Genomic DNA, 72,089 nt, shown 5'->3' with positions numbered 1-72,089 from the left:
GCGACTTTTAAATAATGTCAGGATTTCAGATCGCAGCCAGGTTGGAAAGTGATCGTTTCTCTTCGGTCACGACCTTTAAGTTTACTCCCTCATTATAGGATGCTTTAATTGAATATAACACGATGCTTTAATGGAATATAACACATAAATGGGGACTGAGCAGTTGAAGCGAGTTATGTGCAACCTTTACATGGGCAGGAAATTAAAGGAATGAAGAAATACATTTAAGGTTCAACAAAGGAATTTAAGCAACTTTCAAGATGATGCAGCAGGCCTAGCTGAGGTCACTGCCCTGAGAAAAGCTTATTAGAAGAGGGCTTGGAGAAAAGATGTTCATTGAATCCTATCAGATCTTTTTATTATGAGATATGTAGGACACAAGACAAAAAGAAATTATGACACTATAATAATGCTCCAAAACGTGCCATTTCATCAAATGAAGGGAATGAACGGGAACTAGCCTATGGGGTAAAATATATCAAACACGGTATACTTCTTGTCTTAAAACGCATATGATACTCAATAGCTACAATACAATAGAACTAGGCAGGCAGGAAAAATTGGTCTGATTTGCAAACAAATGTAGGCCACCTTTTTAGCTACCTGATTTACTAATGGAGCCACTTTTATTTTGGTGCCCAGGCTTATTTTTTTGCCGCAGTCGGACCCTGCAGGTGTCACAAAGCACTGGCCTCTTCCAGTCCTCCTTTACACTGCCTCGGGTTGTTTGAAATGAGGAACCGCCTATGCAAAACTGAAGAGTCTGTGTGCCCCGGCTATTACTCTTTGCAATTTTCCCACTTGGCAAGGTACCCTCCTGGTCTGAGAGCTACTGTTGTGGAAGGAGACTGGACTCCGCACTGCGAGGTAGCTGTTTGCTGGGGATCACTTTATAATTTCCAGGAATTGACATGAGCAGCGCGAATTGCAGCTAAGCAGCTTTCTTGAATAAGCTAAAACAAGTGCACTCAGAACATACTGGAAACCCATTACTCTTAACCGGACTCTAATAAAATTTTACAAACGCTTTACATTTTTGTAATAGATGTAAATTTTGTGTCATTTATTTAGCTCCTGGGACCAGATGTACCAAGGCATTCTGTTGTAGGAAACCCTGTATTTCACAAAAGCACAGGGAAGGGAGGCTCATTGAATATAATGGGTGTGTCATTTTAACACCTTCTCTGAGCAGGCGTTAAAAATGACTGAAAAAATGGCACAGTGAAATGTAAATTTCACTGCACCAGTTTTTCGGGCCTCCGTGCGCCAGAACGCCCCCTTGCATACATTATGCTTGGCACAGGCATAATGTGACGCAATGGTTTATAAAGTGGCGCAATGCAAGCATTGCACCACTTTGTAACTATGGCGATGCAGAAAAGCCAACTTAGAACCGCCGTAGCGTCAAAAAATGAAGCTATGATGGCGCTAAGGTGGTGCAAGGGGCTTGCAAATATGCCCCTATGTGTTTATGAAAATGAATTTGTTGTTGTCATTATTACCTCAGTTAACACAATCAGTGTGCCATTTACTCTCTGGAAACCTATCAAAAGTGCCCTGTTTGGGATGTGTGCCAGATCTTTTTGACAATTCTCCGCAGGGAGACTTCACGTTGATCCTCTTACTGATTTTGTACTTGGACATTTACAAATGTTTCTTGCCTTCATACATTCACTACAATGGTACAATGTTCCCATAAGTTGAACCAATCAGAATTAGACAAAAAGAAATTGCAAATAAATACATTTAGAAAATCTCTCATAATTCCACAACATGGAGCTTATCACAAACACCACATGAACAAGAACAAATATTTTTATATCATGGGCGATTCTGTTAGGAAAGCTAGGTATAACCTTGAATAGAAGCAGTTGTCCTCAGGCAACATTTCAATGTATTGATGAAGTTCATTGCTTTGCCTAAGAAAAGTATATTCAAACATTATTCTAGCTAGTTTTTCCACATGGTGCAGGCCACTGGCAGTCAATGTGACAACCAAGAGGGAGCATGAGGTCTAAAAAGTCTATGTTAGGTAGAGTTTGATTTTCATGACCTCTGGTTAGGGATTGAGGAACTTTTCAAAGTAACTATTTCCTGAGAAAAGCATGAATCATAGATCTGTTAATTACTCGTGAACATCATAAAGAGAGCCAATGCCTACCACAGAATGAAAAACAAGTGAAAAAACAACATTGGGGGTGACTGGCAACAGCTCTAATGGATGACTTATAACTCGGTTCCTAGAGCACAATCACAGAAAAAGAATAAAGAAGCAACAGAGCTTTTAACTGGACCCAGATGTACTTAATTAACATGAAATGTGTTTGGCTTTGAATGAATTTTACAAAATGTAGCAAATGCAAATTACTTGGAAAAATTGGAGACTTGGAATATGGCACCTCTTTCACTAAAGAGTTTCCAGGAATTTCAAGTTCCAGCAAAAACAAACCTTGGAAAACTCAATTTGACTGGCATTTGCAAGCCTGTGTTTTTTTTATTTTTGCAAACATATGCAATAGACTTTGAATTGCAAAATTAATGAAAAGTAAAACTGATGCCATCTAGAGTGGCATTGATACATTTGCAAAATATGAATACAAATGGCAAATAACAATAATACATTTATAAAAAATGTAAATGATTGCCAAAATGAAGCAAAGAAGTAGACCACTTACTAGGAAGAGGAGGACAGATATACCAGCAAAATGTTATTTGAAGCATTCCTCACATAATCTAAGTGACCAAGAGAATGCTCAGATATTGGTCTCTCACTGTGAAACAGAACTCAAGCCATACCTCACTGATGAGAAATAATTATGCCAAAATGGTCTGGGCTTGCTTGTATTCCCTTCTAGAAGGGGCCTTATCTGGCACGTAGAGAAGGACTGTTCCTAGCAGGAGCAGGGCCGGAAATGATGCACATAAGGCAGGTCTTTGACTAGAGTGGCACAGTATACACAATGACGCCTTTGAATTTTACCCAGTGCAAGTGCCAGTGATTTAAACTATTTAACAACCATTCTTCACATCTTCTTTGGAAGTGTTTGATGTAATGTGCGAAGTGGCCAAGGGTATGCTCTAACGTGGCTCCCTTGCTTGCTGTGCCGCATGATTCAAACTATACTTCGCAGGAGTGACCTAACTATGCTGAAAACAGTCTGTGATCCCTTCTAGAGAGGGACCCACAGGGCAGTTCAGGGATGAAGTGTTGCCAAAAGAAGCAGGGTCAATACTGATTTGCATGAGGTTGGCTTATGTCTAGTGTGGTCCAGTGGGTGAAAAACAGTGTAGCACTCTTTTAAATTATTTGTAAGTATTCCTTCGATCACCCTTTGTGTGTTTGATGTAACACCCTAAATGGCCAAGGGTTTGTCCAGATGTGGATTCCTTGTTCAAAAACCTGTCTTTCACATTCAAGCAATAGTGTATTGAACTAAGTTCACTTGTGTTACTGGTGGGTATGAAAACAAATCTTGTAGAGCTGAGCCAGAGACCCAGTGTGTGCAACAATTTCTGTCTAAAATGGCATAGATGGTGAAGAACCTATTTGTAAATATGACCCCGGTGTTAGGACAAGCTTTAAAAATATCGCAAGACAGAAATATGGGAAATTACATATTATAACGCACAAATATTGTGATGCACAAACATTGTTGACAAGAATATTGTTTTTTGAGGTAAATAATATTGTGTTAAATAATATCAATGTTCTTATTATTATTAATAATGAAATAGTGGTTAAAAATAATGTTTTTAATTATTTGAATGTCTTTTACTTGATACATTATTTGTATGTGGTACTATTATTTATGTAAGTGTTATTACTTTTTTCAAATATAGCTTCTAATTGTAAGTGATTTGGATTTTTTTAATTATTTTTTAAAAATGATTTATAAAGTTGTAGTTTGGCTTATAGGGGGATAGGGTGGAAATGTAATTAGGTTATAATTAATTATGAATTATGTAAAACATTTTAGTTAATTATATGATTGATATTTTTATACAAGTTAGATAATGCTGATTCATTTTTGTGATATGTTACTTGCGGTTTGGTGGGTTTCTAGGGGTATAGGGTGGGATGCTAATTAAGTAATAATTAATTAACAACTAATTATTATTATTTAATTATGTAATTGCTTTTTATTTATGTAATTGATGAATGTTTATTTCACTTATATTTTATTTGTGGGCTACTGGGTCTGTAGGGGTCTAGTTTGGGAAGTTAAGTAATAATTAACAATGTATTATTAATTGTTAATTATTTAACTGATTTTCGATGATGTAAAGTATGGAATACTGATTTATTTTACTTATATTTTAATTGTGGGATTGTGGGATGCTAGGTTTGTGGGGGTATAGAATGAATATATATATATATATATATATATATACTCATGCCCCCGTCATGCACAGTTTTCGCCTCAAAAGGTTTAGTGCAAATATTACATTGATATTAGTTATAGTTACCTTAGGCTGCAAGTGTAGTTATTTGAAATCATTCTAACTATAACTTCTGAATTTGTCCAGTTTTGTGAGAGCAAATTCAGAACCTAACTATAATGTCCCTGTAACCTTTGTTTTTTTAAGTACATTTCTAAGATTTTTTAACTTCTATTTCCTAAGTGTAACATCCCTGTAACCTTTTTTCAGTGGATTTCTATGTTTTTTTTTTAATGTAAAGCAATTTTCATTACTATACGTTAATCCAACAAGCGCCTTTGGCCATGCGCTGCTGGGGTTGGCTATAGGGCCTGCAGCCAATCCCCTATAACCACCCAACCCAGCGTTGCACACAGCAAAAGGCCATAAGTGGCGGGGGTTGGCCTCAGGGCCTGGCCTGCGGGCAGTCCCTGTGGCCAAACCACCTAACCACCCAACCCAGCACTGTGCACGGTCTTTGGCCGTGTGTGGTGGAAGTTGGCCACAGAGCCTGTCTCTCTGGGTGTGAGAATAGGTGTGAGAGGGTGTCTCTGGGTGTGAGTGGCTGTGAGAGTGTCTGTCTGGAGGTAAGAGTCGGTGGCAGAGGGTCCGTGTAGGTGTGAAAGTGGGTATAAAAGTGAGCACTTTCTACTGGTTAGTTAGTAAATGATACCTCATTGAGGGAATGGCCAGTGTGAAGGAGGGGGCCAACTACAATTCAATGGGGAGAGTGCGCTGCACCTCTCCCTGGGCTGATCTTGTACCTGAGGACCCCATCCCCACGGCCCAGGTTTCATTAAATGGAGGAGGGAGGCTGCACAGCCCCCATCCCTGACAGATTTCAGCCCCAGAGACACCATCCCCCGGGGCCCAGCCTTATAAAATAATATTTTGAGAGGATCTATGTGAGAGTGGGTGTAAGATTGAGAACTCTCTTCTGGTTAGTTAGCAATCGCTATCTCATTGGGTGAATGGCCAGTGTGGTAGGGGGCAGCAAGACCCCCCTCCCCTAGCTAATTTCAGCCCAGAGACCCCATCCCTCGGGCTCACTACAATGCAATGGGGGGGGGACTACCACCCTGCCTGGGCCGATCTTGACATCACGGAGCCGTCCCTTGTGGCCCAGGCTACATTAAATGGAGGAAGGGGGCTGCGTGGCCCCCCTAGCTGATTTCAGCCCCAGGGACCCCATCCCCCAGGGCCCGACCTTATAAAATACTTTTTTTTGCGGGGGAAGGGCACAGCTCCCCCTCCCCGGCAAATTTTGGCCAATGAGATCCCATCCCCTTGGGCCCGATCTTAACATTTTATTATTTTCTTTTGGGGGAAGGAGCAAGTCTCTCTTCCCTGGGCAAACTCGGACCCGGAGTACCTATCCGGCAGGTGCCCATCCTTAACATTTAACTTTTTTTGGGAGGAAGGGGGTCTGCGGCCCCTTCTCCCTGGCCGATTTCCACCCCGGGTGCCCTATCCACTGGGGCCCAGCTTTAATTTTTATTTTTTTTTTAGAAAGGGGGCTGCACGGCTCCCCTCCCCTGGCCGATTTCAGCCCCTGGTACCCTGTCTCCAAGGCCCAGCTTTAACATTTTGTTATCTTTTTTGGGGGAGGGGGCTGTGTGGCCCATTTCCATGGTCAGATCTTGGCCCTGGAAGCCCTATCCCGTGGGGCCTGGCCCTACATTTTTATTTGTTTTTTGGAAAGGTGGGCTGCATGGACCTCCTTCCTGGGCCGAAGCCGTCCTTGGTGACCCCATCCCCTGGAATCCGGCCATGTCACCTGGGTGCCTCCAGGGCACCCAGTCAGCACTGCTATTTTCCACAGTGGGAGCCTGAGAGCCCCCGCAGTCACTGCCAGCAACCTGCCTCCTGTGGGAGCTGGCATTGATGTCTCAGACAGGGAGCGGCTAAACATGCATCTCTTTGTCTGTGAAAGCAATCGTTAGAGCAATTGTTTCCTCTGTTTTCCTGCTTGCATGTATGTAGGCAGGTAAACAGAGCAAACCTCCACTCCCAGCAAGTGAGAGATGTTTGACAGCTCCCACTTGCTGGAACCCGAGTGTTTGCTCTGACTTGGCGGGAGCTGGCAGTTCCCAGGGCCATGATTGGCTCCTCGGGGGGGGGCACGCAGCCCCCTTCAATGTTAAACAGCCTCAGGGATGTGGTAACCCCTGGGGCCGGGGTTCCGTGACGGGCCCCTTTCATTATTTAAATTCAGCCCCAGGGTGGTGGCAGTCCTGGGTGTCCGGGGGGACCTCATAGTTCCTTCTTAATTTAAATGAATAGCCTCAAGGAGGTGGTGGTTCCTGGGACTGAAGGGGGATGCGTTGCCACCAGCAATAAATATTTAGCCCTGGGGAAGTGGCAGTCTCGGGGGATGCAGGGAGGCCATGTGCACTCCTGCATTCATTAATTCTTTAGCCCTTGGGAGGTGGTGGTCCGTGGGGCTGCAGGAGGTCTGCGCAGGCCCCCCGCATTCATTAGTTGTTTATCCCCAGGGAGATGGCAGTTCCTGAGGCTGCGGTGGGGCCCCAAACCCCCTGCATTCATTGCTTCTATAGCCCCAGGAGGTGGCGGTCCCCAGGGATGCCTGCAACATTCTATCTATAAGCCCCGGGTGGTGGTGGTCCCAGGGGCATAAAAATTCCCTAGGAGGAGTGCCCTTTTCTTTTCTTTTTTACCTTTTTTTATGGAACTCGGCTGAAGTCGGTGTCTCTCCCATTGTTCTAAAATTGCATGGCCCCGGGGAGGTGGTAGTCCCCCAAGCCCAGGATAGTTCATTGGGCCCCCATTAGGTATTATTTTGCACCAGGGAGGTGGTGGTCTGTGGGACTTCCACGGTACCCCCACAATTACTGTTTCGTTGCCCTGGGGTAGTGGTGGTCCCTGGGGCTCCAAGAACCTCAGGAAGGGGACCCCGTGCACCCATCTCCTTTTTTTTAAACAATGCCCCCGGGACCTGGCCTACTCTGTTTTTTTTTTAAAAACAAGCATAGACATCAGCTCTTGTTGTTTTTTGTTTTTTTTTCGCAGGAGTGCCAGATCTGCTGAGATTTTTGGTGAAATAAAAAAAAAAGCTTTTTTGTCCTGGCGGGGACTCTCTAGGACACCAGCACTAGAGCTAAGGGGTTAGGGTATTTTCACTGTGCCCCCTTTTCTTGTTTTTTAACATTTTTTGAAGGACTCGGCTGAAGCCGAGTCCCAAGATGACTGCCAACACCTCCTGGTTGAAGTGTTGGCAGGCAATCAAGATTTTAGCAGAAGAACTATCAGATCCTTGGAGGATCCCCATCCCTAGATATGCAATTTTGGTTTTCTTTTAATATCTCAAAACTACTGAATGGATTTACACCAAATAACAAAAATGGCACTTTCTGAATCAAGTGCTATCTTTCTGAACACATTTGGTGTAATTCCGTCCAGCTGTTCGGGCTGTACTCATGTTAAATAGGGGGTCATTCAGACCTTGGCGGACGGCGGAGGCCGTCCGCCAAGGTACCGCCGACAAATGACCGCACCGCGGTCAAAAGACCGCGGCGGCCATTCAAACATTTCCGCTGGGCCGGCGGGCGCTCTCCAAAAGAGCGCCCGCCGGCCCAGCGGAAATGCCCCTGCAATGTGGACGCCGGCTCAGAATTGAGCCGGCGTAGTTGCAGGGGTGCGACGGGTGCAGTTGCACCCGTCGCGTATTTCAGTGTCTGCAAAGCAGACACTGAAATACTTTGTGGGGCCCTCTTACGGGGGCCCCGCGGCACCCCCTACGCCATCCTGTTCATGGCGGGTTTCCCGCCATGAACAGGATGGCGGTAGGGGGTGTCTGAATCCCCATGGCGGCGGAGCGCGCTCCGCCGCCATGGAGGATTCAATGGGGCAGCGGTAAACCGGCGGGAGACCGCCGGTTTACCCTTTCTGACCGCGGCTGAACCGCCGCGGTCAGAATGCCCTTGGGAGCACCGCCAGCCTGTTGGCGGTGCTCCCGTGGTCGGTGACCCTGGCGGTCACCGGCCGCCAGGGTCAGAATGACCCCCATAATCCTGTGGGAATTAACATGGGGAAAACATGTTTTGGAACTCCCCCTTTTTGCTGACCCCTACTTGACGGATCACACCAAAACTTCCCAGACATCAGCTGAAGTGAGCGCCAATTTTTTGGGAACATTTTGTGACGATTCATCAGTGGGAGCAAAAATATAGGCAAGTCCAAAAACACTTTTCCTATAGACACCAGGGGGTCATTAAGACCACGGCAGTAAAAAACACCTATTGCCGCGGTACAGCTGCCAGCCGTCCACCGTATTATGACCACAGCCAGATTTCTGACAGAAGAATGGCGGAAATCTGGCTGTGGCCATGCCAGCGGATGGCAGTAAGGTGGCGCTGCTGCCAGCAGCAGCACCACGCCAGTAGACTGCTGCCAGCCGTATTATGAGAATAATACGGCCTGGCGGTGTTCTGCTGGCGGACGCTGCAGCTGGCAGCAGCGCCCGTCCCGTCTCCTTCCGGATGACCCCCTGACTACAGGTAAGTCAGGTGCTCCGCCAGGGGAGGGGGCTGGAGGGTGTTGTGTGTGGGGGGTATGTGTGCATGTCTGTGCGTGCATGTATGCAGGTGTGTGTTGCGTATTGTGTGTGTGTGTGCATGTATGGATGTGTTAGTGCGTGTATGTTGAGTTTTGTGACTGCATGTGTGAGTGTATGTATGTAAGTGTGTGTGGATGTGTGTGTGAATGGATGTATGCATGTGTGGATGAATGTTGGAATGGGTGTGTGTGTGTGCGTATGTGAATGGAGGGGTGTGTATGGGGGGTCTGGGGAGGAAGAAGGGGTGGGAGAAACCTGGGGAGGGGGTGGGGAAGACCCCTATCAGTGACAGGGAATGGATTCCAGGTAACTGATAGTGCCTACCGCCATGGTTTTCGTGGCGGTAAGGATGCACGAAAACCATGGCGGTAGGCGGGGTCATAATCTCACAGGCGGGCACGTGAAGGCCGCCGGGCTGGAGAGTGAAGTCTCCAGCCCAGCAGTCATTACCGCTTTGGCGGTCCGTCTGGTACATTGGCGGTTCAGATTTAGCCAAACCGCCAATGTCATAATATGGAGAAAAGTACTGCCAGCCTGTTGGCAGTACTTTTCTCGATATTAACGCGGACCGCCAGGGACATAATGACCTAGGTCTTAACTATAACTACCTAGTGGCGACTGCCATTAAGTAATATATATATATATATATATTACTTACTGATGGCCACCACTGAATGTATGATAGAACAACACGTGCGGGAACCACGCATGCCTTAACAACTCGATCAGAACAATGACCGCGTTGTTTTCACACATGCCTTTACCACACATGCCTTTACAAAAATATTTAACTGTAAAAGCATGCCTAGTAAAGGCATGTGTGGGAACGGCATGCGTGGTTCTATCATGCCATAACGCCCAACAGTACCCCACCCCTAATACCTAAAATATCCCAATCCCCCACCCGTCCTAAAAACAAAACTACCGTCACACCCCCACCCCTGCCCTTAAAAACAAAACTGCCCGACCCTCCCACCTGCCCTAAGGCCAAAATGTACAGACGCCTAATACTTAAACTACCCCTACCCCACACCTGCCCTAAAAACAAAACTACCCCAACATTCCCCACCTACCCTGAGCACTAAAACCTTCCCTGACCCCCCCAACTGCCCTATAAACAAAGGATCCCCCACCAGCCCTTAAAACAAAACTACCCTGACCCCCCCACCCCACCCCTAAAAACAAAACTCCTCTGACCCCTGCCCCTAAAAACAAAACTACCCTGACCCCCCTCCCACCCTTAAAAACAAAACTACCCAACCCTGCCCCTAAAAACAAAACTACCCAACACTCCCCACCCACCCTGAGCCCTAAAACCTTCCCTGACCCCATCCATCCTAAAAACAACTGACCCCCACACCTGCCCTAAAGACAAAACTACCTGCCCCCCACCCTGACCCCTAAAAAACAAAACTACCCCAACCTCCCTACCCGCCCCTAAAAGCAAAACTACCCCAACCCCCACCCATGCCCCTAAAAACAAAACTACTTCGACAGCTGCACCCTGCCCCTAAATACTGAACTACCCCAACACCCCCCCTGAGCCCTAAAACCTTCCCCGACCCTCCCCAACAGCCCTAAAAAACAACTGATCCCTCCACATGCCCTAAAAACAAAACTACCCATCCCCCCCACCCTGCCCCTAAAAACAAAAATACCCTGACCCCCCACCCACCCAAAAAACAAAACTACCCCAACCCCCCCACCACCTCCTATAAAAACAAAACTGCCCGACCCCCCACCTGCCTTAAGGCCCCAAAATACCCCACCCCTAACAAACTACCCTGACCCCCCACCCGCCCTAAAAATAAAACTACCCCAACCCCGCCCTTAAAAACAAAATTATCCCGACCCCCCACATGCCCTAAAAACAAAACTAGTCCAACGACCCCTACCTGCCCTAAAAACAAAACTACTCCAACCCCTCCACTTCCTTTGACAGCTCCCGCCATGCCAGAGCAAACACTCCGGTCCCAGCAAGTGAGAGCTGTGAAACAAGAGGTTCCTTCTCTTTCCCTGCATGCACTTTTACAAGTGGTGTCACAGACAGGGAGCTGCATCTTTAGCAGCTCCCTGTCTGTGACAGCAATGCTGGCTCCAGCAGGAGGCATGGTACTGGCTGGGACCACAGGGGCCTTCATGGTCCACGGCGGTCCCACTGCACACTGGGTGCACAGGGGTGCCCTGGAGAGATGGCCTGGCTTTGAGTGATGGTGTCCCTGGGGCCAAATTGGCCCAGGGAGAGGGACACATAGCCCTCCTCCTCCATTTATTGATAGTCAGGCCCTGGGAGATGGGGTCTCTGGGGCAGAGATTGGCCTGGGGAGTGGGGCTGCGCATCCCCCTTCCAAAATAAATACATATATTAAGGCCAGGTCCTGGGATATGGGGTCTCAGGGGCCAAAATTGTCCAGGGGAGGGGGCCACACAGCCTTGCTCCTCAACAAAAAAAATGTGTAAGGTCGGGCCCTGAGAATGGGATCCCCGGGGCTGAAATCAGCCGGGACGTGGGGTTCTTGGCTCCCCATCTGCATTTATTGAAGGCCAGGCCCTGGGGGATGGGGTCCTCAGGCTCAGATTGGCCCCGAGAGGGGGAGCCACACAGCCCCCCCATGGAATTATAGTGGGCCTGGGGATGGAGTCCCTGGGGCCGAAATAAGTTTGGGATGGGGGCTGTGCGGCCCCCCTTCTCCAGAATGCACATTTAACCAATGAGGTAGTACTTACTAACTACAGCAAAAAGAACAGATGATGGACGGAATGCTGAACGATGCAAACATTCATCCCCAGTCGCAAAGATCTAGGCTTAATCCATCGTTTTTTTGCTCACCACACCAACCCAGTTTGGACCCAGCCTTATGCAAATCAGTCTTGACCCTGTTCCCCATGGGAACAGTCCAGGCCGTTCTGCCAAGCCAGGTCCTCCCTGGACCAGAAACAAGCATCCTGGAACCGGTTTCAGGGTATCACCCTTCATCAGCCAGTTCGCTTGAATCCACTGGTATGGTGAGCCCGGGACCCACATCTGGTCATACCCAGCACACTTGGAGTGACAAAAGCAAAAAGAACAGATGATGGACAGAATGCTGAACAATGCAAACATTCACCCCCAGTTGTAAAGATCTTTGCCCACCACGCCACCCCAATTTTGACCTAGGCATATGCAAATCAGTCTTGACCCTGTTCCCCATGGAAACAGTCCAGCCCTAACTGCCAAGCCAGGTCCTCCCTGGACCGGAAACAAGCATTCTGGGATGGCTTTTAGGGTATCACCCTTCATCAGCTAGGCTAGCTTGAATCCAGTGGCATAGTGAGGCCGGGACCCAGCTCTGGGCATATCCAGCGCACTTAGGGCTACAAAAGCAAAAAGAACAGATGATGGACGGAATGCTGAACAATCCAACATTCACCCCAAGTCGCAAAGATATGGGAACAGTCCAGCCCAAACTGCCAAGCCAGATCCTCACTGGACCAGAAACAAGCATTCAGTGAAAAACATTAAATTTCACTGAAAAAAAAGATTACAGGGATGTTATCGTTAGGTTCTGAATTTAATCGTACAAAATCATAGAAATTCAGCAGTTATTGTTCTTTTAAGTAACTATAACTTGCGCCCTAAGGTAAGTATAATTTGCAACTTTGCCATGCAATTACTCCATATATTATTATATTACTAATATGATCTTTTATGGCATCTTTGATATTATCACTGCAACATTTGCAATAAAAATTATTGATAACAAAACTGTGCATGGCAAGGTGCAAGTTATAGTTACCCTAGGGAGTGAGTCATAGTTACTTTAAACGAACTTTAACTATAACTGTTGAATTTCTATGGTTTTGTACGAGAAAATTCCGAACCTACCTATAACATCCCTGTACTCTTCCAGTAAATATATATATATATATATATATAATACAGATAGGCCCTCATTACGACCTTGGCGGGCGGCGGACTGCCGGGCGGCCGCCAATGCGGCCGCACTCCCGCCGCGGCCATTTGGAAATCTCCGCTGGGCCGGTGGGCGGAAACCTAGTTTCTGCCCGCCGGCCCAGCGGGGATCTCGGGCGCAACACAGGAGCTGGCTCCAAATGGAGCCGGCGGTGTTGTGGCTGTGCGACGGGCGCAGTTGCATAGCAGACAGTGAAAAGCTGCACGGGCCCTGTCAGTGGACCACTGCCCTACCCATGCCAGTGGCATGGGCAATGCAGGGGCCCCCAGGGGCCCTGCTACTCCCCGTACCGCCAGCATTTTCCTGGCGGTTCAATCCGCCAGGAAAAGGCTGGCATTAGAGGTCTCGTAATCCCCTGGGCAGCGCTGCCCTGGCGGATTAAAACCGCTGGGGCCATTGTGGTGGAAAACCGCCGGACCCGGCGATGCGACCGCGGCGCTTCCACCACGGTCGTAATGCCATGGGAAGCACCGCCAGCCTGTTGGCGGTGCTTCCGTCAGAACAGCCCTGGCGGTCTTGGACCGCCAGGGTTGTAATGACCCCCATAATCTTTGTATGTAGAAGGAAAGCCCAGACTTTCCTCACACATTCAAGGATTATCTGTTATATATTTTGGGTTTCCGGACCCCCCTCCCAGACCACCATGAAATGGCTTCCGCATTCTGGAACAGTTGGGAGGGAAAAAAAATATGTATATATATATATGTATACACACACACACAGTTGTGCCCAAGTGGGCAAAAAGCTTGATCATAATGATAGTATGAGCGGCACACAAAATGATATATTTTCTAAACCCAATAACAAGATGACGAACTGTAAAAATACATATAATTAAGCATAAGAAGGATTAGCAGCGGTATTGTTAACATCAAAAGATTATTCAAATTAGTCCTTGAGGATATGGACTATTTGTTCGACAGGGGACACATTCCGTTCAGACAGATAAATTACAAGCAAGTATAGAAACCATCATCCACTTTGACGCCATTTGGTGTTTCACAGTAGAGGTTTAAAATATATTTAATTTCCAATTGCCTCAATGCTCGCTCTCAATAGCCTCCTCTTTTACTGTATGGGATTGCATCTGCAACAAAATAACTCAATTGCATTGCATCATGATTGTTTACTTCTGCAAAATGCCTTGCCACGGGATACGTGTGGTTCATGTTTTTATAGCTCCCATGTGTTGTAGGATTCGTTTTTGGACCTTGAGTGTAGTACTGCCAACATATCTGAGGTTGCACCTGCACATCAAAACATACATAGCAAATTCTGTTCTGCAGTTGTAAGCACCCTTAATCTGATATGGTCTATCATGAAAGGGTGTTAGGTAATTAGTGGTGTCTATCCCAATTTGGGAAGACTTGCACTTAGTGCAGCTATGGAACCCATTGCTACAATTCAGCCAGCTTTTTAGATTTATCACCTCTGGGCTGCTCATGGGCCTTTTTTAGACCAAGTACTCGGTCTGATATGAGAATATGGCCATGTTTCCAAATTAAGGATCACAGTGCTTTGTCTGGGTTCCCATAGAGAGTGATTAATCTATTCCCACCACTACCATGCATTTAGTTTTATCAGCAAAAAACTGCATCCCTTTCTTTTCTATTAATCACAACCTGTGTATGTACTAATAGCTCACTGTTGCAGCCGTGTTCCCTTAATCTAGAAATCATATCCTCTTCGCCTTTCAATGCATCAGCCTCTATGCTGCAATTTATCTTTGCCCGGAGCATCTCGCCATATCATATGCTGGCCTTTAAATGCTGAGGGTGAAAACGTGAGGCATGCAATGTAATATTAGTAGAATTTATTGAGTGTACATTCTATGACATTTATATTTTAAAATAACTAACGTTCACTACTTTAAACTCTTCATATTTAAAAAAATTTCACTTTTGTAATTTATCAGAAAAAAATATCATTGACACCAATAGATGATATTGGTGTCAATGATATTTTTTTCTGATATTATTTAGGTACCATTATTGGTATACATGCACAATACTAAACAATATTTTTGACACAATATTTCAGCTGCAATATTGTGTACCACAATATTGTGTTAGTGGTCCCATTCCTACATCCCCTTTTGCATGTTTGATTTAAGAGCTAAATGCTGTTACTCATAATGAAGAGACACGGTCGGCATAGTTTCATGAAGATTCGTCAAACGAGTGCAAACTCTGGAAACCATAACAACTATAGAGTGGCTACCGGCAATCAATCAATCAAATCAATCTATCTATCTATCTATCTATCTATCTATCTATCTATCTATCTATCTATCTATCTATCTATGTGCATGAACGTCAATTCACCAAAATGCCATGGGGTAGCGGAAGTGACATCACACCCATTGTGACCTTCAATTCCACTCACACACACATGCTTTCACATACACACTTACACACACATTCGCTCATCAAAACAGATACACCGTGAAGCACGCACACGACATACAGTTAAAAGCTTTTTTTTTGTTTACCTCATTTCTTAGGGAGCGTCTAATCCATCTGATTATGCTACATTTTCGAAATTACACTAATAGTGACTAATTTAACATTTTTCACTGTTAGTGTAATAAAACAAATGAGAGAACACAAAGAGAAAGGAGCCCCAACCAACCTCCATATGGACGAGCTGCCACTGTGTTTCTAGCACTGCTTTTGCCACCTCTGAAACCAGGGACCGCAAAGGCAGTGGCAGGGGTCGCAAGGGGCAAGCCAGGGGTCGCAGCTGCGACCTCTGGCGACCCCCAAATGACGTCCATGTCTGTTTGTCTATCCGTCTATATTGCACAGTTTCCATGGGAAGATAGTTTTTCGATTCGCTATTAACTTTGCCATAATTTGACGAATCTTCAAAAAACTTCCCAAGAATAAAGATATATATGTAATAACTTAAGCCGTCTCTGGGTCACATATAAAAAGCAGGAAGAGGAACACAAAATAATGATCGATTACCTCTGGAGAGTAAATAAAATGCAATTAGCAGCAGTGAAAATAATTCAATTTTGTTATACCTTCCATTCACTTAAGGGTCTTGCATGGGTTGATGCATAATCTCCAACACATCTTGTCATTGCAATCACATCTTGGACGGGAGATGCACGGTCCTGGGTTATATGCTACTGTCTCCGCGACTTTTAAATAATGTCAGGATTTCAGATCGCAGCCAGGTTGGAAAGTGATCGTTTCTCTTCGGTCACGACCTTTAAGTTTACTCCCTCATTATAGGATGCTTTAATTTAATATAACACGATGCTTTAATGGAATATAACACATAAATGGGGACTGAGCAGTTGAAGCCAGATATGTGCAACCTTTACATGGGCAGGAAATTAAAGGAATGAAGAAATACATTTAAGGTTCAACAAAGGAATTTAAGCAACTTTCAAGATGATGCAGCAGGCCTAGCTGAGGTCCCTGCCCTGAGAAAAGCTTATTAGAAGAGGGCTTGGAGAAAAGATGTTCATTGAATCCTATCAGATCTTTTTATTATGAGATATATAGGTCCCAAGACAAAAAGAAATGATGACACTATAATAATGCTCCAAAACGTGCCATTTCATCAAATGAAGGGAATGAACGGGAACTAGCCTATGGGGTAAAATATATCAAACACGGTATACTTCTTGTCTTAAAACGCATATGATACTCAATAGCTACAATATAATAGAGCTAGACAGGCAGGAAAAATTGGTCTGATTTGCAAACAAATGTAGGCCACCTTTTTAGCTACCTGATTTACTAATGGAGCCACTTTTATTTTGGTGCCCAGGCTTATTTTTTGCCGCAGTCGGACCCTGCAGGTGTCACAAAGCACTGGCCTCTTCCAGTCCTCCTTTACACTGCCTCGGGTTGTTTGAAATGAGGAACCGCCTATGCAAACCTGAAGAGTCTCTGTGCCGCGGCTATCCCTCTTTGCAGTTTTCCCACTTGGCAAGGTACCCTCCTGGTCTGAGAGCTACTGTTGTGGAAGGAGACTGGGCTCCGCACTGCGGGGTAGCTCTTCGCTGGGGATCACTTTATAATTTCCAGGAATTGACATGAGCAGCGTGAATTGCAGCGAGGCACCTTTCTTGAATAAGTTAAAACAAGTGCACTCAGAACACACTGAAAAACCCATTACTCTGAACCGGACTCGAATGTAATCTTACAAATGCTTCACATTTTTGTAATAGATGTAAATTTTGTGTCATTTATTTAGCTCCTGGGACCAGATGTACTAAGGCATTCGGTGATAGCAAACCCTGTATTTCACAAAATCCAGGGGCTTGCAACTCCTAAATACATTTTTCAATGTATTAATCCCATTTTGTGACTTGGAAAAGTTTTTCTTCATCACAAAATGATTCTCCAACCACCAAAGAAGCGTAACTTGGAAAGGGTGTGTTTTGGGTGTTCCTTCTAAATACATCATATATATATATATATATATATATATATATATATATATATATATATATATATATATTTATATAAAAAACCCACTGGCGATAGCCTGTAGGTATAGTTAGGTCCAACTTTTCCCATAGACAAAGTGTTTTTGCTCTGCTAATAACTTTGGCGCTGCGCTGTTGATGAACCTTTACAACATTTTAAAAACTAGTTTGCAACTAACTTTAAGTGATGTTTGGAAAGTTTCAGGGTCATTTCTCAAGCGAGAGCTGAGAAACAGGTGGGCACCAAAACACTTTTTCCCTTGCAATATCCATGGGGATTTTGCAACTTTTAGACACGGCTATGGTCCGAACCACTGAACAGAATTACACCAAATTAGGCATAAACCTAGATCTTGGTGCAGAAAGAGGCCTTTTGTAATTTGGGGTAAATCTGTTCAGTAGTTTTTGAGTTCTTAAAGGAAAAAAATATAAAAATCTAGGGATGTGGAGCCTTTGCGGATCCGCAGGTATTCGCAGGTACCCGTGGATTGGAACCCAAAAGGAAGCCCTTGATTGGCTTGCCGCAATCTGAAAGGAAAATTTCAGCCGCCATTTTCTTTCTTGACTGAGCCCCAGGTAGAAATCATATAAAAAATCACATATGGGGTCAGGATAGATGTATCCTGGCCCCATAGGAAATATGGTCTCTGAGGAATCCCTTATGGGCCAAATAATTATGTTTTGGCTCATCTGAAGATCTACTACAATGCTCAGCCCAACCACAGTGTAAAACCGCAAAGGATCTGTGGATCTAGAAGCCAAAAAAAAGCACCAACTCATATAACCTCAGAGACCATGCGTAAAAAAGTTATAGGCATATCAAAAAATGCCTTTTAGGTTAAATTGCAGTTGAACCATGACTACACAAAGACAATTGGCATGCAGTAGTGAATGCATACACACACATGCACGCACACTCTCTCTCTCTCTCTAGTTGGCCTTTTTCATTCATTATCAGTGCTGGTGCATCCATCTCTGCTTCCTTTTTTGCTTTGATTTTATGTATTTGTTTTTTGCAATTGGTCATTTTGTTACTTTTTTCAACATATTACTTACATTTTATTATTTTAAAACTTTTAATGCTTATTACAGGCTTGCGGGGGCAGATGTACTGGAGTTGCCAGTGCTTATTCTATTTCCCTCTAAAACTCAGGCCCGTATTTATACTATTTTAGCACCGCATTTGCGTAATTTTTTGATGCAAAAGCTGTGCAAACTTACAAAATACAATTATATTTTGTAAATTTGTGCCGCTTTCGCATCAAAGAATGACGCAAATGCGGCGCTAAAAAAGTATAATTATGGGCCTTAGAGACAAAACTAAGGGAATGCCATGACACAACAATTGATCAAAGTCACTGCAATATTCAAATACAACTGCATCCTCATTTCTAAGTGAGTTTCCTCTTTTTTTTTTTCCAGAAATGATCACTAAAATGTTTTCATAATCATGTTTTGGGTAGGTAGGAGTCTTACCAGGAAAAATATAATTGCTGAACGTGACAGGTTTATAAACAAAGAACACTGTAAGGGATGTTGGTTTCGAAGCCATCTTCCATTACCTATCTGAAGAGCTTTTTGACTAAACATGTGGACTGAGATATTTCATCACTCAGATATCAATCATAAAAAAATGAAAGAAAATTAAAAGATGGTGCCCCCTAACTAAACCTGATGGAGCAGATGTGATAATATTAACATGATGCTGACCCCAATTATTTTGTATTCCACAGTTATGTTATCTGAACTCTTCACAACTTTATTAAAAGATGTAAATAAAACTCTGTCAATGTTGCTATTGGTTGGGAAATATTCACTCAAGACTTTACAAAAGCATTTCTAAATAATTTGTATAGGTTTTTTGGTTAATAATCATAAAGCCTTAGCATAGAATACATATAGTGAGAAAATATGGGTATCAGACAGTTGCAGCTTTCTGCCCTCACAAGGGGAAGAGTGGGGTGGGGTGGCGCGCTTTGCTGGGGGGGGGGGGGGGGGGCGGGGGTAACATTTATTAAAAAAAGAAAAATAAGAAACTTACCTGATCTGCCGCTGCGCTGTTCCTCTTTCACCCGTCGCTGCAGGCACAGGCTCCAACTCTGCCCTGTGGCCAATCCTGACGCTGCTCAGAGCTGTGCCAGGACTCGCTAGGAGCCTGTGCCTGCTCTCTCCCACCCGGCAACAAAGTGCCGGGCTGACGAGAGCACACTGTGCATGTGTGTTTGGCTGGCCCGAGACAGCCAGCCAAACACACGTGCGCTCTGAGGGGACTGCACAATGCACTCCCCTCACTGCTCGTCACCCCCAATGCCCCACCCCTTCACAAAAAAAGGGTAATAAACACAGTTTCTTCTCCTTTCGCTGTGAAAGGTTTTGCATCTTCTGCTTGCGGGGGGCTGGGGGCAAGCTTCTCCCCCCTAACGGAGGAGCAGCCGCTGGTATCAGAACAGGATCGGCTTTATAATGATAATAGAGTCTTTTGCATCATCACAAGATGGGTTACAGAGTATTGTAAAAACCATAATAGGCAATAATAAAACAATACCCCAGTAATTCAACCCAAAAGCCACCACCTCTCACGAGAGTCCGGCATCCGGTTTCCAACAGCCCAGTTAAAATGTAATGTGGAAGAGGAAAATCCAACATTGTTACTGGATGATCCTATGGGGCCACAAGTGGACAAGGATTTATTCAATAGCACAAGAGGGTTAGTAGAAAGGAAGGGGATCTCTGAAGTGGCAAGGATAGATAAACCTAGGTCAACACTCTGTTACATTCATAACCCTTGTTGTCTCAGGGGGGGAGTCAAATCTTAAGAAACCCGAGATTAGCATAATAGATCTATTTAATCCGTGGCTCAGAGGAGTTCATTGGAGTATGTTATCATCTTTGCCCTACTCTATTAGCTCTTAAAGCAGCGTGTACCAACACCATGCAATGGGTTATCTATGTAGGCCTCTTTTCGCCTCTCTGCTTTCATGAGCTATGTCAAACAGTATTTATTTTTTTTTTAAAACATTGTATTTCCGGGCGTGTCCATAACATGTGGATGACATCCGCTTGAGTGGTGTGACATTAGGGACAACTATTTGAAGCTGTAGGGTAAATTATGTGAAGTGTAGGTGGCGTGAGGTATGCTCTGTGAAGTATGTGGAGTTGAGTACCTTTGGAATGAGCATTACGGAAGGTTTTTTAATAGTATTCTAGGACATTCTGCGATTTCTTACCATGAAAGCTTTGGACAGTGGAAGCCACCGGTTTATCCCTCAGCAGCTGAAGGCTCACTCATGTATATTGTTGGAGGGCTTTCTTTTTATAGCTATGTCATTTGCCTTCTGCCATGACCTACTGTGTAAAGTGTTTGTAAGAGTACATTTGAGTCTGATTCGGAGTAATGGGTGTTCCAGTATGTTCTGAGTGCACTTGTTTTAGCTTATTCAAGAAAGCTGCCTCGCTGCAATTCACACTGCTCAGTCAATTCCTGGAAACTATAAAGTGATCCCCAGCGAAGAGCTACCCCGCAGTGCGGAGTCCAGTCTCCTTTCACAACAGTAGCTCTCAGACCACGAGGGTACCTTGCCAAGTGGGAAAACTGCAAAGAGGAATAGCCGGGGCACAGAGACTCTTCAGGTTTGCATAGGCGGTTCCTCATTTCAAACAACCCGAGGCAGTGTAAAGGAGGAATGGAAGAGGCCAGTGCTTTGTGACACCTGCAGGGTCCGACTGTGACAACAAATAGGCCTGGGCACCAAATTAAAAGTAGCAATATTAGTAAATCAGGTACCTAAAAAGGTGGCCTACGTTTGTTTGCAAATCAGACCAATTTTAAACATGTAAATGTGTGCAGTATGGGAATTGTGTGATGTATGGGAAATATAACAGACTGCATGCATGTGTATTTACTGCAGGCAGTGTTTGAGGTAATATCAGGGCAATCAACAGAAACAACAAGCATTTGCAATTCAGTGGGTCTCATGTTTGCTCCAGTTAGAGCTATTAGTATTGTAAATTCCTGACTGGACTTTTCTTGTCACATAAATTGAAACTGAAAAGTAAAACAGTTGACATAAGCAAGCCAATTCAAAACACCACGGCTGCCATGAGCATGAATGCAAAGGAGAGACCCAAAAGGAAAGAAAGTTCACTCGAAGTCAAATGTATCGGCAAAAGTGCAATTATCCATGTAACAGGGTTGATGGTCATCTCGCTAAAAAAACTGCTGCAAAGAGGGACAAACATAAAGCATTTACTAATGATAACAAAGGATGAACAAATTATAGTGATGGGCGTGCGATGGGCGTGGTTAAAAGCCAACAGATAGATTACAACATGTCAGAGCACTAGCACACTTGACCTAAAAATGGCCCACCTCGTCATAAAACAGGCCCATAAACTGCTAAAAATCAGCCTACACAATGATTTGTCAGACCAGCCCTTCGGATACTGCCTGAATTCCTTATAGACCTATAGGCCAGTCTACCTAGCAAGAGAATCCAATATAGCTCTCCTTCTTGGATCTGCTGACGATTGAGACCTGTTTCACAAAGATGATGGCTGGCTATCCAATAGGCTAGTCGATGGAGTTTTGCAGACGGATAATCTCCAAAGACATCTGGCGCCCCCAGGCCACCTCCAGCAGTCAGAATTTTTAATTTGGACAATGCCACACTCTACCTTCCATAACTGCAAATCAAGCCACTTAGGAAGAAAGAGGTTCCAAAAGTATAACTCCAAGAGTGAAATTAAACTGTCTATTCCTTTGTGTTTTGCAAGGCCCACAGAATGAACCAAGTACTTAAGTGGCCTTTCCAATAAAAAGTTACCAATATTTCTTGGTCCAAGTTTGAAGCTCACCCCATTCTTTACCACTTTAACATAGACCACCAGCAAGAGCAAAGTGACACCTATTGCTTCAGCTCTTCCTGGGTGCCTATTGGGGGAAAAAGTACAAAACCGGAAGAAGGAGTGACGGGACAAACTATATGCAAATCTGTTATTTTGCAGTACATTTCAGCATGAAATGAATCTCATATCAATTTTTGAAGCAAATGCGCATTTCGTGCTAAAACATCGTAACACCCTGACCATCCACCCCCCTCCCCAAAAAAAAAAGTTGATCTCATTCTGTTGTTCCTGTGCATGCATTTGTGGTAAACTTTCACAGCAAACAATGTTTGTAGTAAATGTATCTGGTTAATGGAGCATAATTACGCAAAGCTATGCAATGTTATAACTTCGGGAATTACACTGAACAAGCATAATACAAATTTTTCGAAATAGCAATAACTACACTGGCATATTTATTTCACCCAGGTCTACTTTCTACTATCCCAAGTCTAATGCTGATGAAGTTCCTCACGTCCAACACCAGAACAGGCACTAGACCTTCTGTGTTCTCTAACAACTTGAGGAATAGTCTTAACACAGGCACCAGAACAAAAATAGGGTGAGGATTTGCATTCATTCACCAATTGTAAAATAACATCTAGCCAAACACACATTTAATCAGTCTCTATCTCTGGAAGTCAGCTTCATAACACAGCTAATGATCAGCAGTGTTTATAGATTAATAGGCACTCCTGACACGGTGTCTGTGGGCATGACACATTTTGAAACATGTCAATGACTCATAATGAATATGGAGATTCTTTGGAACATGCATTACTGCAGTGCTCATTCCTGAACACTTTCTGGTCCATAGTTGCAAAATCAGCACTCAAAGACATTTCAGGAAGATCATGACTGGCAAATATCTTCTAATTGACTCCAGCCAAGTACCTGGATTTCTTACAACCAAATTAAGGTTTTAGACATGTGTAACCTTCCTTGCATTCCTATGCCCCACAAGGTACAACAATTGTGTTGAAAAATACTATGGTAGAATATTATGCCACTTAAACAAAGTGGGGACTTAAAAATAGAAGCATCACATATTCCTGACCATAACATAAAAATTATGGTATCCCAGAACAATAAATTTAATGCATCATTGACAAAGATGAGAGACAAGGTTATTTCTGGAAATGAGGATGAAATCATGTTTCTGTCGCGCTCATCTACGGAGACTAAATTGCACCAATTAATTCTGACAGCTTCCAGTACTAACAAAATCTGAAAGATACAATGCTGTAATTACAAATAAAAACTCATCAATAAAAATGTCTTCTACTTCTTGGCATCACACAGATGAGCCATCACCAAAATGTACACAACTTGCTTAACAGGCCTCTTTCATACCCTCACTAACTGTATCCACAGTCTATTTCTCCTTCTCTCTTATACTGCTTGTCCTAGCCAAATAAAATCCTACTGATCTCTCCCTACAAGCTCACTGACCCAGCATGAGTAAGCATGACCCAAAATGCGCATAACTGTGTCCTCTAGTAACACTACTACCATCCAATAACATAGTAAACTAAGACAACCAAACACAAGACTAATACACTTTTGTGGGAAAGTGGAGTATTATGTAGTGAGGCTGGGTAGGTCTCACTGTGCAGTACTCTAACAATATCCCAAACTGGGCCTTTGCATTCACCACACTAATCACTCCCTTGCTCAGTCCTGGTAGTGTGGAAAAGAGCAGTCAGGCTTTACTAGAGAAACATGAGTTAAGCATTTCAGAGTACCAACATGGATGATAAGTAAAAAAATATATATCTGACACTAATTTCTAAAAAGAAAGCAGATTGTAATATGAATTTAGACAGTAAAATGAAATCAAACAGATACATGTATCCTGAGTTATGGATTTTAGGGTGAAAGAATAAATCAGTACTTTACAAGCTGTCAAACATTACCATTACGGTCAACGGGGAGAATCACTAATGACACTTGGCCACTTGCCAGGTGAGTTCAGGGGAACCCGCTGGAAGTTAATGTGATGTGGGTCCCAGGACCAAGCTTTGACAGTCAGACCAATTTTATCTAGCTAATAGGGCCCGGGTACAGAGATATCCTAGCTGTCCTTGGTGCCGAACGCGGGTTTCTTTTGCGATTTCAGGTGGGTCGCAAATAGACCTGCCTAATTAATATTAATGAAGTAGGTTGCAATTTGCGACCCACCGGGATTCGAAAAAATCACAGGGATGGTGGCCTACTGGTGTCAGCAGACCACCATGACTCTGATTGCTTTTAGATAAAGCAATCTTTTTTTTTAAACGCAGCCCGTTTTCCTTAAAGGAAAACAGTCTGCATTTAAAAAGAAAGAAAATGAAATGTTCCAGTTTCATTTTGAAGAGTAGGCAGTGGTCCGTGGGACCACTGCCTGCTCTTCAAAAACGTTTTTGCATGAATTCACAAAGGGAAAGGGGTCTCTTGGGGACCCCTTCCCCTTTGCGAATAGGTTAGCACCAATTTGAAATTGGTGCTAACTGCGATTGTTTTGCTACCGCATTCACGGTCACATAACAATCATACATACCATTTAGATTCGGTATTAGGAAAGGGCGCCCTGAACACGCCCCTTCCTAATACCGAATCGAAAAACCCAATAGTGTTACCGAATCGCAGTTTGGACCTTGTACATACCAAAAAGCATTTTTCTAGTTGCAAATGGTCGGATTCTGCGAATTGGCCCGTTTCCGACTAGTAAAATGCTTTGTACATGTGGCCCTTAGGCTTGTGTGAGCCCCTGGACCAGGATTCACCAGACAAAACAACTCTACCTAACTCAGCGTCTCAGGTGCAGCGGTGTACTTGGCTAGCCTTGGTGCTGAACAGGAGCTGCGAGTGCTGGCTTTACCACTGAGATTGTGCTGGTGACGAAACAGATGCAAAAGCTTAACAAAAGCACCACTGAGATGGGTAGTTGAAGTTGCAGGGGTGTTCCCTCAAGGTGCAGGGTCAAACAAAGGGGTCAGGAGCCGGACTGGCCACCAACAAATCTTGACAGCAGCAAATACAGTGCTTGGATACTTTTTATGTTCTGCAATCAAGGAGAAAGCGCTGGTCAATTGAACGTTGCTGGAGGTCAGTACTTTGTTTCCCAGAAGCCACTAGACCAGTTACTTTTGGACAATCATTCAGTGGGTCAGATGGCCAGTAACTTCTTGGTTCCGGGAGTGTGATTTCTACCTGCAGGCTGCAGAGGACTAGTACCTTCAGCCCAAGGGAGTTCCGGTGATGCCTTTTGGTTGCAGAGGGGTTTTCCTTCCTTTTGGGACCAGTCTCTGGTCTACGACGAGTTGTAGTCATGCATGGTGGCTGCCACAGATGCAGAGTTTTGCGCCCTTTTCTTTGTGGAGTCCTGGAAATGCAGTCACCGGTCTCTTCTTTGTCCTTGCTCGCAGTTCAAAGCAGATTTGGGGTCTGGTGTCAGGGGTGGCCCTTAAATCCTGGATTTAGGGGTGTTATGGGTTTGGGGGCAAGTGGCCAATGGGCTACTATACCCTGTGGCTAATCTACCCCTGAGGTGACCACATTCGGGGTGTGTGTGTGTCAGCTTACCTACCCAAAACCCTCTATTTTGCCACTTTTCAAAATGACAACACCCATCCTTAGCTGTACAGACCAGGCAGCCCACCCTAGAGGTGTGGCTAGCCTTCTGGAGGTGTACACCACCTGACTATCTAATGTTCCTGCCTGCCTGGGTGCAACTGTGCCTGGGGGCTGGATCTGTGGTCCTCTAGGGGAAAGCCTACTTGCATATCAGAGGTGTTGTGCCCTTTAAAGCTCGCCGCCTTGATGTGCCACTTGACTAGCCTTCCTGCCAGGAAGGTAGGTGACAACTCCTGCTTAACAGGCCTTTGTTCCTGACTCCCAGGAGTGTTCACACCTCTTTGCAAGGGGTCAGAATCCTGTCTTTGGGGCAGCAGATGCAGGCTACCAGCTGGGGCACAGGAAATGCAAGGGCAACCTCTAAGGTAGCCACCTGGGTGCATGCCACAATAAAAGTGACTTCAGATTCAAGTCAGATTTAATGAGACAAGTTGTTTGATACCAAACATGAAACACTTCAGTGGGGCCATAATAGAGTTGGCTTTTCAGGGATGCCCAGGCGCCAACCCATGTTATCTTATGGTTTGCAAATCACTTATAGTAGTCTTTAATTGAAAAGGCTACTATAGCAATATATATTTTAGCACTTGCATGTCCACACTTTTAAATATTATGCACTCTGCCTCCTGGGATCAGGAGGCCTAACCTAGGGGTGACTGGCATATATTAAAGGCAGTGCCTCGCCTTGCCACATGTGGTATGGACAATGTTGAGTCTGACCAGTTTATCCTGCTCCTGTATTTGCAATAGCAGGCCTGCTGACATCTTTTTGCTTGGGTCACTCAGAGGAGCACAATCAGTGCTTCAGGCCTTGACGACCCCTTTAACACCCATGCCCTGCGTACCTATGGTACCATGTACGAGGGACTTATAAGGGGGCGAAAGGCCTTGCCAATTGGGGATACCAATTTACACATATTCAATTTTCATGCAAAGTCATTCTGTGCTTTGGACTGAAAATCAAATCCAGGATGGGACAACATGATTAGCAGAGAAACAGTTGAGCTATATAATGCAGCGTTTGAAAGAGTAAAATGATATGTTTAATATATATTCAACTGTGGGTTACTTGTCACAATATTATTAAAATGTACTCTGTGCTGGGATAGCACTGAAGTTTGGAGGCTACAAGTGAGGTGAACTGGTAGGGGTTGTTGTTGTTGGTTGCCAGATTAAGATAGCCAGAACATAAGGTGCCACTAAAGATTTAAGGGCTAGCTTAGTAAGAGATGTGAACTGCAGGGTGAGTATGACGAAGTTATGGGTAAGCACAAGAAGCCACCTTGAACTCTTGTTGAGAGTGCAGAATATCTAATCAACAACTACGAATAAGGGTGGTAGGCGAGCTTAAAAAAACTACAAGTCAGGAAAAACATTTCGGTGCAGAGCAGGAGCAGACAGCAGCAGACTCCAGGAGATGCATGGACTCACCTAAAGATAATGTCATTGTCACCCCTGAAGCTCTGCCTTATCCTTGATTGTGAAGCTGACATTCTTACATTTCCATGTGTTGCCATGATTTTCATTGATTTTCAAACATTTTGAACTGGATCAGAAGGACACTACATTTCTGCTCCTGAAACCGAGGACATTACAATTGTTCTTAAAGGAGCAGGTATTTGCACTTTAGCTAATGGCTGTCTTCACTGCGCATTCTGCATGGACACATGTACACATTCATCTAAAATGTAGTATAATTCATTGTCAAGGCTGGTGTGTCCACCTCTGCTTTCATATTTGCTTCGATTTCATGATTTTATTATGGTTTTTTTACTATTGGTCATGTTTTGCTTTTTCAATTGCAAACATGTGCAGGCTAAATGACAAAATGCATACGTTTTATTATTTTAAATGTGTAATGCTTATTGCAGGCTTGTGAGGGCCAGATCTGTTGGCTTTGCCAGTGCTTATTCTATTTGTCTCTGAAGCTCACAGACAAAATTAAAGGTATTCGTCTACATAACAACTGATTCTTGTCCGTGCCATAGACATAAACAATTGCATCCTCGTTTTTTAGTAGGTTTCCTCTTTTTGGTCCCAGAAATTTTCACTGGGACTCTTCAGCTGTTTTGGGTAAGAGTCTTATCGAGGCAAAACATCAGTACTACCCTTGAACACATTAATAAACCAAGAACATTGTAATGTATACTGGTCTCGAAGCCATCTTCCATTACATAATTGAACAGCTCTTTGACTAAACATGTAGACTGTGATGTTTCATCACTCAGAAGTCCATAATAAAAAACTGAAAAGCAAATTAAAAGATGGTCACCCCCTAACTGAACCTGATAAAGCAGATGTGATAATATTAACATGATGTTGATCCCAATTATTTTGTGTTCCGTGGTTATGTTACCCAAACCCTTCAAACCTTGTTTAATCAAACATGTAAATAAAACTCTGTCCAGATCGCTATTATGTGGGAATTGTTTACTCAAGAAGTTACAAAACATATTTCAATATTTTGTATAGGTGTTTTTGGTTAATAATCATGATACCCATTATGCCTTATCTAGAGTACATAATAGTAAGAAAAATGACAGTTAGTGCAATTTTGATTAACATGCTATACCGTTGGGTATCTGAACAGTATCAGGCTTATAACGATAATAGAGTATTTCGCATCATCACAAGATGGGTAACAGAGTATTCTAACAACTGGAATTGGCAATAATAAAACAATACCCCAGTAATTCAATCAAAAACCCACCCCTCTCTTAAGAGACCAGCACCAGATTGCCAACAGCCAGTTAACATGCAATGTGCAAGATCCAACAAGTGGCAAGACTAGATGGACCTAGATCAACACTTTGTTACATTCATCACCCTTGTTGTGTAAGGGGAGGAGTCAAAGCTTAAGAAATTTGAATTTAGCATAATAGATCTATTTAATCATTGGTTCAGAGGAGTTCATTGGAGTATGTTATCATCTTTGCCATACTCTATTAGCTCTTGGAGCAGTGTGTATCAACACCCTGCAATGGGACATCTATGTAAGCCTCTTCTTGCCTCTCTGCTTTCATGACCTATATCAAACAGTATTCCCAACCACAAATGTTGTATTATTGAGCAGATCCAAACAGTGCATAATTTGAGTTGGTGGTTTACGATGCTCAGTACTGGCACTTAATTGTTGACGCCGCACTTCTGCCAATCTGTCACATGGTGGTGCTGTTTGTGTAATACAGAGATGAGCACAAGAACAGTTGTTTATTAATTCAATATATATTAAAACTGAATAATATGTGCCAACCAAGCCCTACTTATAGCCTTGGGGACCTAGAGTGCACTGACTTGTCACAAGCAGGAGTTTGGTGGTTAGTAGTTGTGTTGGTACAGTCAATGACAGCACTTGCAGGAGAAATGGGTGGTGCCAGCTGATGAGGGCCCTGGCACTTACAAATTAAACACTGGGTCCAAAACATGTGGACAACATCCGCTTGCACAGTGTGGCTTCAGGGGCAACTATTTGATAGAGTGAGGTAGATTATGTGAAGTCTACATGGAGTGAGATACGCTCTGTGAGGTATGGGAGTTGAATACATATGAAATAGGAATTGTAGGCGGTTTTATGGCAGTATTCTAGGACTTTCTGCTATTCCTTACCATTAACGTTTTGGCCAGTGGCAGCCTCTGATTTACTCCTCAGCAGTTGAAGACTCCTGTATATTGTTGGAGGGCTTTTTATAGTGACAGCATGCTGGAGGGCTTTTTATAGTGACAGCACGCTGGTTTTCACACCTCAATCTTTTAGTAAAGTTGTCAAAGACTTTTCCCCATTGGTGGTATGGACCTTTATTGGTTGACATGAAGCAATAAAAGGGAGGATACATCAACAATATTTTTCTAACTTGTGAAGGCTATGTGACTCCACAATCAGGACCAAGAATCACTAAATTTCAGCTAACTGGGTTTATTTCAGGTTAATAATCAAACCAGTATATAGGCATACCAAGAATAAGTTTAACAGATACAGCAATGTAGACGGCAAGCTGAAATATCTCAGGTGGTTTAGTTGCAATAAGATGAAATTAAGAATAGTTATAGCCACAACAATAATGAAACAAATTAAAGTAAATGGGTGTCCCATAAAGAACCTACCCCTCTCTTTTCTAAACATAAGTCAATCATAGAATCATCTAAATCAGGTTTCTAATCTAATGAGCATAGAAGATGTAGGCATAGTATAGACGTCAGTACAAATCTGGGAAAAAGGAAATATGTGTCTAGCATAAAGCTTCACACTTGCAAGAATAAAGGAAAAGCAGGGATAGCTGTACCCCTCAAAGTTTAAAGAGAATCTGCCTAACTACCATATCAACACCTGTGAAAATAACAGAAACTTTAACAACATTCTTATCTTTTCCCACACCACCAGGAACCAATCAGTTAATTATTCAAAAGAAGCATTTGCAACCTCCCTTAGGTTTCCCATCCTATCAAAACTGAGACAGTAACTGCGACCTTGAACACACTGCGGTCCTAGTACATGATGAATAGACGTCTTCTTCTATCCATTAAGTCTCACCGCTCCTTGCCAAGTTCTTCTCTTCAGGCCTCGCTATTTGCAGTCTAATACAACAATACTCCTTTCTCTTGCTAGTGAGAATCATGATAATGCTCCTGCAAAGAAAAACAGAACACACTCTGGCATAGCTAAACGCATTTCAATTTGAGGCTTACAATCAGGCTAAGTTAAACAAGCATTTAACATGGATTTGAATATACATGTTTATGCATACACACATGTGCCTTTCAAAGTAAATGCAAAACGTGAATATTACATGTTTAACCAAACACTAGTGTATTCAGGTGTAAATCTCTAACCTCTACAATTACTTCATTTTAAGAATATGTTTAAATGTTTCACACACATTAATAAGATTAAGGCACACAGTGAGTATAATATCAAATCTGAGTATATAATTGTTCTGTGTAAAGGGTGAAGTCTGTATTGCACTGCTACAATAGCTACGTCATTAGAGTTCTGCATGACCCACTGTGCAAAGTTTTTGCAAGAGTGCATTCAAGTCCGGTTGAGAGTGTTAGGCTTTCCAATAAGTTCTAAGTGCACTTATTTTAGCATTTACGATGAAGCTGTCTTGTTGCAATCCGCGCTGTTCTTTCAATTCCTGGAAACCATAAAGCGATCTCCCAGTGAACAGCTACCCTACCATGCAGAGTCACACTTCCTTCCATTACAATAGCTCTCTGGTCAGGAGGGTACCTTGTCACGTGGGGGACCACTAAGTGGTACAACTGGGGCATACAGTCTCTTCAGTTTTGCATATGCCATTTCTCGTTTCAAACAACCTGAGGAAATGCAAATGAATAGTGGAACCATCTAGTAGTTTGTGACACCTGCGAAGTGCGACTGGGGCAAAAAATAGGCTTGAGCAGCAAAATAAAAGTTGCCCATTAGCACATCAAATAGCTAATATAATGGCCTATATTTGCAAATGCATGATATATGGGTATTTTACAGGGCATGGCAGTTAATAGAGATTGCATACATTAGTGTTTGCTGCAGGCAATCGGGAGGTAATATCATGGAAATCAACAGTGAAAACTGGCCCTCCTGGTAATAAAACATGCCAATAAACTTGCTAAAAAACATGCCTACACACCCATCTGTCAGACCAGCCTTTCAGGCACTGCCTAATTGCCTTATAGGCCTATAGGGCAGTCCACCTGAGAAGAGGATCCTATACAACTCTCCCGCTTGTATCTGGTGAGTGAAACTTGTGTCACGCAGATGATGGCTAGCTAACCAATAGGCCAGTCGATGGGGTTGTGCAAACAGATAATCTTCCAAAAACAAAGGCGCACCCCAAGCGGCCTCCAACAGTTGGAAGTATTAATTTGGACAGTGTCACATGCTATCATCCAGAACCGTAAACCTAGTCACTTAGGAAACAAGTAGTTACAAAAGTATAACTCCAAGTGTGCAAGTAAACTGTCTGCATGCCTAGCTTTTTTGCAAGGCCCTTAGAATAAACTAAGTAGTTCAGTGGCCATTCTAAAAAAAAGTTAATAATATTTCCTGGGCCTATTCTATTCTATTCATCTGAATCTGTAAAGCGCATGGCTACCTGTCAGGCTTCCCAGCTCTGTCAGTACTAGTTAGAAGAAGGGAAGCAAGATAACATAGCAGATAACTTAAAGAAAGAGATACGTTTTTAATTTCTTTCTGAAGCTCATGTAGTTATTGTTACATCAGCTTAGTAGTAAAAGCATTCCAGAGTTTGGGCCCAAGATACGTGAATGATCGACCTCAACTTCTAGATCTTTTAACTCTGGGGACAAGGAGATCAAGACTGCTGGATCTAAGATTCCTATTGGTCCGATAAGCAGGGCCACTGGAAATATGTAGCAGGGAGGCCAAATTATGGGGCAAGGTTGAATAAATTATGCAGCAATAAAAGCCAAATTATGCGACATTGTGCAGTACATTTTGTATACTACTACCTCATTATATTGTCATTTTGAAACACGTCAACACTGGCTGGGCATTAGTTGCACTTCATTAGTACCAGTTTAACACTTAAGTATACCAATAGGCTACTGAAAGGTGACCAGCCAAACTTTGCAAAGGGCTTTTCACTGCACGACAACACCTGTCACTGCATTTTTAGTAACATTTGAACCATTTGAGCTAGAAACGCAATTTTGTTTGCTAAAATTTGCAGATTATGCATCAGATGATGAATTATGTGACAAATGCGGCAAATGTATAATTATGTGACAATCAATCCAGTTGCACCATCGCATAATTCTAGTGACCCTGCTGAGAAGGAGTGGTCAGAAGCAAAAAATGAGTGGACCTCCATTATATATTGCCTGATGTACAATAAGGAGAGCCTTAAATTGCATTCTACTACTTTTGGGTAGCTAATGCAAAGCTTTAAGTGCTGGATGTGCTGATTGTGATTTTGGGGCATCCAAAAGTAATCGTGCAGCTGTGTTCTGAATGATTTGTAGCCTCGAAATGACTGCCTGTGGACTGCCCAAGTACAGTGAGTTGCCATAATCAGGACAGGAAAGAATTAGGCCTTGAATCAGTGTTCTACGGGCCTCCTCCCGCATCCATTTCAGAGTCTTCCTTAAGGCTCTCAGAAGACCAAAAAAGCTGCCAGCCATCTTCTTTACTTGGGAAGACATAGAAAGCTGCTTATCTAGCGTGATCCCTAGGATCTTAACTTCAGGTTCAGAGGATGGACATTCTCCCAAGGAAGGGGGCCAGCTGGCTTGGTGCCATAGTGAAGGATTATTGCCAACTATCATAACCTCTGTTTTGTCTCCATTTAGTTTTAAGCAGCTGGCTACCATCCAACTGGATACCTCCTTTATGCAGCCGTTAAGTCTCATAGATGTGGAGTCTGTATCAGGGGATAGAGAGACGATCAGCTAAGTATCATCCACATATGATACCATTTTAAAACCCAAAGAACAAATGATATTGGATGGAGGGTGGGCGTAAAGATTGAAGAGTGTGGGGCTCATGGATGAGCCTTGAGGAACTCCACATATTAACTGATGCCTGGCAGAGAGGAACGGTCCCTCACTAACTTGCGGCTGCACTTCTCCACAAATAATGCAAGCCATCTAAGGGCCCTCCCTGTAATTCCAGCTTCTTCCAGATGATGGAAAGGCATAGGGTGGGAGAGATTGTGGCAAAAGCCGCACTTAAATTCAGAAGGATCAGCGCTGTTAAAGCACCTTGATGTAGCACTAATTTAAGCTCTTTGGTGACTCTTAGCAGGGCTGTTTCTATTTTGCAACCCACATGGAATCCTGTTTGGGTCGGTTGGAAAATATTGTTGGTTTTCAAGTTGTCAACAAGCCATCTATTTATTATCTTCTCTAAGATCTTACTGACTGCTGGAAGAAGTGATATCGGTCTGTAATTTCCTGCAACCTCTTGTTCCAAAGTAGGCTTCTTGAGTAATGGCCAGACAATTATGTGTTTCCATTCCTCTGGAACGCTGCAGTTACTCAGAGACAGATTATATATGTCCATCAAAGAAATAAGCATTATGTTTCCCCCCCCCTCCAACAGGATGTCTATTGGAGCAGCATCAAGTGGCGAGCCAGATTTAACTGAGCTTGCCGCTGCATTGACGTCCTCTGTAACCAGTTGATAGAATGTGGAAAGCTTGGCTTTTATGTTACTGATTGTGAGACTTCCTATATTCTCATACTGAACTGTTAAATCTACTAGAGCATCATAGATGCTCCTTACTTTCTCGAGAAAATAGTGCACCAATGCTTCACAGCTCTCTTCCGATATAGTGGGTGACCGATTTGGCTGAACAGGTTTAAGGAAAGCGATAACAATCAAGTACATTTCTTTAATAGAATTGAAAGACTTGTCTATCCTTTTTGCAAAGTAATTTACTTGAACTCTGCGGATGACATACTGATATTATTTAAAAAATGCTTTATAGAGCTGCTTATAGGTATCGTCATATTTAGATCTCCATTTCCTTTCACACTTTTCATATTCCTTTTTCAGTTGTCTGAGTTCCTGTGACAACCATGTGATTTTATCTCTGGATTGCTGTAATAGAATTAATCCATGTAGGACCTCATTAATCCAATTTATAAAACCTGAATAGTAAGTAGAAATGTCCCGTTCTTGAGTGAGATAAAGGATTAATTTAAGTAGGACCAGCTTCCAGCTGGCTAAATCCAGCTTGGACCATTGACAAACGTCTTTGGATGCACAAATTTAGATGTTAGTTCCCCTTCTCTTAGAAGGAAGAAAGAAATAAGAGAATGATCCGTCCATGTAAGGGGTAAAGGGAGTGTAACAGGATCGCTGTTACATCTGGCCCCACTATGCAAGTGGGGCCGATAGACGAATGTCCCCGGGGCACTTTAAGAGGCGACCCACTTTCCAGCACGCCCGCCAACCCGGAAGAAGAGGGTTCTTGTGGTGCGCCGGAGGAGGAGAGAGGAGACACAAAGAAGGTGGTGCTGGAAGACGGAGAAGACCAGAGACCCAACAAGGATGGCGCAGGGGTCGGGGAATAGTTGGAGGCAGCAGGCAGCGAGAGGGCAAAGGAGAGCGGCGAGGAATCCGGGGAGGCAGAAAGGTCTCGGGAAATGGAGTTCCCAGCCAAAGACGAGCAGACTCCCAAGGATGACGAAATCACCCGCCACGTCCCAGGAGGGACGTAGCTAATGCAGCTATGGGCTTACTTTCAAAACCTGAGTACCTATTTTGGGAATGGAAAGGGTAGCGGGGGGAGCCTGAAAGAAATATAGCAAAAGAGGGAAAGCACCAAAGTACTCGTGGACCCCTCCCCTTTGCATGACAGAGTAGAAAAGCAATAATACCTCTATCGAGGAGAACCGAGGCAATATAAGTCATTTCAATCTTTATTATTATGTTATTTTTTTTTTCTTTTCTTTCACAACCACATTACACACCAGAGCACTTGGGGCACATACGAGAAGAATAAGAAAATGTCCACTATTGTGCAACTTTAGGCACGGACCCCGCTGTTCCTTACTTCTTCCTTCTCCCTTCCCCTCCCGCCAGGTATGATTAGTCCACGACAATAGAATAACTTTACTTACCTACTCCCTCTATTTTCTGCTTTTCCCACCTGTGCTCATCCTTCTGGAGAACATCACATCCGGAAATGGAGACATACCTTCAAAGAGAAAAAGGAACAACCAGAACTCTATAAAAGTCCCAGAGAAAAGACTACGAGAAAAAGAAAAGAAAACAGAAGGAGAGCGAGAGAGAGACGAAAAAGGAAGAAAAAAAGAAAACAAAAGTACTCAAATAGAAACTTCAATAGAACAGTCAATAAAAGAAAATATTATCATACTAATAAGGAGTCACATGACAGTTTTGTTTTTATAATATACCACGTGAGCATAAGCCCTACACATACCCACAACATATTGGTGTCAGAAGTGGGATATTATTTCCCATAACTTGATTGGGAAAATGGAGACAAAACCCTCCCTTGAAGATATGATCCACCAACTCGCAGAAGGACAAATACATCTACAGATGGTATGGGAGGAACAAGTACGAGAGGCCCGGAATGACAGAGAGACCTTGCAGAACGCGTTATAGAATCAAGCTACCATGATTGCCAATAATCAATTGGTACATGAAACAGCTCTTCAAAAATTAACTGACACTATTGCTACCAGTAGAGTCCATCCTAACATACCTAGTTCCGTACTACAAAAGTTTCAAGAAGGGGAAAACCCCAATGCTTTTTTCACGAATTTTGAAAGGGTTGCGTCTTCTGCCAACTGGCCCCAAGGCAGATGTGGTGAATAGGTAGCCCCACTATTGGCAGGAACTTTACAAGCTGCCTACCAGGCTGTAAACCCCGGAGGTACAACACCATATGGTGAGATAAAGAAGGCTATTTTAGAAAGAGTGGATTATGATACACAGTATTACCGTATAAAATTCCGAAAGACAAAGTGGATTCCCATGGAGAACCCCCAAGCTCTTTATTATAGGGTACAGGATTTAGGATTAAAATGGTTGAGCCCAATTGGAACAGGTACAGAGGAAGTTACACAAGTAATACTGTTAGAACAGTTTTTAGAAGCCTTAACATTACAAACACACAACTGGATAAAACAACACCCCAATGTCACTACAACCACAGTCATAGACTTAGCCTGTGAATTTCATAGAGCACCAGACTTTAAAATAAGTCCCCAAAAAGGACAGACCCCCTGGAGGAAGAAACACTATCCTCTCTTCCAAACCACGAATTATGGGAAATACAGAAGATTTCCCTACTACTTGCACACTGGATAGAGAACCTAACCAGGCACCTCAATGTTATAGCTGTGCGGAATGGGGGCATATCGCTTGTAATTGTCCCCACAAATTATCCAAGCCAGAACCGATGGAAATAGGTGTTACCAGAGGAAGGGTACTCTGTGCAACCCGAGGGATATCACAATACACGAAAGACATGCTAGTCAACCAGAAACCTACTAGAGTATTAGTGGACTCTGGGTGCAGCCAATCGGTGGTTAATGCAGACTTAGCAGTCCAGGGACAAAATAAAAGCAGATACATTCGTCTCCGTTTGCTGTATCCATGGAGACATGAGACATTACCCCTTAGCCGAAATTCAAATTGAATGGAGAGGAAAAGAAGAATCCCTCTTAGTAGGTGTAATACCACATCTCGTAGAAGAGGTTATCATAGGAACAGAGTACAGTTATTTTCCTGACATATTAAACAACATACGACCAAACCAGAGACTAGATCCTTGGTTACCAGAAGCACCATTTGCCTAAACACGTATTAGTACGGGTAAGGAAAAGGTGAAACTAAGTAGATCTGAAAAAATGGAACAAAAGAGATTGTACCGGTTAACTACTAACTCTGATTCTTTCCCTATGCCCCTGGCAGACAAACCTATCCTGGCTACACTACCAACTTTCTGGTCTAGTTAAAGAGACAATCCCAGCTTACAACATGCATGGGCCTCTGGAGTCACTGAGAAAACTAGACAGGTAGGTCCATATTTCATTACTCAGAATGGGTAACACGACATAATAATCTGGAGAAGACTCAGCTAGTGGTACCCAACCCCTATCGTATCCAGGTATTACATTTAGCCCATGCTCAAGTAGGGGGAGGACATTATGAAGAGAGAAAATGGAAGAATACCTACTCAGGCGATTCTATTGGCCTGGATTTTTTTCGGACATACGTACATTTTGTGCAGTGTCCAAAATGTCAACTGGTCAATCCCGGAGCAGTCAGAAACCCCCCCCCTATACCCATTGCCAATTATTGATATCCCTTTTTCCCGGGTGGGTATGGATCTAGTAGGACCCTTAACCCCTTCCTCCAGAGGCAATATGTATATTATTGTGCTAGTGGATTACGCAACACTGTATCAGAGGCCATCCCTCTTTCCAGCATGACAACCAAAAACGTGGCACACGCCATGATCGGGTTTTTCTCTTGAGTTGGTTTTCTGTGAGAATTGTTAACAGATCAAGGCACTCCTTTTATGTCTTGGTTAATGGCCCAAATATGTCAACTATTGGGAGCGAAACACCTTTACACATCTGTCTATCACCCACAAACAGATGGTTTGGTAGAAATATATAATCGGACCATCAAAACACTGTTAAAAAAGACCATAGCAGACTCTGGGTGTGACTGGGATAAAAAACTTCCATTAGTACTATATGCCATAAGAACTCACGTACAAGCCTCAACTGGCCAAAGTCCATTTGAGCTAGTTTTTGGCCAACAACCACGGATCCTATTAGACATGGCTGCTAAGAGTTGGGAGGAGAAGGAAACTGATGATAAAGATATTCTTGAATAGACACAACAACTAAAAGATCAAATACAAACAGTCTGGGATGATGTCAGAGTCCACTTAGAGGAAGCCGAAGATAGACAGAAGAAATATTACAATCGAGGGGCCACCTTACGAAACATAAAGGTTGGAGATAAGGTACTTGTGCTTTTGCCCAGTTCTGAAAATAAGTTACTGGCTAAATGGCAAGGACCATATGAAGGACTAGAACAAGTGAACCCCGTCACATATCAACAAAAAAATTCTGAATCGCCTAGGAAAACACAGGTCTACCACATCAATTTGTTAAAAAAAATGGGAAGAAAATGATACCACATTCCCACATCTAGATACTGGGTATTTCGTAAATAAGGTGAAACCCCTAGACATACGTCTGTGTCCACAACCGGATAATTCAAGTGAACGGCTTCCTCATATAAATCCCCATATATCCCCTGACCATCAAAAGCAACTATTAGAGGTCCTAGATCAGAATAAAAACTTGTTTTCTTTAACTCCTGGAAAAACCTCTGTGATACAACACAAGATCAATACCAAAGAAGGGAAAGTGGTCCGCCTTAGACCATATCCTATTCCTGAAGCCTGTAGGAAAGTGATTGAACAAGAGGTACAAAATATGTTACAAATGGGTATCATTGAACCCTCCACCAGCCCTTGGTGTTTCCCGGTGGTATTGGTTCCCAAACCTAATGGAATGGTTCGTGTTTGTATTGAATTTAGACAATTAAGCAACTTGCCAGATTTTGATACATGTCCAGTGCCAAGTGTGGATGAGTAAATCGAACAACTGGGTAAAGCCCATTATATGTCCACTTTGGACCTGACAAAAGCATACTGGCAAATACCCTTATATTCCAAAGATAAGGAGAAAACAGATTTTTCTACATCTTCAGGGTTATAGCAATTTACCGTTCTCCCCTTCGGGTTACATGGGTCTCCGGCTACTTTCCAATGCTTAATGGATAGACTGTTACGGCCTCATGTAGGTTATGCAGCTGCCTATTTAGACGACATTGTTATATATAGTGAAACGTGGAAAGAACATCTAGGCCATTTATCTGGGGTTTTCCATACGCTAATGGAAGCAGGGTTAACCGCAAATCCGGAAAATTTTTATCTAGCTAAAGAGTCCATAGCATAACTTAGGTATCATATTGAAAAGGGACACATCTGACTGCAGCTTGACAAAGTCGAAGCTGTACTCAAAGTGCCTCCCCTCAAACAAAAAACGAGATTCACTTGTTTTTAGGATTGGTTGGTTATTACCGACGATTTATCCCTAATTGTTCCACCATAGCAACCCCTTTGACTAACCTCCTAAAAAAAGCTCAACCCACTAAACTTAGGGAACTCTCTACCGCACAGCTTAAGAGTTATGAGACATTAAAACAGGGTTCAACAACCAAACCAGTTTTACATTGTCCTGACTTTTCAAAATAATTTTACTTACAGACGCATCTGATGTAGGTATAGGAGCAGTCTTATCACAAAAAAGACGAAAACGAGCTAAACCACCCTATCATCTATATAAGTAGGAAACTGTTACCTCGGGAAAAGAATTATACCATGATTGAGATAGAATGCTTGGTGATCATATGGGCTGTAGAGTCTTTACAATATTATTTGCTGGGACATCAGTTCGTATTAATCACCGATCATGCTCCTCTCACATGGCTGGCTCGGAATAAAGATACGAACTCAAGAATTTTGCACTGGTTCATGGAACTACAGCCCTTTATGTTTCAGATACAACATAATCCAGGATGTCAATTGATTACAGCAGACTATTTATCCAGAAATCCCTTAGAAACAGGACTCGATCAGTCGTCCTCCAGGGGAAGCGTATGTAACAGGATCGCTGTTACATCCGGCCCCACTACGTGAGTGGGGCTGATAGACGAGTGCCCCGGGGGCACTTCAAGAAGCGACCCACGTTTTAGCACGCACAACAACCCGGAAGAAGAGGGTTGTTGCGGCGCGCCAGGGGAGGAGAGAGGAGACACAAAGAAGGGGGCGTGGGAAGACGGGGAAGACCAGAGACCCAACAAAGACGGCGTGGAGGTCGGGGAATCGTTGGAGGCAGCAGGCAGCAAGAGGGCAAAGGAAAGCGGCAATGAATCCGGGGAGGCCGAAAGGGCTCGGGAAACAGAGTTCCTAGCCGAAGATGAGCAGACTCCAAAGGACGCCGAAATCACCCGCCACATCCCAGGAGGGACGTGGCTAATGCAGGTACAGGCTTACTTTCAAAACCTGAGGACCTATTTTGGGAATGGAAAGGGGAGGGGGGGAGCCTGAAAGAAATATAGCAAAAGAGGGAAAGCACCAAAGTATTCATGGACCCTTCCCCTTTGCATGAAAGGGTAGAAAAGCAATAATACCTCTATAGAGGAGAACAGAGGCAATATAAGTAATTTCAATCTTTATTATTATGTTATTTTTTTTCTTTCCTTTCACAACCACATTACACACTAGAGCACTTGGGGCACATAAGAGAAGAATAAGAAAATGCCCATTAAAGTGCAACTTTAGGCACGGACCCCACTGGCCCTTACTTCTTCCTTCTCCCTCTCCCTCCCACTAGGTATGATTAGTCCACGACAATAGAATAACTTTACTTACCTACTCCCTCCTATTTTTTGCTTTTCCAGCCTGGGCTCATCCTTCTGGGGAACGTCACATCTGGAAATGGAGACATACCTACAAAGAGAAAAAGGAACAACCAGTACTCAATAAAAGTCCCAGAGAAAGACTACAAGAAAAAGAAAAGAAAACAGAAGGAGAGAGAGAGAGAGAGAGAGACGAAAAAGGAAGAAAAAAAGAAAACAAACATACTCAAATAGAAACACAGTCAATAAAAGAAAATATTATCATACTAAAATAAGGAGTCATATGACAGTTTTGTTTTTATATTATACCACATGAGCATAAGCCCTACACATTCCCACGACAGGGAGCTTGACTGCCATATTACGCATGTTTGTAAAAACAGGTTACAAAATATGGCCCTTGATATGTGTTGGGGAGCTAACCAGTTGAGATAGATTGATCACAGACAGGCCCTGCAGTAAATTGGCAGCCTGTAAGCCTCAGGATCGGCAAAGTCAATGTTTAAATTAAATAATCAGCTGTCTGACGCTATGGGCGGCCAGTATATCTGACAGAGTCCTTGCATACTCTATAGCTAAACCTGGTGCCTGGTAAATCAGAAGCCCTGAGAATGTATACGTATGAGATAGTTTTAATAAGTAGAATAAGCTTTCACAGCCTGGGATTGCAAGTACAGAGTACTTACACTCTAAACTGCTGTCACAATAATGGCAACCCCTCACCCTACCTTGTCCGCCGGGTCGCACCTCACAATTGTATACTTTAGTGGCAGGGATGCTGCTACATCAGGCCCACTAACTAACTCCTTTCAACCAGATTTCTGTAAGAAGAAGTGCTTCGGGCTAAAGATCCTATAAGAGAGAAAAGAAGTCTATCTGGTACTTGGGGATGGATCTGGAGTTAACTAGACACATCTGCCAGCGCTTGGTGAACAGCCCACTCTTTATAAACACTTTAACATAAACCACCAGCAAGAGCAAAGGTGCACGTCTTGCTCAGGCTCTTCTTGGAAATCTACTGTGTAAGATGGGGAAAATGAATAAAACATGAAGAAAGAGTGACAGGACAAACCATATGCAAATCTGTCATTTTGCGCTAAATTTTAGTGTGAAATGCATCCTCAAAACAATTTATAAGGAGAAGATGCATTTAAAGATAAAGGATTGTCCAAGCTCCCCCCCCCCAAAAAAATAAAAAACTGCCCATGTTTTGTTGTTCCTCTGCATGCAATTGTGGTAAAGCTTTACAGCTATCAGGGTCAGCGTGGAACATTTTTAACAGTGATTTGTGCATTATTACGCAAAATGGTGTAATGGCTTAACTTTGGGAATTTCACAGTACAAGCATAACACACACTTTTGAAATTACAATAATTACACTGGCATTATTATTTCACCCAGGCCTATGTTCTACTACCCCAAGCCTAATTCTGATGAAATCCCTCACGTCCAGCACCAGTTCTGGCACTAGGCCTTCTGTATTCTCTAACTTTTTGAGGAATGGGCATCAGAACAAAAATAGGGTGTGGATTTACATTCAATCTCAAATTGTAATACAACATCTAGTCAAACCCACAGTTAATGAGTCTCAACCTAAGGAAGTCAGCTTCACAAAACAGCAAATGATCAGCATTGTTTAGAGACTAATATGTACTCCTGACAGGTATCCTCAGGGGACATGACACATTTCTAAAAATGTTGGAGACTCAGCATGAAGACGAAATATGTTCGGAACATGTATTACTGCAGTGCTCATTCTTGAACACTTTCTGGTCCACATTTGCAAAAGTCAGCACTCACAGAAATTTCAGGAAGATCAATGGCTCACAAATACCTTCTAATTGACTCCCTCCAGTCAAACCCCAGCTATCCTTAACCAAATTAAGGTTTTAGACATGTCTAAACGTCCTTGCATTCCTGTGCCCCAAAAGGAACAAAAATTTAGTTTAAAAATCCTACCCCTTCCACCTGTCCTACAAGCAGCTCAGATGGTAAAATATATCATGCCACATACATGAAGTGGAGACTTAGAGTAAAATCGAGAAAGTAGAAGGAACACATGTTCCTGACCATAATTTGACAATTGTAGTATCCCAGAACGATAAATTTAATACATCATTGACAAAGATGGAATACAAGGTTACTTTTGGAAATCCTGTACTGCTTGACATGATGCATCATGTAAGCCATTACCAAAATGTGCATGATTTGCTTAACAAGCCTCTATCATACGCCTACTACTTGTATCCTTGTGTGTCAGGTACGCCTAGATGTGGGTCCTGAGCTCACTGTGCCACTGGAACCAAGCTGTACCTGGCTAAACAGCCCTATCTAGGCCAAAACGGTCCTAGGTTGCTTGTGTTCTGGAGGACCGGACCTGGCAGTTCAGGCTGGACTGTTGCCATGGGGAAGGGATCAAGACTGATTTGCATATGGCTGGGTCCAAAATGTGATGGCATTGTGGGCAAAAAACAGTGGATTGGGAAGCAGCCCCAAATGATTGCCTGTGGCTAGCATTAATTCAAGCATTCCATCCATCATCTTGTTGTTTATGCACTTGACACCCTAAGTGTGCGGCTATGCCCAGATATGGGTCCCGGGCTCACTGTGCCACTGGAACCAAGCTATACCAGGCTAAAGAGCCCTATTAGTGCAAAACCAGCCCTAGGTGCTAGTGGTCTGGCTTGTGGTGGACCTGGCCTGGCAGTTTTTCCTGGTTCCAGTTTTGGCCTGGATTTTTCCCATGAGGAGTGGAGTCAAGACTAATCTGCAGATGTGTGGGTCCAAACTAAGGTAACACCGTTGGTAGAAAAATTATGGACTGGGGTGCAGCCCCAAGCGATTGCGAGTTCCTGAGATTAATTCAAGCATTCCATTCATCACCTTGTTGTTTTTTCATTTGATGCTTTAAGTGCACCCGGTATGCCCAGACTTGAGTCTGGGGCTCACTGTGCTCCTGGTACCAAGCTATCGCTGGCAGAAGAGCCCTTACTTAGATGAAATCGGTCCTAGGTTCCTTGTGCTCTGGCTCAGGGAACACCTGGCCTGGCAATTCAGGCTTGACCCTTCCAATGAGGAGAGGGGTAAAGACTGATTTGCATACTACTGGTTCCAAACTGAGGTGGCATGGTGGGCAAAAAAATAACGGATTGGGATGTGACCTGAGCGATTGCCAGTGGTTGAGAATAATTCAAGCATTCCATTGCCTTGTTGTGTTTGCTAAGATATTCTATAGCACCAAGAGACACAGGAATGAGAAACGATGTGCTTATAAAATAGCCAATAATAATAACCTAAGTTCACCTATGCAGAAAAACAGGACTACACTTGACAAACGTGGACAGATGGCAACCCTACTGAGAAATATTATCAAAGCTCTGCTATGGTGCCAGTGCTGCAAATGCATAGGGCACAACACAGCAGGGATATGCATGTGCAAACCTTTATATACCGTGACCAAAAGCTCCTCTAGATCAAAATTATTGGGTTGCTTGTAGTTCATACAGTTTCCCGATTTTCCTCCGTTTGGACTTGTCATAGCGCTATTTAGCCCTGAAAATAAACTTGCTATTTTCTCGCAAGTAACTTTAAAAATTCACAACTTCAGAACTGGATGGATGCTGTAGGTATTTTTTCTTTTAAGTAGCACGTAAGTCCCAAATTTATGTGAAAAAACCCAAATGTGGAAAAATGTGCCAGACCTGTGTTTGATGTTCAGAAAACAAACACATTTAGGTTCAGTAGGGCATAACTGAAATACTTTGGCAGTTCTGCTAGTGAGGTGTAGTGCTGCAAGAGCTGGTGGAGATGCCAGCCAGCAGGACTGAACATACAAGCCAACGCACCTTAAATTGCATTCCGTCACTGTCACTGACCACCAATAGGGAAAATACATTTCCTCGATTTGTTTCAAAGTCTCTATCTTGCCTGTTACCAACTGTCAGCATGTTTGACTGGGGCACGTTAGCAAGTTTTCCATGGCTGTTTACTGCCATAGTCTGAATTCCACTCTGGTTTTTCTGTCAGCCTACAGTGTAAGGGTATTTTTTAGCAGTGGTAAGAATTGTTCTTTTCTTCCATAGAAATCAAAGGGGAAAATTCATTCCCCTGGTTATTTTTTTTCAAAATCTCCCACTTTCCTGCTCTGAAAGGTTGGCATGTATGATACATGTTAGAGCTATGGGAAACACACAAAGCAAAATAAAAAGGGAACCTGACAATTGTGCTTCATTGGTCAGGTGTTATATTTCAGTTAACTACTTGAAAATAGCTTTCATTTTTGCAGTTTTATATAGTGCGAACTCGACTCAAATGTACTGGAGGAAAGCTTTACATAAGCACAAGTTACATTACACAAAGAGACATTCATTTTTTGTACTTTTGTTTTAAGCACCAGGAGATTAAGGGCCACATGTATCAAACATTTTTGCATTTACAAATGGTGGGAAGAGCTAAATTCCACCATTTGCAAATGCAAAAATGTATTTCCAAATGTAAGGAAGGCATTGGCAGTCCCATTTTAGGGGATCACAAAAATTTGCGATTCCCTAAATAGGAAATCGCAAATAGGGATTTCCTATTTGTAATTCCCAAACCACATGTAACAAGCATTTCCTAAATACGAAATACGATGCATTACCACTAGCTCCAAGTTGGTGGTTACCATGTGGAATTTAAAAAAATGCATTAAAAGTGAATTTTTTAAAGTGCCATATAGCACACACATGTCCTCTTTACATGTGCACAAATTATTTTCGGGGTGTATCGAAGGGGGTCTTGGTTTTGTATCACCCAATTTTGCGATATCCTAATAGTAAATCGCAATTTAGGTAATGCAAAACCATTCGCACCTATGGGCCAACAGGCCCAGATAGCGATTCCCTAATAGCAATTGTGATTCTATAGGAAAAGCTATTAGGGATTCACTATTTTATTAGATACCATTTTGCATTCCCTAAATAGTGATTTCTTAAAATTCGCTATTTAGGGAATTCAAAATGGTATTTTGATACATCTGGCCCTAACTGACTTGCCCTGAATCACAGGACTCTGACGCAGAGAGTGGAACCTGGTTCCCAAGTTCCAAAGTCGACAGCTCTGGCCTTTACACATACGTGGCAATATTTTACAAGAGGAAAGAGGAAAATTCTTAAGAAATTATCAGGAGAATATATATTTCCCCCCTTGCCTTCTATTGAAGTAGGGGCAATTTTGCCTGAATCGTGTCTATCGGCATGTAGGTTAAGCCACATCCACTCGAGGTGTTTTGGAAGAGCTCGCCTATGGCTGCACACAGTTTCGCTCTGACGCCCTTTGAACCCTTCTGTGTTGCTTGAACCCGTTTCCAGGTGCCGCTTTCTAGGGCCGCGCTTCAGCTTGCTCCCACGGGCTGCGGCCTACCTCAGCTCCTAAATATAGCTCGCTGAGAGCAGCACTTTGCAGCGTTCCTCCGGCCCTTTTAGTGCAACTGCGCTTCTCTGGATCAATCCCAGACGAGGCGTCCCCCAGGAACCCGAACCTCCGAGAAGTGAACTAAACCTTTTAAGGTTCTGTTTTGTAATGGCTTTTACTGCCAGTGGCCTAGGTCCTGAGGCGGCGGCGAGTTGTAGGCTCATAAGGAGCACGTGTCGCAGGCCGCCGCGAAGCCTTCCCACTGCTTTTGGCCTCGCTGGGGTGCTAGCACCCCCTCTTCAGAGGGTGAAGGCTGGCGGTCTTCCAGCAACGCAGGGTCTGGAGTCATCAGGTAAGAAGAGAGGGGCCGGCCCAGCCAAACCAGTGGGCACTTGGGACAAAACAAGCGCTGAAAGCGCATTTAACAAAGTAAGAAATTCTCACTGGGTGGAGGTTCGCTCTCTCCAATCGACTTTTGGATATTTTGTTAGTATGACCTTTGCTTTTTCCCTACTGTTGCACTTGGCATTTTCACGAATATCCTTCTTGCTCTGTCCCCTCTATATTCCATTTGCTTTTATTTCGACTCACTCATTCACTCCTTCCTTCTTCTAATTTATTCTTTCTATTCCTACCTATCTTGTATACTTCGTTCCGTTCTTTGAATCTTTCCCAATACCAATTCCAGATCTCCGAGGTTCCTGTACTTCATGAGTAGCTGATCTCATGCATCACAACATTTAGGAAGAGGTAAGAGAGAAATTTATCAAAACATGGAGGGAATTTTATTTCCATGTAAACCTAATTTGAAGTGGGCCATATTAAGCAGCGGAAAGTGAAAAATAAGCCATTCTCGGAGTCTTCCACCTAAATCAGAAGTGATGATGTCTATGTCGTCCAGTCCAGCATTTTTGTTTACCTTCTTTTACTTGTGATCTGAATTTAAAATGTAATAAACATGAGTACAAATACCAGGATAACCGGCTAAACTACTGATCAATGGAGTCAGGGAATTTGGTAGCTCTGCATTTTTTCTTTGTTTTGCCCTATCAAAGGTCCTTCCCTCTTTATTTGGTAAATTTTCCTAAGAGCGGTAGCCTGTCGGTTGCCTGTCTCGATGTAATGTAATAGCTGCAAGTTATGCTTCCCTGTAGTAACAGATGATGCTGTAGAGAAAACACCAACTGCAAGGTTATCCAAAGGAATTGGATGGGAACCAACCACTGCATAATTTGTGCTGGGGGTCCGCACTAGCAGCCGTGTTTTTTTAATCTGAGACTTATTTTTCATCATCAGACTTTGACCTGTATCAGAGAGAAAGATAGAAAATGGTGCAAGAGAATGGAAAAAAACATAGATACAAAAATTGTGACAATTAGAAAAACAGGGAAGAAAAAGATCCCACAAAAGTGTGCAAAGGGACAGGAAATGTAGCATAGTGTTAGACAGAGTCCTTAACTGGGGTCAAGACTAGGCCGCCTTGGTTTTCAGCAACCACAGCATCAGTGGCATAGCTTCCCTTGGTGCAACAGGTGCAGTGGCACAGGGCCGCACTGAACCATGACTTTTGCCATATGTTATAATTCAAACAGCAGGCAGGGGGCCTATTTTCATCTTTGTACTAGGGCCAATGATACTCAGGCTATGCTAGTGCACAGCATAACAGCAGTGCCGGCGACATGCTCCCAAGAAAAACCTTGGACCCCGGCACTTTTTTTTTTTTTTTTACAAATTAAGCACTGATTCAGAACAGGTAACTGACCAATCCTTCCAGAACTCCTGGATTTCCCATAAGAAAGAGGGCTTGAGAGAGTGCGTCAACGGTATGCTCTGGAACAGTGTTTTGTGCCTGTAAGCTATGTGTTGCCTGTAACCTCTTCCGTACTTATTTGCACAACCACTTTCAGGTGTCTTTGCCTTGTTGCTAGTCAGCAGTTATATTATTAAGGATATGCAAACTGGAATAACATGTATTAACTGCGTCCCCCAACTTTTGGTTTCCATAAGTTATCCATAAATTATTTATTTAGATCATAGGAATACGTTTATGATTACCCCAGAACGACTTTTCTCATGCATATAAATAGGTATTCTAGTAGTTCTGAAACGTTGTAGTTGCAGCACTTTGAAGTAAAGTATGTAGCTCCAAGTTGATACAGCCCCACACACACACACACACACACACACACACGCGCACACACACACATGCGCGAGCACATACAGACTATTTTTTGCATTACCACACATACACACATAAGATCTATAAGGGATTTACAATATTTTTTGCATTGCCACACACACACACATAAGATCTATAAGGGATTTACATTCCAATTTTTCATTGTTAGAAATTGTTTTATTAAATATCTGTTGTGTAGTAGGGCGCTTCTACCATTCTTTGAGTTTGACTTACAGCTAAAGATCGTTACCTCCCGTCCCTTCCTCGCCTTCCTTCTTAACAAATGAGACCCCTTACCTCCAATAGACCCTCCTCTCCTCTAATTAAAAACTCCCTCTGCCCCCCCTCCTTGTTCTGTTCTTTTTTGTGTCCCTACAGACTTACCTACTTTCTCCCTTCAAGGCCTGGCCTGGGGGTTCGTAGTTTGGATCCCTGTCATGGGCGGGTCTCTGGGTGGCGGTTTCCCAGCTGGGCGGTGTTGCCTGCACTTTTGCGTGGCTGTAGATGGAACGTAGCAGGCAGGCGCCGTGACGGAGTCCAGTGGTCCTGCTGAGGCTGCACTTCCGGATCAGCCCCTTGGCAAGGCTCCTTGCATATCGAAGGCTTTGTGAATGGGTAGTAGGAATGGGTTTGAGCCCGTTTTTTAGGTCCAATCTAGACAGTGTGCATGCGATGTCTGCAAGACCAGTTGGATGGAGGATAGGACTTTGCTCCGATTGCCGCTGCCTGCCGCTTACCATAGGTTGAAGGCAGTGTTGCTCTTGTTTTGCTACCTCCTAACTGGTTTGGCAGCCGGTATGTCACTTCCTGTACTTGGCTGAGGAGCACCGGCCAAGTACAGTTTAATTACGCTTGGAATGATTTCTGTTGTTTGTCAGTAAGCACTTGTGTTCACACATGTGGTTCGTTTTCCACGTTTGCCCTTCACTTGTTCCTTATTTTACATAATCAGTAATTACAAGTAGTTGTGTCATGCGTGTGTTTTGTACATTTTTTTGTGGCTTTATAGAGCAAGAAATCGACCCAGGAATGATTCCTCAAGAGCAGCTCTCCCTGCACAGTGGGAGAGTCGATACTACAATATTCACTGCACTTGAGGAAACTCACTCCATAATGCTTTGCAGGCATTTCTTTCACAGCACATTTTTGCCCATAACTCAGCTTTGGTGGTCTTAGTGCAGTGAGACCATCACCAAAACATTCTTTCTGTCCAGGCCATCTTGTGGGTCACACTAGGTTAGAGGGGGCCCAAAAATCATAACCTCTTCCACCAGTCAATGCATATTTAAACTCTCTTATAGCTGGGCGTTTTGCTTTTACAGTTCAGAGGAGTTTGTGTTATAAGGACCTTGTTTATAATAATATTCTGACAGGCTTGCTTGGCCTGCAAATGTGTAATGCACTATGCTCTCGAAGGGCTGAAGGATGATAATTGCCCCAAGGCACTAGGATCCCCAGGTGCACCAAGCCACAACCAGTGGTGTTGAACCTTCCGCTAATGCACAAACACAGGCCCATATTTAAACTTTTTTAGCGCCGCATTTGCGATGCTTTTTGACGCAAAAACGGCGCAAACTTACAAAATGCAATTGTATTTTGCAAGTTTGCGCCGCTTTTGCGCCAAAAAGTGACGCAAATGCAGCGCTAAAAAAGTATAAATACGGGCCCCAGTTTATTTCTGATAAAGGTTTAATGTATGCACGGAAGCTCACCCCATAATGCTTTGCAGGCGTTCCGTTAACAACACATTTCTGCCCATATCTCAGCCTGTGGTGGTCCTAGGGCAATAGGACCACTGACCACTACCAAAACATTCAGAACAATGTGCTCTTTCTGTCCAGGCTATCTTGTCGGTCACACCAGGTTAGAGGGGCCCCAAAAAAAAAGAAATCATAATTTCTTCCACCAGTCAATATGCATATTTAAATTCACTGATAGGTGGAACTTTTTTTATATATACATACATACATATGTATATATACATATATATATATATACATATATACACACACAAAACTTTATATCTATCTATCTATTTATGTGAGAGGTTTGTGTGGTATAAGGGTCTTGTTTGTAATAATAATCTGACTGAGGGGCTTGCTCAGTCTGCAAATGTGTAATGCACTTTATTCCCAAGGGCTGAAGGATGATAATTGCCCCAAGGCACTGCTAGCTCAGTAAATTCCACAGGGACATCTAGCCACAACCAGTGGTATTGCACCTTCTGCTAATGCACAAACACAATTTATTTTTGATAAAGGTTTAATGTATGCATGGAAATTCACCCCATAATGCTTTGCAGACATTCCTTTTACTCCACATTTTTGGCCGTAACTAAGCCTGTGGTAGTCCTAGGTCAGTGGGACACCACAAACACATTCAGAAGATGTGCTCTCTCTGTCCAGGCCATCTTGTGGTTCACACTGGGTTAGAGGGGGCCAAAAAATCATAACCTCTTCCACCAGTCAATATATGTTAAAAAATTTTTTATTTTTTTATTGGAGCTTTTGTTATTACAGCTGAGCGTAGTGTGTGTTATAAGGCCCTTGTTTGGTCTGCAAATTTGTAATGTACTATGCTTTCCAAGGGCTGAAAGATGTTAACTACTGCAAGACACTACTAATTCAGCATCCTCCAAAGGTACATCTGGCCAAAAACCTGTGGTATTGCACCTTCTGCTAATGCACAAACACAGTTTATTTCTGATAAAGGTTTAATGTACAGTATGGCTAAATATTTCAGCCATTTCACTGAGGATCTGGTACTTCTCCAGCCGTTTCCGGGGAAGTTAGAAGAATGGCAGCGTTTTGTGACACTGTTCTCTGTGTGCTTTTGGCTCCACAGGGACATGTAGCCATGGCCAGTGGTACTGCACCTTTTGCTGTTGACTCTACAGGGACATCTAGCCATAACCAGTGGTACTGCACCTTCTGCTGTTGACTCTGTAGGGCCACCTAGTAACAACCTGCAGCACTGCACCCTTGTGCCACTGACTCCACAGTTAAATGATATTTCTAAATCCCAATTTTCCTTGGTGATCTGTAGGGGCTGTTCAGGCCATTACAGTCCAATTCCAAGTGTATGAAGGAATGCACAAACACAGTTTATATCTGATGAAGGATTAATGTGCTGCAAGGATAAATATTTAAAAGGTCCAAAATGGGAGGTTGTTATTATCATTTACAATGCCAACTGCTTTAATTCTTGCTAATGTGAGAACTATTGCATTGCAAATGCTTGTCTTTCTAGTTTATGGAGAGTCACTCCTGGCCTAATGGTCAAGTTCTTGTACTGTCACTCAGTAGGCTGAAGGTTTAGATCCTAGTAGCACTTGGCAGTGTGTTTGTTTATCTTGTATGAAATCCCGTGCTTCACACTGTGGTTTCCTTGGAAGTATCTGTGTTCCTCTGTATGAGTTTTGGTTCAGTCCTATCACTCAGCATCGAACATGCACCTACAGTGCCACATATTTCATGGCTTTTCCTATGGTAGTTGCAATTTCTATCCTTCCCAGTGACTTTGTGGCCTTTGGATGGGGGTCATCTGTGACCTAGTGGTTCAGGCCCCAGACCCTCACGCTGCAGATTGTGTGCTCCTATCTACCCTCACACTGAAAGTTGAGTGTTCTCTTACAAGTGTGTCTGTAGTCAATTCCCTTCTTTGCAGTGTGTCAGTACTCTGTTACCTGCTTTTCAGTGGCATGTACTGTCCAGGGATGTGGAATCCCTATCGCCCAACACCCAGGACATATTGTTTGGGGTAAAAGGCAACAAGTTTTCAAGCTTATGTTGTCCTTGGCACAAGTAGGCCCAACCCGCTGCAGCACAAACCCTTTGGCTGCCAGTTTACAGAGAAGGAAACTGCAGTTGAGCTAATGTGTGTCCATATGTTAATGCAGTTCAAACTTGTATTTATGGTTCTTTAATTAAAAGCCTTCATTTTTAGGGTGAGCATGGTAAATAAATGTTTTAAGGTCACATTACACTACTGACAGTGGTTCCAGTTAAAAAAATAGCGTGCACACGTTTGAAAAGTTTAACAATATGAGGCTAAGTATAATGCTCCCAGAATGCGCTCTGATTAGATGCAATGTTTGCAGAAGCTTGTAAGCAAGAGTGATGATTCTTTGCTTTCAAAATAAAATGTTCAGAAAAAATGTTTCGCTACTATGAAATTTTAGGTGCTGTTTCTTTGAAGCGTTAATTAGTAAAATGTTTTGATGCATGCTAGTTTTTCCATAAAAATATTCCTAATGGAAAATCAGTGTAACCATTTTCAACAAGATTATGGGAAGCATGAAAATAAAAAAGCACTTGGCAAAGCCAATCGATCCAACATTTCTTGTGAGTCTTCTGGTTTCGTCACTGCGTGACATGTTTTGGCATGGCTTTTGTAACACTTTATTGTTGTGGGAGCTGCCAGGCCCTCACTATTGTAACAAATACTGGTAAAAAGAAAAAAAAAAGTTCTTGGTCTCAAAAAGCACATGTTGCCACAAGTGGCGTAAAAAGCCCTGCAGCCCTCCTCAAGGCTCCCGAACTCAGCACAGCACTTGCTCTGAGTGAGTCTGGAAGGGGGGATTCCATGTTCTTTGCAGGAGGGCTCCTTTCAGTTTTGTTACACCACTGATTACCACAGTACTTCCTGGCACTGAACAAAACTAGTATGCGCGCCAATATGCTCCTTGTGGAAGAGTAGAATGTTATCACTTACAGTAAAGCCAGCCAAAAGAAAGAGAGAGAAATAGGAGTTTAAAAAAAACAAAGGCCCATATTTATACTTTTTGACGCAACCAGCGCCGGCACTGGTTCGCGTAAATTTTTTTACCGCCGGCTAACGCCATTCCTACGCACCAGGCGGGTGCCTTATTTAAGGATTGACGTTAGCCGGCGCTGCGGGCTGGTCAGAGTAAAAAAAAAATGACTCAAACCAGGCAGCGCCGGCGTAGGGAAAAATGGGGGTTGTGTGTCAAAAAATGGTGCAAGTCAGGTTAGAGTAAAAAATCATGTCTCAAACCGGACTTGCGCCATTTTTTGACGCACAACCCCCATTGACTGGCCATTGGGCACAGTGGCATGTAGGGGGGCCCAAGTTAGGCCCACTATGCCACTTTAAAAAAATAAAAAAATAATACTTACCTCAACTTACCTGTACGTACCTGGGATGGGTCCCCCCATCCATGGGTGTCCTCCAGGGGTGGGCGAGGGTGGCAGGGAGTGTCCCTGGGGGCAGGGAAGGGCACCTGTGGACTGCTTCCATGGTCAGAGACCATGGAAGTGAGCCCACAGGTCCCTTAACGCCTGCTCTCACCCAGGCGTTAAAAAACGGCGCACATCAGGCTGTGCACCGTTTTTTAAGGCCCACTCCCTCCTGTGCGTCAAAATGACGCGGCAGTATAAATAAGGCGCACGGGCCTTTAAGTCATTTTTGGGACGGGAACGCCTACCTTGTATGTCATTAACGCAAGGCTGTTTCCCGCAACCAGAAAATGACGCACACGGAGGGATTTTGACATTCGCGGGGTCGGGCGTCATAGTATAAATATGGTGTTAGGTTTGTGCCGAATGTGCGTCAACATTTTTGACGCACATTCGGCGCAAACAGAGTATAAATATGGCCCAAAATGTCTTTGTTAACATCAGACCTAATTACGACCCGATTCTTAAAGTCACAGAAGTGCACTCATGGTATATGTCTTTGGCTTTCTTGAATTCAGAACAACTTACAGAAGAACTTACAAGTAGACCAGGACATCGTACTTCTAGAAAATATTTGTGAACTGTATTTTAGCATGAGCAAATATGCATGTGTAGATTTGCTCATGTGAAAATCTATTGAGCATTTACAAGTTCACTTTCCCTCCAACCATTTTTTTCCCAACTCTGAAATGACTTCTACTTCTGCCATTGTCAGGAATTAATTTCCAACCTTTCTCATTATGGGAAAAGATTAGAGAAGAGCTGGTGAAATTACATGCAAGTTAGTAGGTTTGCAGACTCAGAGGCATTCCAGCCCTGGAACTATTGCTTGCTGCTTACTCCAGCCCCAGTATGTAGATCTGCGGAATGTTTGCAAAATAAGGACATTGCTATAGTAGGGATTGTACTTGCAAGTATACAAGCCCTCCTGTTGTATTAGCCTGGCATAATCAGAGAGGCTATTATCAGAGCTCTTACATAATGAGACTGCTGCAATAATTTGTCCCCACACTACATGGCACCAAAGGGACAAGTAGATTTTTTTACAGAACAAGTAGATTTAAGAAGCAACCTGTCCCATGAACAAGTAGACATTTTATTAAATTCCACACCCCTGTAATGTGTGGGTAATAAATGTACTTCTCCTTTTCTAAAGAAAAAGTGCTGACTGGACAATCATTTTTGGAGTGTTATTATAGCGTGTCAGTGATTAGTGATTCTTAGCCCACACCACCTCCCTTGAGTAGGCCTTAGACTGCTTCGCCTCACTACCCTGTGGGAGCCAAGCAAAACAATGGGGTGAGGATATTTGAGGAACTATTACTTGTGCTGGCCACACAACTATTAGCCTATTTTCCAACAGTATTGCTTGAAGAAAAGGTTTTATTGCTTGAAGAAAACCCCTCTATATAAATACCGAGATGTGGATAGAAGCTGCAATATTCACATGATCTCATGTGCATATTTATGTTGTGAAAAATATGCAAATTGTTTCCTGACATTTCTTGACACCTACAAATACACTGAGTCAGCAATTATGACATTGTCTGACATACATGTGTATCTTGTGGTGTCACATAATTTTTTCCTTATATAAATGTATCTGTTTATAAAAGGAAACATAGATCAATGTACTATGACACATGTACAACAACTTCATCTCTATACCATAAGAAGTATAGTGTATCGTGTCAGAGTATAATGTTGTGGCACAGTGTTGTGTTCTGAGTATATTTGTCATGTGGGGAAGATGCAGCTCTTGACTAATCTTCAGAAGCTAGGATGGTTGTCAGTGGATCTTATTTGTGTGGATAGTGACTTCCATAGTTTGGCTGCTTAAACAGAGAATGATGTTTCCCCTATGTTCTTTTTGTACTTAGGAATATTGAGGCGGCAGCCATTCTTGAGCATAGGTTCCTTTTTTGTAAGTACTTGTTGATTTTCTTCCTGTTGAGGAGTGGTAATTTGCCATGTATTGCTTTGTGTGTGATACAAAGCAGCTTGAAGGTGGATCTTCTAACTGGTAACCAGTGTAGGGCCCTCAGGCAGGGGCGATATGTGCTTGTTGCTTTACATGTAGAAGTGTAGCAGCAGCTTTCTGAAATCTCTGTCATCTTCTAATAACTGACAAAGGTGAACCGTGATACAGACCATTGGGGTACTCCAGTTTTGATAGGATAAGAGAGATGTTAGCTTGAAACTCGTGATGGAATCATGGGTGCCAGAAGAAGCATCCCAGTGTCTTTATTGTGGGAAAGCATGATTTGGAAACATTTACCACTTGTGCATTCATTGACAGGCTGGAGTACATAATAATTCCAAGGTTTCTTACCTCTTTAGATGTTTTTGGATGTCATCCGAGATCATCAGGCCATGCGCAAAGAGGGCCATAAGTTTTTCAGTCACCACAGGTGAGTATTTTGGTTTTGGAGGCATTCAATTTTAGGTGGCTCCATGTCATCCATTGGTCATCTGCCCGAAGGCAACTGAAGATTTTTGCTATTCCAAAGAATTATGAGTTTTCCAAATATAGAAGTATCTGTGTGTCATCTGTTTGGTTATAGAAGGTGAACTCATTGATCAGATTTCGTAATGTTTTCATATAGATGTTGAAAAGCATCAGTGAGATGATTGCATTTTGAGGGACTTCTGCTTAATTCTGTATGGTTAAGAAAAGAATGGAAGAGCAGGTATATTATTTGTTCTATTTTGTATGTACGATGTGATCCAAGCAAGAGCTGTGTCATCTATTCCAGCTTCTTCAAGTCTCTGGATTAGTGTGCCAAGATACTATGTCCAGAATAATGATGGCCGTAGTGAAACCCCATTCCTCAGTCCTAACACATAAATTATCTCATACTCAACCAGTCCCAAAAATAGCAATCCCACACATTGCACCTAGGTCTCTCATTCAAATCCCATCTCTAATATAATTTTGTCATGGGGATGCCACAGGGGACACTTATTGAGCCAGATCAGGATGAAAAACACTTGAGAAGGTACAACATGTAAAATCTGTGTCAGCCCACAATGCATAATATAAAGTAACCACTGCAGATGTAGCTAATGCACTTGGCACTGTGCCATCGTGGAGCTCCACTTCAAGGACCAGGGGTACCTAGTTGTGCCAGTCCACTGTTCACTATTGTAGCTCTGGCTATTGCTTTGCGAATTCAAACCTCACCCTTGTCCTATCTGTATCCCAGGGTGGTGTTCTTTCTGCTGACCCTCTTCAACCTTTGCATTCAGCCTGAGGGACCATCTGTGTATTTGTTAATTCAGGTTTGCAGTGAACTTATATGGTCTGGGTCTACATTGTTGAGTATTAGCTATTATTAGGTCTAGCACTTGCCAAGACATTCTGGTTGTATTCAAATTACATACCTAGGACCGGTTTCATCCTTTAGGAGGTTTCAGCCAGCCTCTTCTTCCATTAGTTTGTTGTTGTGTTATTCACATTTATCTTATTCCCATTACAGCACGTGACAGTGGGTCAGCTTACTTCAGTCATTGGCTTACTTCAGTGTGAGTGACAGCATTCTGCACTTTTACAAGGAACACATGCCCACAAAAGGAAGCTACCATATTCTAGAGGAAATGTGGAAATGTGTGCTTTTTGAGACCCAAAAAATATATTTTTGCTTTTAGGTATTTTTTTTCTATGTTGGAGAGGTTCCCAGAGGCTCTCTAAGCAATTAAGTTTTGGGAAAGAAAAAAAAAAAAAAACAAGGATTTGGAAAAGCTAAAAGGATGGCCTCAATGCCACATTATGATTGGCAGCAGCAAGTAGGCTAGTTCCAGAGAATAAGCCATTCTTGCTTTACAGATGAAGGATTCAGCCTCCAAGCCATGTTTCACTTCGTGATGTTGGTGAAGTCAAGTTGTGGCATTTGCAAGGTGGTTTGAGACCCAACCCCATTTTATGTTTGGCCTCAAACAGCAATAGAGCAAAACAAGGGCAGTAGTGGCAATGGAATTATCCATGTGTTGTTTAAAATCCAGTAGACTGCAAGTGGGAAAGCAAATATATTCTAAAATTGGCACTTCAAACTACACAGCATGTATTGTGCATGACATTCTTGTCATAATGAACACTACTGGTTAGTCATCAATCTAAATATTAGAATTATTGGAAATTACCTGCACTCTGATGAACTGTGAAGACCCTCGCCCTATTCAGCATCCCAGGACAAATGACGTACCACAGCGTATAATAAAACACAATTATGATTACACTGAATCGTGCTAGCCCCAGCAAATTGTGCATAGCCTGTGATCCAGAAAATGATCTGCAGCAAGTTCTGGGGCATCCCATACGAGGAATTCAATGCAGGTGTGCATTAATCATGGTCAAAGAACAACAGGGATTGTGCGTAGAGAAACTGGAGGGAAGAAACCGTGGACCAGTTTTTTGATGTGACAGATGTCTTATATTCTGAGTATGATGCATTTGTGGATGCTTCATGTTCTGAAATAGTTACGGAAGCCAAAAGGTGTCATGGCAGCACAAGCATGATGAAATATATGGAACCGGTGGAAAGGAGGAGAGAGACCTGGCAATTAATAGGAACAGTGTGGGTACCCTAAAAAAAAAAGCAAAATAAAGGGATCCTATAAGGAGCAGAAGAACCTAAAACAAAGGACACAGGAGAAAAAGAAAAACCTAAATGTAAGGGAAGGAAAATGAGGCAGAATAAAGAGGAAGGCGCATGTGGATCTCTCCCAGTTTACATTTAAGTTTATTTAGGAGAGCGTACATTACCTAACAATCTCTTTTAGGTGCTTCTGAGCGCAGGAACAAGATTGTGTACCATAAGTCAGGCGGTGGTTACCAAACACTGTCTTACAATTGATTTGACATAAGTTGACTAGCCATCTGGGTTACAGTGACTGAATGCTTTCAAGTGGGAGCAGATTCAGAAACAGTCATTATATCAGTACTTTTGCACCATAAAGAAGCATCAATGTTGACATCTGACCTGGGGTATGTTAAAGCAGAAATCTTGGCTATATTTCAGTCACAACAGACTAGATAGCGGATTTCATACTATAGGTCGATGAACCGAAACGAATCTGCTTTAAAGAAAATGTATTAGGCATTAAATTAAATAGTAAGCAATTCACTATACATCATTAGAGAATTAATACAACCATTAATAACCACACCAGTTTATTAAGAAGTTAAATGCTAAGGTCACTAAAATAATTCTGAAGCTCAATTGGTGCATGTCAAGAAACAGTCTAGGATGATTGAATCGACGAATGTATCTAAGCTTATTTAAAGCAAATAAGACCAACAGCTCAATAGAGATTACACAAACCATAGCAATAGAATATGAGCAGGAGAAATTGAATACATTGAATTAACAAATGAAAAGAGTCAATGACCATTCATGAGTTTGAGAGTAACACCTCACTAACCACTAATTAGATTTAACATGTTGGGCTTCATGTAAAAGATTTAGTAACACAAATTTAGAAAAAACATCTAACTATGGCGCTATCAAAAATAAGCAGCAGTATTTAATAACAGTAAAAGTTGGTACCTGAAAAACAAAAGATAAATACGATATGCAATATACAGTTCTATATATTACCTATCCTTAAGGTAATCAGCAATCAGATTATAGCTTCTTCAGGGGGACAGCAATATCAACATTAGAACAGGAACAACGTAACATTAGTTCAGTATTAAACAGACTCAGTAAACTCAGAAAATATTAAAGCACCAGAATGTCAAAAGAATAACTGGCAGCGTATGAAATGTCAAAGTGACAGATCACGACAGGTATACAAAGTGAAGTCTCTGGAAACCGGGGAAGTAATGACCTAATGATAAACCTCTCTCTAACATTATATTAAACTTACTAAACTCTTGTGATTGGCTAGAACATAAGAGGAGACAAATATGTCCAATAAGAAAGTTATTAGATATAAAAAATTATATAAAATATTAGCTCTGACAGTTTTCATTTGCTGTTGTTTCATTGACGAAACCCAGACTAATCCAAAATGTCTTGTACATCCTCTTCTCCTGCTGCATCTGTTGACCCATTGTTCAGCACTTTCCAAATCCGCTGTTACTGGACAGTTATTATAAAATATGGAAACATTTCTCCCACACCATTACCTCAAGGGAAAAACATAAATTAGAAACATAACTACAGACAAATATGCAAATACACTGAATGAAGTCTGTTAAACGGAATACACTAGAAACATTTAGTAAAGATAATATTGCACAGTGACCTTGCTTCTTCTTCAGCCCAGCAGAAGCCACGAAATACTCATTTTATTTCAGCATTTATTTTAGCTGAGAACATGCTCTTAAAGAGACAGAATATTTTCTATCACAGTGGTAACTTAACATTTAGAAAACATAGGTAGGCCTTTTCACTCGATGACTGCCACTAAGTAGATCACAATTTTTGCAAACATAAATTTATAATCAAATTAATTCACACCTTAATATATAAGTATACTTACGTAAACACGAAATTATTTACAACAAAATATCAGCTCTCACAGATACAATAATCCCCTCTTTTTCAAGTGAAACATGTCGACAGTCATAGTCAACCTAACATTGCGGTACCCAGGAAGAAGCAAAAGGAACTCAGAATAGGTAGAATTTTAGTCCTACGGGTCCATTCAGAGTTTAATGGAATGAGTCAAACAGCATTCATCAGTGGTTCACCTGCCCACCAGACACGCAGTTCCACCACATCATCTAGAAATGGGGGAATGGTGGCACTTCCACCTGTAGAGCTTTAACTAGCTATACCAGTTAAGAAATCTTGATCTAGGAGCCACAGGCTTCCAAGTAATAGTGGCAGCTACTACACTAGATATTCTGCTCAGGATGCCAGGAAGGGGTATTGTTTTCTTGTTTTTTTAAACACAAACTGTTGACTTCGGAGTTGTTTTTTAAAAATGTTGCCCAGCAGGGTCCAAAAAGTAAGGCTCTTAACCAGCAAAAACCTCTGCCTTTTCTGCAATCACCGTACTGGCAATAGCATTGATGGCAATGAGATCCCGGACAGGCAGGCTTGATAAAGTGTCCATTCTTCAGAGAGTGGTGGACTAGTGATGCTCTGTCACTATTTTTTGTTTTGTGTAACTTACACTAATCTGGACAGCATATATACAACATATATAATGTGATGTTCACATTAAGATAGTTACAGTTATGTAGGCCTCAATTTAAATGACTCACCGTAACGTGAAAATGCACTTTTGGCTACAATGTTACTTCTCTCTTTCTCTTGTTTCAGGAGCCACACCAGCAGCTCACACTAGTTAGATTGTTGCAAAATTCCGTGAGAATTGTTTATCTGTGTGTGTTTCACTGAAAGCTGAATACTGAATCCATGCCCCTGTGCTGAACTCAGGCCGGTGTGAGGTAGCATCCTGCTATGAGATATCTCTTGATATGCAGCAACAGAAAACCTCTATTGTGTGATGTCTGAGAAGAAGATTGATACCCCGATCTGGTGAAATGTTTGATCCTGATTAGCCTTCTCTCGGTGGGGAGTTTTGCATCTTGTTGAGAATTGTATGTTTGAATTGTGCCTGGCTGAGCTAATTAGATTCAGATGCCCCTTTTCACTCTCTCAAGATAAGACATTCACCTTTGCTCCTGATCACAGAGTTAGACTACTAAACAAATCTATTCACATATACTTGACTGAATCTTTATTTGACTTTGCCTTTTAGGAGCTTTACTTGCTGACCCTCTCTGCTTGACTTCTCTTACACATTTTCTGTTTTCTTTTTAGCTTGGCATGTTAGGAAACTTTCTTTTAAGGGAAACTAAAACTTGCTCAATTTGGTTATGACAACTTTAAACAGTTTGTCTTTGCTATTTTGAAAAGCTTTGAATTATATTGACTAATCCATTCATATGAAGATGATAACTGATTTATGATTAATTTGAGCAATTTGAGTTTATAATTTGTAACTCAGTGGAAACCACATTGCCTAAAGTCATTGGCGCCTCCTGGAGGCAAGGCGGAGGAGTGACACTCTTTTGGGGTCATAGAGGACCACATTGCATATAATCTTCAACACTGCCTGGGGCTGCGGAGTGCCGGCGGCACCCCTGCAGGTAAACTCAGTCTATTGCCCATTGTACTGGACACACTTTTGGGGGCATAATGGACTACAATGCCCGTAATCCTCAGCACTGCCTAGAGGTGAGGGAGTGACATCAGCGCTGGCACAGGTAATTTAAATCCAGCCATTTGCCCGCAGTGCGGGACACACTTTTGGGGGCCAAGGTGACCACATTGCCCATAATCCTAAGCACCGCCTGGAGGCAAAGAGTGACAGCTCCACCGGCACCAGTAAATTAAACTTGGCTTATTGCCTTCAGTGTGGGGCGCATTCAGGCAAAGACAGGGCCAAGACTGGGCCTGTCTTTGACAGTCTTCACCTGACAGAGGCTGACAAAGGCTGAGGTGGACCTTCTTGATTCCTGTGCACGGGCACGTCCTTTTGTTTTTCTTTATTGAGGGTGACTGATTTCATTCATTGCTTGTGTCAATGGGGAAGCGCAAGGCACATCTACCCTGCCCCCACAGATGAGAGGTTCCTTTACAGAAAAGACTCTCCTCTTTGCCTGAGCCATTATTATAGCAGAATTGCCACTGCAGATTCTCCCCTGCAAGTGTTCTAGCCATCTGAGGTGTCGATCTCTGCATTTAGGACTTTTCAGGATATCTTCCCATCTACAGGGGTGAGCCCAGCGACCATGTGCCGGAAAAACCCACCAGGATAAGGGAAAGGATGAATGATGTTAGTTTTGAGACACAGACAAAAGGTTTGGTGAGGACCAATCAGACCCAAGACAATGAATTAGCTGAACTATTCAGTGCCAACCTTAGTGCATGGGTGTCGATTCACAAAAATGCTTGGGGTAACAGAAGTGACATCACACATGCCTTGACCACCCTAACATCACACTCTCTTGCACCTCCTTTCACTCTTTCTTAACATTCCTCACTCAAATGCATTCACTCTTAACCTCACTCATACTCACTCATAGTTACTGACAGTCAGTCCCAGGTTTGCTAATGCTTTGCACCATGTCTGTGACACTTTTGTGTTATGGTGGAAGTTAATATCCAAAGCAAATCCTGTTACACTGCTTTGTGTTATTTTTCATCAAGTGAGCGTTCTATGGGTAGTGCAAGGGTGCTCTCATGCAACTACCTATGGGTTTTGATGCAAATCACTAGTTACAGTACTTTGTAGAGAGGTATTTGTGGCAAATCTTATGACTCTTCGAGGCAGGTATAATGAGTAGAAATGTTTTAATTTCTTTTCGTTTTCCAACTTTGCATGTGTGCTGCATTGTACAGCGTACATAATGGGAGAAGCCTTAAAGCAGAGTTTTTGTGCTGGAAGGAATTTTTTACAGTACAAAACGTATGCTTCAGATAATGCACACATCCTTGTACTATCCCACAATGGATTGTGCTTTGGTGCATGGTTGCCAAAAGTGCACCAGTACACAGGGAGGGAAACAATACACCATGTGCAAGTACATATGGTTCATTTTTCTCTTTTCCATTGACGCAACGCAGTGCATTATGTTTGGTGCAGTGCTGCATTGCGTCAAAGAATAGTCTCACACAATCTCACTCACTACTTCTCACTGACTCTCGCTCACTTTCACACACAAGCAAAAAATGAAACAGTGGAATTTCTAAATTCTACTGCGTCATTTTTGCAGTCCCCCTAATGGGGGAACGCCCCCCTCGCATACATTATGCCTGTTGCAAAATCGAGATAGTAAGGCTTCTACCATTATTTTTTTGTGTAACCATCTGAATCAAGCCTTGGGTGGCCTTTATGCTCCTGAAATAGGTCCAATTATTACAGAACAAGTCATAAGGATCCCAACATCGAACTGTTTTGAGGCCCTCACAAATTTGAAATTGTTACATTGACCTATGGAGCCTGCACCAAGCACAGCTGTGTTGTGTGATAGATTCCACAAACACCTCGATCATTTGGATAGGCACAATCTTTGCTTGATGCTACCGCTATATTGACCATTCCCTCAACAAATCTGGAGGGGAGGTAATTTCTGAAATTTTGTTGACAATCTCTCATTGAATTTGCAGTGTTAATATTCTTAGTTGGAATATAGCGGGTGTCTAGTCCAAGTTGGCGGTCACTGGAATGACGGGAATACATCAAGCGCTTTGACATTGTCTTACTGCAGAAAACTTGGGCTGAAGGTGATGTTTCTTTTGATAGCTTTGTAAGCTTTGTGCAGAATGCCTTTCCATCTTCCTCTGGAGGGCAAGAGCTTGGCTTCTAGCTTGGTTTAAAGTAACCTAAAAATATGTTAAAACTCCAGTAGATTTTGTAGTAGTAATAGTGGGCTATGCCAAGCTTTCTATGTAAATCGGTCCTTAAATCAGGGGTTATTTATAATCAGTGTCTTTAATGATTACTTTTCTGTACGTATCAATAACAATTTGAGTTTTCATTTTTTTTTACAATACTTTATACAATAGGCTGCTTCTTAGGTGGAGGTGTTTTAATTTGTTGGGAGCTGGTCATTTCAACGCTAAGTTCAATGATGCTTTGTTCTTATTGAAGCAAAACCTTTGGGAAGTGACACATTTCTTATACCCTTGCCAGGACGGAGATGCCAGGGGCTCTCTGCTTTACCCTTTGTTAGTCACTTGTGACTTATGTAATGCCTTGGAGCTCTTTGTTTCTGGCACCCCAAAGGTAGCTATGTTTACCGGCAGAGGCCAGTGTTCTATAATTGATTATGTTTTTGTCACAAAGAACTTACATAACCTGATTCTCGATAGGGTGGTTAATCGTAGAATTTTAGTGACCACAACCCCCTTACCATTTCACTTAATCTTTTAAAGAGAGCCAAGCAGAAGGTAATGGCTGGCTACTCTCATTTATTCATTAAGTACAATTTAAGCAGGTTGGTTTGGAAAAATGCTAATTTACCTCTAGTTTTCCACAAACTTGTATCAAGCAAATTGAATGTTATCATTACTTGCCTCTCTAATGAGGTAAGATGCCTATAGTTGCCAATTTTGAGTCCCTAGGAGATGCTACTAGGAGGACACCCACTGAAAAAATAAGGCCAGTAGAGCCAAGGCATGCCCATTGGTTTTACCCCTTCGGTGCTCTTAATGGAACGCCTCTGTCTTGAGGACCAATTGTTGGGTGCTGAGGACATAACCATTATGTCTCCTGCAGACGACCATCAAATCCCTCTGTTGTTCACAGCAGAGGGATTTGCTTTGTTGCTAAAAACAGCCTTGGGAACCTGGAAAGAGCTTTCCCAGTTCCCAAAACTACTTTTAGTTGTCACTGAAATGACGAGCAGTGCTTGGTGCGCTAACATAATTTCAGTGAAAATGAAAGTGAAATGAGCCGATTGGCTCATTTCACTTTCGCTACCTCTACCCACTAGACACCTGGGAGGGGGGAAGGCCCCTTGGGCAAGGGCTTTTGCTCCCCACCTACTTTTAAGGGCATAACTAGCTCTTAGCTCCCCCCCACTCCAGGGGCAGAAAGCCCACTAGGCACCAGGAATTATTTTTTTTGTTTCGGAAAGGGTGGGGGCTACCCAGAATGGACATGACAGTGCCCCCCTCCCCACCAAAATAGGCACCATCTTTCTGATCCCAAGGGGTTAATACCCACAATCTGCCCCCCAGGGGCGCAGAAAGCCCACTTGACACCAGGGATTTTTTTTAAATAAGAGGGTGGTGGCCGGCCATCTGTGGGCATGGCCATGCTCCCACCCTATATAAATGTAGACCAAAGTCTTTCTGCTCCCCCTGGGGGCAGATGGGGGCAATAGTCCCCGATCACCCTCCCCCAGGGGTGGCAAAGGGGGGTGAGGGCAGAAAGCCCACTATGAACCAGGGATTTTTTGTTTTGTTTAGGAAAGGGTGCTGGCTGCACAGAATGGGCACGCCAATGCCCCCACCCTCCTAAAAAAATAGGCACAGTATTTCTGCCCCTTCGGGGGCAGATGGGGTTATTACCCCAATCAGCCCTGGAGGGGGGGGGGGCGGGGGGAGCAGAAAGCCCATTAGACACTAGGGATTGTTTTTTTTATAAAAGAGGGGTGGGGCTGCCCACCATAGGCATGGCAGTGCTCCCACCCCATATAAATGGGGACAGAAGTATTTCTGCCCCCCTGGGGGCAGATAGGGTAATTACCCATGATCTGCCCCCACCTTAGGGGGTAGAAAGCACACTAGGTGCCAGGGAATATTTTTAAATAAAAAAAGAGGGGTGGGGGCTGCCCACCGTGGGTGTGGTCATGCCCCTACCCCAAATAAATGGAGCCACAGACTTTCTGCCCCCCCTGTGGGGCAGATGGAGGTAATTACCCCCAATTACCCCCCTCACTAGATGCCAGGGAATTAAAAAATATAGAGGGGTGGTGGCTGCCCACCAACATGGGCACGGTTATGCTGCCCTCTCCCCTACCGCAGACTAAAGCAATGGCAAGCAAGAAGACATTTGACTCTTTTGGGTTTTGATTTTACGTATGGGCCAAGAGAGCTTGTCTAACTCCTAACTCCCAGTATTGTCCCATTTAGAGTGGTGAGCGACTGTACCTTTTTGGACGTGGGTACGCTGCCACATGGAAAAACCTACCAGACCCAGACACTTTTGATAACTAAACTTCTGGGGGAGTCCAGGGCGGTATGCTTCATATGAGCCCCACACCATTTTCTTACACACAATGCCCTGCAAATGACCTCCAACTTTGCCTGAAATCACACATTTTTCCTACATTTCTGTGATGGAATCTTCTGGAATCCTTCGGAATCCACAGAATTCCTACCACCCAGCATTGCCCTAGTTGTACTGATAAAAACCTTCCCTCACTTGTGTGGTTTTCCAAAGCAGAGTCAGCCTAAAAACGTATGAAAAAACTGCCCTTTTGGACCTGCTTAGGTTCCCCCTCAATTTCTGCACATTTTTGTTTCCTTCCCTGTCGCAGGCACTTAGCCCACCTCCACAAGTAAGGTATCATTTTTATTGGGTGACCCGGGGAAAGCTTGGTGGTAGGAAATGTGTGCTGTTGTGGGGATCCCACACAGAAATGTGAGGAAAAATGTGATTTTTTTTTAGCTAAATTTGAGGTTTGCAGGGGATTCTGGCTAAAATAAATTAGGGGATCCATGTAAAGCACACACATCCCTGGACTCCCCCGGGGTCTAGTTTTTAGAAATGTCTGGCTTTAGTAGGTTTCCCTAGATGACCGTCGAGTCTGGAGCCAAAAACTGAAGTGCCCCCCCTTATAAACACAGGTGGTTTTGTGATAGATAATTTTGATGTGTCTAAAATACATTTTGGGTCATTCCTTGTTGTGGACACTTGGCCCACCAACACAAGTGAGATAGCTTTTTTTATTGGGAGAACTGGGGGAACACTGGATGGTAGGGAATTTGTGGCTCCCCTCATATTCCAGAACTTTTCACCACAGAAATGTGAGTATTATGTGTCTTTAGACAAAGTTTGGGGTTTGCAAGGAATTCTGGGTAACAGAACCTGGGGAAAGCTACACAGGTCACCCCAACCTGGATTTCCCAGGGTGCCTAGTTTAAAAAAATGTACAGGTTTGCTAGGTTTCTGTAGGTACCAGCTGAGCTAGGGCCCAAAATCCACTTCTAGGCACATAGCAAACAAGGCTCAGTTTTGGACAGAAAAAAAGTGATGTATCCATGTTGCGTTTTGGGTCAATTTCTGTCGCAGGCACTAGGCCAACCCACCAAAGTGAATTCTGGGTAGAAGGAAGTTTGTGGCTCCCCCCAGATTCCAGAACTTTCCATCATAATAATGTGAGGTAAAAGTGTTTTTAGACAGATTTTGAGGTTTGCAAGGGATTATGGGTAACAGAACCTGGGTAGAGCCACACACGTCACCCCATCTTGGACTGCCTTGCATGTCTAGTTTTCATAAATGTACAGGTATGCTTGGTTTCCCTAGGTGCAGGCTGAGCTAGAGCTCAAAATCCACAGCTAAGTGCATTGCAGAAAAGGGTCATTTTTCAGTGGAAGAATGTGATGTGTCCACGTTGCATTTTAGGATGTTTCCCGTTGTGGGTACTAAGCCAACCCACACAAATGAGGTAACATTTGTATCAGGAGACTTAGGGGAATGCAGAATAGTAGTACAAGTGTTATTTCCAATTGTCTTTGTCTGAAGTTGTGCCTTTCAAATGTAAGAATGTGTGTAAGAAAGAACTAATTTTGAGGAATGCCCTCTAATTCACATGCTAGTATTGGTACCCACAAATTCAGAGATGCGCAAATAACCACTGCTTCTAAACTCCATATCCTGTGCCTGTTTGGGAAATACATAGGTTTCCTTGATACTTATTTTTCCCTCGTTTTATTTTGCCAAATGAATTTCTGTATACCCAGACACAATGAAAAAACAACCATTACAGGGTGCAGCTCACTCATTGTCTCTGGATACCTAGGATTCTTGGTGAGTTTATAAGCCCTATATATCCCTGTAACCAGAAGGGTCCAGTGGACATAACAGTATATTGCTTTAAAAAAAAAATCTGCCATACTTACAAAAAGTTCCAGATGAAAAAGTAGACACAAATGGCTGTTTTTTAACTCAATTTCAATTTTTTTTTATTTCAACTGTCACTCTCTGTAGGAAAACCTTAACGGGTCTATACAAATGACCCCTTGCTGAACTCAGAAATTGATCTATTTTTCAGAAATGCGTTACTTTCCAGGATCCACCACTGGTTTCATACCCATTTCTACAACTAACTCACACAAAAAATAGGAAACATGAGCTATCTCTCAGTAAAATGCCAAAACTGTGTTGAAAAATGCAGTTTCCTGATTCAAGTCTGCCTATTCCTGAAAGCTGGGGAAATGGTCACAATGGAAATCAGACACCTTCTTCTTCAGCACTTTTCCCCAGCCCCCCCCCCCAAATTTAGCTATATTTTGACTAATTGTTTGGTCCCCTCCAGTGGAATCCACAAAATCGGGGTACCTTTAGAATTCCCAGGATGTTGGAAAAAAAAGACACAGATTTGGCAAGGATACCTTATGTCGATAAAACTTTATGGGGGCCTAAGCACGAAGTACCCCAAATGGCCAAAAAAAGGTTTAGCACTGGGGTGGAAGGTCTAGCAGTGATAGAGTTAATAAAGCATGTAGACAGGTAAACAGAAAATTGCATTTCACTTTAAGGAAAACCCCAAGGAATAGGAATGAAATTGCAATCTTCCATAGGGAATATAAACAGAATTTGGCAATACATTAGGCCGAGGTGAGGACTGAGAGCTGTGAAGAATCATTCCATGCTTGGTTGACCAAAGATATTAGGACCTTTTTGAAAATTGTCCGCGCCCTTATTTTATTTTTCTTTGTATATTAATATTTATAAACTAAAGACTGTCCTTCCGGAAGTAGGGAAGGATCTACCAGTTGTGAAAAATAGACCGTTGCCTGTGCTCCTTTACACAGATGATGGAGAACCTGCAGCGGGCTTAAGACCCTTATACATGGGTTTGTGGGTTTATGGAGAACTTTAATTTAGAGACCACCATGTTTAAAACCATTATTATGGTGTGTCCCAAAAAACATAAAAACTAGTACTCTTACAGTTAAGGGAAAGCACCTGGAGAGAGTTAGGCCCATATTTATACTTTTTTAGCGCCACATTTACGCCGTTTTTTGATGCAAAATCGGTGCAAATTTACAAAATACAACTGTATTTTGTAAGTTTGCTCCGCTTTTGCGTCAAAAAATTACGCAAATGCGGTACTGAAAAAAAGTATAAATATGGGCCTTAATTTCTTCTCCTATTTGGGCATATCATTTGAGCAAACAATACCTGGGCTTCTTGTCTATTGAGCAGGAAAGCATGTTTTTCACGGGCAGTTGGCTCTTTTTTCAGTTTTTCCTCCAGAATTAGGAATAAGCTCATTCGTGGAGATATATAAATGAAAGTGTATTCCCGTTCTTATATGTGGTGCAGGTGTCTGGGGCTACTTTAATGTTAAAGATTTGTAGGCTGAAGATAACAGTGGGCTGAGAAGGCTACTGGGGGTGCCAGTAAGCAGCCCTCATTTCATAGTGCACGAAGAACTAGGCCTGGATTACACAGGAGAACATGTTAAACTTGTACCTTTACTTTTATGGTGCTCTATTTCGAGTAACGACGAGGCCACACTTAATAGGAATATTATTGAGGAGTCCTGTCATAAGCTCCAGGCCCCTCAATAGCTTGGCTCAAATATATTCAGCCCAGCTTTCTCAAAATGGGTTGACCCTCTCGCTTCTAAATCTGAGGACCCTTAGAGAGGAAGATACAGTTTGGGTCATAAGTGATTTTTTGGTGAGCAGGGCATGGAAGAGAAAACTCTTGAGTTTGCAAAGCACCCCTTTAAGGAGCATGCACTGATTCAAACAAGCCCCGGACTGGAGCCATATTTGGAATGGATTAGTCACCGCTGGAAAGTACGTTACTCACCAGTTTTCGATTTGGATCAATTAAGTGGAAACTTTACTTCCCAGCAGGTCAGCATGATGTAGCCATCATATGCCACTGCCCCTGTGACAAAACCTCTCACCAAACCCTGCTTCATTTTGTATTCGACTGTAAATATTACAGACATCTTTCGAGAGGTATTTCGATCCCAATTTTAAAGAAGTTACAGTAAAAAAATTTTTTAGAGCTGCATTGATCTATTTGCAGCCTCCATGCACAGATGTGGTATGTCACAGAGATGATTGTTTTGATAAAAGTGGCTATTAGATTTCGTAATTCGTTGCTATTTTAATGAATATAGTTGGTGTTTTGTATTTAGATTTTAGCTATAGGATAGAAATATTGATGTATCCTCATCAATTTACTTTTGAAGGATGTAAGTTTGCTGTCTTTGAATGAACTCTTTTTAATCGTAAAAATACTGAACACCTGATTACTGCTTTTGTTCTCCCTATGAAATTTGTGTAGTGTAATTTTTGGTTTGCATAAGGCATTTTCTACTGGTTTTGTATATTTTAATGAATTGTATCTATGTTTTTATACATGCGCTTTTATGGTCTAAATTGAACAAAATAAAGAATTTTCGAATTTCAAGTTTGTAATTTTGCTAATCTACTAATGAACTTTCATGGGTTGAAATCTACCACTCTATTTGTCATTCTTGTGGGGCCTAGTGTACTTCACTGATGTATGGTTAATTTTCTGATGTTAAACCTCAGGTCATGACTAAAGGTTCATACATGTGAGTGCAGCCTCTACTTGAGTTTACACTAACAATCTACACAGCGCAAATCCCATCTCCCTTGCAACAAAGGCCACTGATTCTGCTGAACTGGCAAGTTTTCGGGTTGACCAGTCAACTAAGAATGATCTTGTTAGCCCAACGAGCAAGAGGCTAAGACTGTTGGGGGGGTGGTGTAGAAGCACAAGGTCGGCAATAACGCAGAGTCTGTTTTCTTTTAGCCTGCACTTGGCTCTATTGACATTTAGTATGGTTTCTTGCTCAGAGCAGAGTGGGCAAGAGGTTCATTTGCATTGAAATATGACCTGTAGGTTTGAGGTTGCTAAGACTGTTTTAACGTTTTTATGTGAAGCACAGAGTTTTGGAAGAGACTCCAGCTTGCACGTGGTCCCAGGGAAGGAGTTGATTGTGTCAACATGTTAAATCACCCATTAAGTAAAAATAAGATTGGAATGGGGCATAAAGTTCAGAATTCAGATAAAAAAATCATCCAGATCACATAAACTATGAAAACAAAATTATGTTAAACCTAGTAATAGAAGATGTACCTGACATCTTCCTCTAAGCCTCACTAGTGTGCTAACTGGAAGCCAGCACCTCATAGTGAGACGAGTTTTGTACTTGGCACCTAAGACCATATATGTGTACAATTGTACAATTGAAAAGCAGTTGCTCTGAGTTTCAGTGTTTCTCATGACCTTGCATCACACCTGCTCGCTAGAGAATCGAAATTATAACCACGTGACTCTTTTCTGGAAGCTGTGCAAGACTTAGCTAAAATGTATGTCCTGTTCTGCAAAAGTGACCTCTGTTTCCTGGGTGACCTCTGGGGCAAACCTCCTGGATGACTGCTGGGGGAAACTTCTGCTCAATTTGTTTATGAGTACATTTTTACAGACACATTTCAAAGACCAGGTGTTGAAGTTTTTGTAAACATAACCACCTAATTTACTTTACTTCCTGCTGCACTCTGAGCTCCATGTGTCACCTAGGAAGGTAGAAATTCCATAACAAATATTCTGCTAGGTGGTTGAATAGCGGAAACCCTGGGTTTCTTGAGCATATGGATATTAATGCATGCCCTAGTCTACAAATACCCACATCCAGTACAAATGCCTGTTACTGCAGTCACATGTAACAGCATGGCATGACCAAACATAGCGGTAGGTTATATATTGCACAGGGTGGTGGTGTTGGTGCTG

This window comes from Pleurodeles waltl, chromosome 4_2 (genome assembly GCF_031143425.1).
Source record: "Pleurodeles waltl isolate 20211129_DDA chromosome 4_2, aPleWal1.hap1.20221129, whole genome shotgun sequence".
In the NCBI taxonomy this organism is placed as follows: Eukaryota; Metazoa; Chordata; class Amphibia; order Caudata; family Salamandridae; genus Pleurodeles; species Pleurodeles waltl.
This window is presented reverse-complemented; position numbering follows the sequence as displayed.